Source organism: Chrysemys picta, chromosome 2 (genome assembly GCF_011386835.1).
Source record: "Chrysemys picta bellii isolate R12L10 chromosome 2, ASM1138683v2, whole genome shotgun sequence".
Taxonomy (NCBI): domain Eukaryota; kingdom Metazoa; phylum Chordata; order Testudines; family Emydidae; genus Chrysemys; species Chrysemys picta.
Window position 1 is genome coordinate 11,913,687 of NC_088792.1, and position 60,948 is coordinate 11,974,634.

Consider the following 60,948-nt stretch of genomic DNA (forward strand, 5'->3'; position numbering starts at 1 on the left):
GATGCCAGAAATGTAGTCCATCAAACTACTTTGCTGGGGTAAAGTATCAGAGGGGTAGCCGTGTTAGTCTGGATCTGTAAAAAGCAACAGAGGGTCCTGTGGCACCTTTAAGACTAACAGATGTATTGGAGCATACGCTTTCGTGGGTGAATGTCCACTTCGTCGGATGCATCTCTAGTTTTCACGTGTTGAAATGGTGGCCTCTGGACTGATTGGGTCATTTACAGCCTACCTCTCTCTTTCACTAGCTTTTCAGGGGGCTGGTCCAAAGCCTGCCAAAGCCAATAGACCTGAAGAAGAGCTCTGTGAAACTTGAAATCTAGTCTCTTTCACCAACAGAAGTTGGTTCAATAAAAGATATTTCCTCACCCAGCTTGTCTCTCTAAAGTCAATGGGAGTCTTTCCAGTCACTTCAGTGGGCTTTGGGTTGGGTCTTTCAGATGCCTGTGGCACATGTTAAAGTTAAACCAGCTTTTCTGCTGCTGCCTGTACCCATCAGGGCCATTTTATATGACTACATTTAGGGGGAGATTTGGGCACCCAACTCTCAATGGGCACAGCATACCTAATTGCTTTGTACCTCTGGAAATCTTCCCCTTCTGTTGTAGTACCTAAAGGTCTCAGCCAGGCCAGAACCGCATGGTGCTAGGCACTGTACAGTCATACAGTAACTGACAGGCCCTGCCCAAATGGTATGCAGCCTGGAAAATTCATAGATTCTAAGGCCAGAAGGGACCATTGTGATCACCGGGTCTGACCTCCTGTATAACACAGGCCTTAGGGTGTCTCCAAAACAATTCTTAAAGCAGATCTTTTAGAAAAACACCCAATCTGGATTTTAAAATTGTCAGTGATGGAGAAGCTCCATCACTGAAATTGTTCCAAGGGGTGATTACCTCGCTGTCAAACATTTATGCCTTATTTCCAGTCTGACAAAAGAAGACATAACAGGTGGATGAGACCAACAAATGGATGGAGGGAAGATAAGGACAGCATAGCAAAAATCAACAGGATGTCTTAGCACAGATTGGCTAAGAATTGGGCCCAGAGGAGCCAATCAATAACAATAAGAACAACTTGCCACCTGCTCAGCCGATACCTTGTCTTCCATATATGATCCTGTATCTGGTTAAGGAATCACTTGATTCCTCAAACTCATAGGTTGGGGTTTTAAGTCACTCACATGCATCGTCTGACTTACATTCCCTTGGATGATGAAGGAAAAGAAATGTCTCACAGAAGTAACATTTTTTTTCCTGGGCATTATTGCATTACATCTTACAAGTATCACATCTTTTCATCGTCCTCTTTTTCCCATGAATACATTGTGACGTTGTGCAGTCTATATGGTTTTATAAAAATATAAGTGAATGTAATGTAACTGGGATATGCTTCATGCAAAAGGTCTCTTGTAAGGTATCATTACAAAGCTCATAATCTACTGAGTGTGATCATCCTATTTGTAGAAATGTACCACTTTTGTATCTAAAACTAGAAATATAAAACATAACTCTGAGGGCCTATTGTAATTATGTAAAGTGTGGGCCATTAAGGATGGTTTGGAATCTTGATGACTCCCATTGTCTGCAGATGGCTGTATTTACCTGTGAGTCTTCCTGTATATGTGTGTGCTGGCAAGTGAGTAGTTAAGTCTTGCAGTGACATGTGATCATGTCACCTGAACTGGAATCCATCTTTTACCTGGTGCTTTTCCAGTGAGGGGGGTGGAAACCCAGAGGGACAAAGGGTTCCCGCCTTATGCAAAAGATATATAAAGGGGTGGAAGAGAACAAGAGTGGAGAGGAGCCATCATGAAGAATTCCCTAGCTATCACCTGAGCTGCAACAAGAGCTGTACCAGGGGAAAGAATTGTGCCCAGGCCTGGAAGGTGTCCAGTCTGAGAAAAACTTACTGAAGTATCTCTGAGGGTGAGATTATCTGTATTCAGTTTGATTAGACATAGATTTGTGCATTTTATTTTATTTTTCTTGGTGACTTACTTTGTTCTGTCTGTTACTACTTGGAACCACTTAAATCCTACTGTCTGTATTTAATAAAATCACTTTTTATTTAGTAATTTACTCAGAGTATGTATTAATACCTGAGGGAGCAAACAACTGTGCATCTCTCTCTATCAGTGTTATAGAGGGCGAACAATTTCTGGGTTTGCCCTGCATAAGCTTTATGCAGGGTAAAACGGATTTATCTGGGTTTAGACCCCATTGGGAGTTGGGCATCTGAGTGCTAAAGACAAGCACACTACTGTGAGCTGTTTTCAGGTAAACCTGCAGGTAGGATCAGAGGCTAAAATAGAGAAAGAACAAGTTAAAATGTACTTAGACAAGTTAGATATCTTCAAATCACCAGGGCCTGATGAAATGCATCCTAGAATACTCAAGGAGCTGACTGAGGAGATATCTGAGCCATTAGCGATTATCTTTGAAAAGTCATGGAAGACAGGAGACATTCCAGAAGACTGGAAAAGGGCAAATCTAGTGCCCATCTATAAAAAGGGAAATAAGGACAACCCGGGGAATTACAGACCAGTCAGCTTAACTTCTGTACCAGGAAAGATAATGGAGCAAATAATTAAGCAATCAATTTGCAAACACCTAGAAGATAATAACGTGATAAGTAACAGTCAGCATGGATTTGTCAAGAATAAATCCTGTCAAACCAACCTGATAGTTTTCTTTCACAGGGTAGCAAGCCTTGTGGATGGAGGGAAGCAGTAGATGTGGTATATCTTGACTTTAGTAAAGCTTTTAATACTGTCTCACATGACCTCCTCATAAACAAACTAGGGAAATGCAACCAGCTGGAGTTACTATAAGGTGGGTACATAACTGGTTGAAATACCATTCCCAGACAGTAGTTATCAATGGTTCACAGTCATGCTGGAAGCAGGACCAGCTCTAACTTTTTTGCTGCTCCAGGCAAAAAAAAAAGAGCGCCGCCCTGTCGTAACACCCACCCCCCCCCGAGCGCCGTGCCGCCAAACCCCCGCCTGCCCCCCCCGAGCGCTGCGCCGCCCAAACCCCCACCCCACCCCCGAGCGCCGCACCAGCCCGCCCAAACCCTGAGCACCAGGCCGGGACACCCAAACCGCCGCCCCCCCCCCCCGAGCGCCAGGCCGCACTGCGCCGAGCTGCCCAAACCCCCCCGAGTGCCAGGCCTCGCTGGGCAGCCCAAATCCTGAGTGCTGGGCTGCGCCGGGCCGCCCAAACTCTGCCCCCCCCCCGCGAGCGCCGGGCCACGCTAGGCCGCCCAAACCCCGAGCGTGGCCTGCACCAGGCCGCCCAAATCCCAAGCGCCGGGCCGCGCCGGGCCGCCCAAACCCCCGCCCCCCCCCCCCCCGAGCACCGGGCCTCGCCAGGCCGCCCAAACCCCGAGTGCTGCACCATGCCAGCCCCTCCCTAGTGCCGCGCCACTGAAACAAAAACAAACAAAAAACCTCGAGCGCCGCCCTACCGAACCAAAAAAACAAAAAACCCCGAGCGCCGCCCGCCACCCCAAGATTGGCCGCCCCTTCCAAGGTGCCGCCCCAAGCACGTGCTTGTTCAGCTGATGCCTGGATTCGGCCCTGGCTGGAAGGGCATATTGAGTGGGGTCCTGCAGGGATCAGTTCTGGGTCCGGTTCTGTTCAATGCCTTCATCAATGATTTAGATAATGGCATAGACAGTACACTTATAAAGTTTGCGGATGATACCAAGCTGGGAGGGGTTGTAAGTGCTTTGGAGGATAGGATTATAATTCAAAATGGTCTGGACAAACTGGAGAAATGGTCTGAAGTAAATAAGATGAAATTCAATAAGGACAAATGAAAAGTACTCCACTTAGGAACAACCAGTTGCACACATACAAAATGGGAAATGACTGCCTAGGAAGAAGTACTGCAGAAAGAGATCTGGGGGTCATAGTGGACCACAAGCTAAATGTGAGTAAACAGTGTAATACTGTTGCAAAAAAGCAAACCTCATTCTGGGATGTATTAGCAGTTGCAAGCAAGACACAAGAAGTAATTCTTCCACTCTACTCTGCGTTGATTAGGCCTCAACTGGAGTATTGTGTCCAGTTCAGGCACCACTTTCAGGAAAGATGTAGACAAATTGGAGAAAGTCCAGAGAAGAGCAACAAAAGTGATTAAAGGTCTAGAATACATGACCTATGAGGGAAGATTGAAAAAAAATGGGTTTATTTAGTCTGGAAAAGAGAAGACTGAGGGGGACATGATAACAGTTTTCAAGTACATAAAAGGTTGTTACAAGGAGGAGGGAGAAAAACTGTTCTTCTTAAGCTGTGAGGATAGGACAAGAAGCAATGGGCTTAAATTGCAGCCAGGAGGTTTAGGTTGGACATCCTGACTGTCAGGGTGGTTAAGCACTGGAATAAACTGCCTAGGGAGGTTGTGGAATCTCCATCATTGGAGATTTTTAAGAGGAAATTAGACAAACACCTGTCAGGGATGGTCTAGACAATACTTAGTCCTGCCATGAGTGCAGGGGACTGGACTAGATGACTTCTCGAGGTCCCTTCCAGTCCTATGATTCTATGAATTCTTGGTGCTATTTATTCCATTCATTTCCTTTTATCTTCCACCACACTCAAGGATACAAGTACTAAGAGGGAAGGATAAAGTGTTACAGACCTCACAGGGATATGTGTGTTTCCAAGAGAGACTTAAAGGGGCATAGGATGGAGGGATGGCAGACCAATGTACAAGCTGGTTCCAGGCACAAAGAGCTGTGAGGAAGAAGGCCTGGAGATGAGTAGAAGAAGGAGAAGATTAGGGGTTTATTAGCTTAAAGATGGGGGTACTGGAAGGGACCAAGAGAGGTGAAGCAGGAGGGGGTACATTGGGCAGGATTCTGAAGGTGATACAGAAGGTGAAGGGATCTGAGTAGGAGCTGGACCTGTTCAGAGCAGCTGGCAAGACAGATGAGCTTTTCAGCTATATTCTGGATGGATTGAAGGGGGAAATGTTGGGTTGCCCTGCCTCTGGTGCCAATTTATCTCTAACCTGCTTGCCTAGGTGTCTGTGATAACATCTGCTAGTACCATGCTTGCCACATCTTTATCCATGGGACACCACCAACCTTTTTGTTTGTTTGGGGCTATAGTTCTCCCAGCACAAAAAGAAACAGAACAAAAAAAAAAATTACTGTTAGGAGGAAGAGAATAGCAAAGCACCAGATGAACAGGAGAGAACCTGACCCAAAGCCTTCAAGACTGTGGTTTGCTTAGGAGACTAAGGGAGTTAGGCAGCCACATACCTTCTTGAATTACAATGAGAGCTGAGCAACTACCTCTCTTAGGCTTCCTTGAAACTCCCAGACTGACCCCATCAAACTGCCTCTCCCTGACATGCTAAGCATCGATCGTAGGCAGCGTTTGCAAACACAAGTGCAGTGACATCTGCATGAAGGAACCCACTTCCAATAGGAAACCCCCAGTCTTAAGCAGCCCATTTATAGCTTTCCCAACAATCACATTCAACCTTTTGTTGAAGACACAGCTCTGCGAGGCATTTGTAGCTGGCTCCATGGGTAACTGCTTATGACTAGTGTCATTATTTTCCCAATATTTTTTTTTAATTATCTTTGGACTGAAGAGGTTACAGTCAATGATTTCCTTAAACAGAAGCATATGCGTACACACACACACACACACACACACACACACACACACACACACACACACACACACACACACACTTCATCTTCCTCTACCTTTAATAACCAAGTGAAAGCACATTTTATTGTGAAGCATATCATGCAAGGCAAAAATATCCGTAAGTGGGTGAATTAAGCCTCTGATTTGTTTAAAGCTATAAATGAACTCATATTAATAGTAACCTCCGAAAAAAGATTTCGAACATCATTCAATGCGTTATTTACTTCGCTCAAATGGGAGGTATTGCTGCATATGCGTAAGGATGCAAATGTTAACATAATGCATTAAGCCTACTTGAAAGAGAGTTTCTGAGGCATGGGTGGTCAGGGGTCTGTTCCGTGTTCCACAGCAGTGGGTGATTTGGTATCTAGTTAGCAGCGTTGTGCTTTCTGAGCACTGCCTGGCATTGGGCGGAAGGCACCGTGTCCCAGAAGAGGCACAGTACCTCCAGGAGTGCCCCTCCACATAGAGCACTGAAACTACAACCTCTGCTGATGCCGCTGCCTCACGTGTTGTCCTTTGCCTTTACAAGGAGGCGGTGTCATCCACACCCACCGAAAGGGACAGTCCTTGCCGTGAGCGATGTGCACAGAAGAGTTGCTCGTTCTGAACGCTGTACTCTGAACGGGGGTGAAAGTAACATAAAAGACTTACCGGTACGGGGCCTCGGGTGGAAGGGGTGAGGCCTTGGGCGGAAGGGGCGGGGTTGGAGGGTCAGCCTCCCCCAGCCAGCCCTTCCACGCTGCCCGCCCCGCCCCACCCAGGGCTCCGGCGGCAATTTAAAGGGCCCTGGGTTCTGGCCGCTGCCGTGGTAGCGGGAGCCCTGGCCCTTTTAAATTGCCAGGCCCCCAGGGCAGCTGCCCCTTTTGCCTCCCCCCATTGGTGGCAACATAGTTTTGCTCTCTCCCTCCGCCCCGTCACCCTTGTGCAAAAGAGTAGCATAAGGTCTGTCCATTGTTTAGATCCTCCTTACACCCTATTTTGAAGACTTAACCAGGACTTAAGCGGGGCATAAGCCTCAGGCTGGCACTCACTACAGGAGTAAATGTCACTCTTAGGGCTAGATTTCAGTTGGTTCAAATCAGTGTCGCTCCATTGACTTCTCAAAGCCAATTTTGATTGACACACAATTAGAGGAAAACACCAGGCTGGCTGAATAATATGATGCATGGAAAAAAATATTTCTGAGCACAGGAACAGTTGGCTGCCAGCTCTCTGGAGGCTATTATTAGGTATTGAAGATTGTACCAAGAGTCACTGGAAAAAAAGCAACTTCCCTCCGATTTGTAGGAAGGGTGAAAAGGATGCAGAAGAAATATAAGGGCTCGTCGGCAGCTGAGAAAAATGAGACAGACTGAGAAGATTAGAGCCTTTTGTTTTAGAAAGGGGTCAGAAAAGAGGGGCTGTGGCAAGATCTAAGGAATTTTTTTCCAAAGCTTCTAAGGGTATTTTCACATTCACTTACAGCGGTGTATTGACTCCCTACAGTGCCCGGCCCCCTAACGTGGGTATAAATATTAGTATAAACAGCGAGGGGCTGCTTAGGTGAGTAGAGTAAAGACACCCCAGAACCTTAGGGTCTATATACACTATACCCTACATGGCTCTCTACACGCCCAAGCATGGCCTCCCCATCTACACTGCTAAAAATAGCAGTGTAGTGTCCCGTTGCCCCTTGCTGCTGGATTCGGAACTTTTCCCCACTGCAGGGAGCTGCTGGAGCCTTTCCCCACTGCTTCCCCCTTGCCAGAGCCTTTCACTGCAGCCTGTAGCTACCTGTACCCTATGCGCCACCAGTGTAGACAAGGCCTTTGTGTCTTAGGCATCTAACTCCCAGTTTTAAAAGTGACTTGGGCACTTAGCAGCCTACATCTCACTGATAATATGTCTTGGGCTTCTAAAGGCCAGATATTCAAAAGTATTTAGGTGCTTAAAAATACTGCTTGATGTCTCATGGGATAAGCAGGTTAGGTGCACACCTTTGATTTCAATGGGAGTTAGCTGCATCTTTAGGCATCTAAATGCCACTGGAAATCTGGCCCTAAGTCACTTTTGAAAATGGGACTTAGGCTTCTAAATGACTTAGGGTCTGTCTACGCTGCAATCATCAGGTGTGACTGCAGCCCGTGTGGACATACCAAGCTAGCTTTAATGTAGCTAGCTCAGCTAACAATAGCAGTGAAGGCACAGCAGCAAAGGGGCTGTATCAAGAACATTAACCCACACAGGGATTGCACAAAGGTGCTGCTGTAACACACTCTGGAGGGGATGGGTCTTTGTCCTCCCACATAAGAGGTTAATGAGCCTACCAGAGTTAGCAGCTATGGGACTTAAAAGAATGGGCCACTCATTCATGGGCTAATACTAACTCTATAAGCCCCAGGATTCAAACCCCACTGTTGGCCCAAGTGAGTTTGGTTATATTTATTCTTTGTAATACTGTAGTGCTTAGGAGCCCTTATCATGAACTAGGGTAACCAGACAGCAAGTGTGAAAAATCGGGATGGGGGTGGGGGGGTAATAGGAGCCTATATAAGAAAAAGTCCCAAAAATCGGGACTGTCCCTATAAAATCGGGACATCTGGTCACCCTATTATGAACCAAGACCTCATTGTGCTAGGCGCTGTACACACGCAGGACAAAAGGACAGTTCCCACCCCAAAGAACTTCCAAACAAAGTATAAGACAGACAACAGACAGATGGCGGAACACAAGGAAACAATGAAGCAATACTGGGCATCATGATTGATGGTGATCACAACATACCAGCAGCCTAGCCATTGGTACGGTGGCACACAATGGAACTGGTCTTCATCTAAACTCCTGTGAGATTGGTGCTGAAGGTGAGTTTGGAGACAGGCCAGGGAAGGGGTTCTGGAGCACTGTCTGTGGATTCAGTGGCCCCACTACACTGGAGGGAAGGGGCTGCGGATGCTACTCCAGCTCATAAAATAGCATAACAACCACAAGGAGATACTTGTCCAGAAGTCCCCTGTGCTGTCATTGTGGGGGTGGGAATTCCACTTCCCTACATTGAGCCCAAATATGCAGGTGGAGTCAATTTCCCACAGACAGACTAAGAAGTGCATCACATAGCTGCCGTGGTTGCAGGGCTAGCTGCACCTCGGTCCCCTTTCAGGTCTCTCTGAATGCAACCCCTCAAGCCTCGTGCCTTTACTTTTCTGGGGACGGAAATCACGATCCTTCCACTTTTAGACCAGACTCTGGGCTGCAGTACCCCGTGCATCCACCATGCTCACCCAGCAAGTCCAACTGGGTTCAGCACCTGCGGTTCTTCCCTTCAAGAGGCTGTGACTAGTGATATATACCGAGACCCACAATGGAGATTGAACATAGGATCCGTTGTGCCAGCATATCCTTCAGAAAGTTGCTCCGTCGTGTCGTTATTGACCGAAATCTGCAGATGGAAACTAAGACCCTGGTCTACAATGTAGGGGTCATCCCCACTCTTCTTTATGGTTGCGAGACATGAGTGACATAACAAAGCCATCTTAAGCATCTGGAGTGGTACCACCAGCGCTGCCTTAAGAAGATTCTCCGTATCAGATGGGAAGATCATCGCACCAATGGCAGCATTCTCTCTGCAACTAACATCACCAGTGTTGAGGCAAAGATTATGAAACATCAACTTCGCTGGGCTATCCATTGCATGAGGGTGGCTAGTACTTGTCTTCCGAAGCAAGTCCTCTTTTCTCAACTTAGTCATGATAAGAGGACCCATGGGGGACAGAGGAAATTCTACAAGGACACTCTGAAAGTATATCTTAAGAAGGGAGGCATTGACCCCATGAATTGGGAAGAGAGGGCTGGCCACACTCTGCAATGGCGTCACATCATACACCCAAGCCTCTCCCCGTTTTGAAGAGAATCGCCTTGCTCAAGAGGCTGAGAAACGGCAAAGGAGAAAGGAAAGGATACAGCGTCCCGGCCAGCAGTTGTGCTCTCTCCAAGCAATTGTCTATCACATATGCACAAAAACCTGTAAAGCACGAACTGGCCTCCTCGGCCATCTTAAGCCTCATCAATGTCTTTTCCCCCAGCAGACATCATCCTTATATTGAGGGGTAGCCGCTGCTGCCACCGACAATACAGAGCCACCTTACAGCCTCCAAGTGTTTGCTGAGGGGAGGGCTTAGCTGAAACCCTTCTTTGCCCTTCCAGCTTTTTCCTTCCAGCCCCTAGTAAACTAACCCACCACATATGTAGAGGAAACATAGATGTATAGACGCATAGACTTTAAGGCCAGAAGGGACCATCATGGTCATCTAGTGTGACCTACTGCACCTGGCAGGTCTCAGAACCTCACCCACCCACTCCTGTAATTGACCCAGAACCTCTGGCTGAGTTACCGACGTCCCCAAATCTTGATTTAAAGACTTCAAGTGCAGTGGGGGCAAAAAACCTAACTGGCTTCAAGACTGAGCTTGATAAGCTAATGGAGGGGGTGGTGTGATGAGACTGCCTACAATGGCATGTAGCCGAGCTGCGACTGCTAGCAGCAAATATCTTCAATGGCTGGTGATGGGACACTAGGTGAGGCGGCTCTAAGGCTAGGTCTACACTACCCGCCTGAATCGGCGGGTAGAAATCGATCTCTCGGGGATCGAATGATCGCGTCTCGTCGGGACGCGACAATCGATCCCCGAATCGACGCTCTTACTCCACCAGCGGAGATGGGAGTAAGCGCCATCGACGGGAAGCCGCAGAGGTCGATTTTGCCGCCATCCTCACAGCGGGATAAGTCGGCTCCGATAGGTCGAATTCAGCTACGCTATTCGCATAGCTGAATTTGCGTATCTTAAATCGACCCCCCCCCCGTAGTGAAGATCTGCCCTCAGTTACTACAATGAATTCTTCCCCAGGTGTCTGGCTGGTGGGACCTGCCCACATGGTCTAACTGACCATCCCAGTAACCAGGACAACACCTAGCATTCATAAATTATCACAGAGCAGCTCCACTTCCATTGCAACACAGCAAAGCTCATTGAATAGATTATCCTCGCCCGGCTCTGAGTGTTCCTCTTTCTGTGCAGAATTCCATAACTACTTTGAACAAATCTACAGCAGCCTGTTTCTCCAGCTGTCTTCACTTCTTCCTTCCTCCCCTCCCCAGCCCAATGGGAGCACCAACAGATGTAGAGTTTAAATTCTTTTTATACACCCTTCATTGACTTATTTTTAAAATACCATGAAACAGTCTCTTTAATTATAGCTGCACTATGTTGGTCGGTAAATTTCACATTCTGTCTAAGCATCGCATTAGGCGCACCCAGTAATTGCAGCCTTTCTTCCATCCTTTCAGGTTTTTTTAATTTCAAACCCATCAAAACACTGGTTAGCAAAGTCACTTGTATTCAACTGATTCACCTTCATGGATTCGTTAGCTTCTAGGGCGCATTGCAGCACCGTTATGGAGTGTCACGCTCCTCCTTTTGAAGCTCTGTAAATGCGCTTGAAGGGAAACAGTTACACTGCTGAGGATTTTTGTTATGGAAAAGTCAAATTAAAATAGAATGAGTTCCAGATAATTCCAAAGAAAGCAGGTCGGCTCTTATTAACATTCAGGGGAGCTGTGTAAATGTCAAGACATTTTAATTAAATCAGCACTGATACACTCAGAACTTCTGGGATATGTGTTAGCAACAGTCCCAAGACATCGGCATTGACTGAGATTCACACATTCAGAGAGGTCACTTACTTGCATTAATAAGACATTTCTACCCACTTCTATGTAAGCTTGCAGGGGGGTGGGAGGACTATCAAGCCATAAGAAAATTGAGTCAGTCCTTATCTCAGATGTGTTATTCTGTAATTGCTGCAGAAGGGATTGCTTAGTGACAGTCCGTATCAAAGGCAGAACTATGTATTTTTGACAAGCGCCAGCACAATCACTAAGGGCAAGTATTACATTATTAACCCTACACTTAGTTCCCCACCTTTGTTGATGGGTGTATTTTGGGCACCTAGAGAAAAATAGAAAGGACTGGAAACAGGATCAAAGGTCCCATGGAGGAAGGCAGATAGTATGGTTATAGTACTGGACCAGGACTCAAGAGGTCTGCCACAGCCTTCCTGTGGGACCTTAGGCAGGTTGTTTAGTCTGTTGTGTCTCACTTCCCCCTCTGTACAATGGGGATAATGACATTCTGATACTTGTTGTCTATTTTTCCCATTTAGACTGTAAGCTCTTTGGGGCAGGGACTGTCTCCGTCTGATTATAGAGCACCTAGTGCAATGCCCAGATTCACAGGGATGTTGACGCAAAGCAGCCATACGGCTGGCTTATGCTGCTATTCATGTTTCTTTCTGTGCACCACTTCACAACTCTTCTGATTAACCAAGGCCTCAGGAGGAAGTAACTCTCACTCACCCCAGTTTTACAGGTACGATAATAGAGAGTTTGCATGAAGTCACTTCAGGTAGAGCTGGGGATAGACCCCAGTTTTCTAACAGAACAGACCTGAGTCTCAGCCATTTTGCTATGCTACCTTTCAGGAAGGATGTGCAAAGTTATGTATTTGTGTAACCCACACTAAAATAGTGTGGCTCTCTGTCATTTTTTATGGGCTAGACCATAGGGGGAGGTTTACTAAGGGTCCGACAATAGCTCTCTACTAACAGAGCTCAAAGGGAAGCAGGTTGTGGGTTTACACCCAGAAGTCACAGCCTCTGTTCTGCAGATGACCAAAACAAAGGTGGTATTACACTTGGCTATATTTTATCTATAATTACTAATGCACATTCTGCTCTGCTCCCACAGCCAGGAAGAGAAATCAGGAATCCTGATGTCATCCAAGATGAAACTCCCCATGGGAACTGTTAAAGATGACATGCAGTAACTACTCCCAGAGAGTCATTAAGGGTATCCTCTAGTCCTTTCTGAGCTTCTTTTCCATTGCAAAGGCGCTGCACAAAAAGAGGATAGTCCCACAGGTCATGTAGTGGGCTTAGATGAGGTGTTTTCAGCTAGAATGTTTTTCCCAGGTGGAACAAGACCTGTGGGTTAAGCAATCAGTTTGGGGGTGAGTCTAATGTGAGATGGTGGAGAAAGACAGAGGCAAGAGAGTTGCACCTGGGAAAAGGGCGGTGGTCATAGAATCGTAGAAGATTAGGGTTGGAAGAGCCCTCCTGAGGTCACCTAGTCCAGACCCCTGCTCAAAGCAGGACCAACACCAACTAAATCATCCCAGCCAGGGCTTTGTCAAGCCGGGCCTTACAAACCTCTAAGGATGGAGATTCTACCACCTCCCTAGGTAACCCATTCCAGTGCTTCACCACCCTCCTAGTGAAATAGTGTTTCCTAATATCCAACCTAGACCTCCCCCACTGCAACTTGAGATCATGGCTTCTTGTTCTGTCATCTGCCACCACTGAGAACAGCCGAGCTCCATCCTCTTTGGAACCCCCCTTCAGGTAGTTGAAGGTGACTTAGTGGGGCTTTCTACAAGAGGGAAGGAATTACCTGGGTGCTGTTTGTTACCAGCTCTGTGCCAGGAAGAAGGACTTGTGTACATTTTATAACTAAACAAATCACACAGTCCCTGACTTTGCCACACCCATTTTCTCTCCAAATGAAAAAGGCCCGCAAAATCTGGTAATGTTTGGCAGAAGGGCAATAATGTATACGTGGCAAAAGTTAGCATCACTTTGGACTGAACTGAAGACCCTGGAATAATTGGAGCTATTGGAGAGAATTTCTGTTGCAAAACACTGTATTCAGAAGAGAATTTGGATGGGATGTTAATATTAGCTTTGTTGCATTTTAGTGTTTATTTTTGATTAATGGGCTGATTAATGGGTGGGACACTTTACTGTAGCTTGTGTTTTGAGGCCGGGAGTAGTGTGCGGGAGACTATGCCTCTGTGCGTGTAGAAGGTGGAAGATCCTGCTTGTGCAGACTCCAAAAGGATCTGATGTTGATCTGCTACACGTATCTTTCCATTAAGCAGCCTCTTTCTTAAAGGTGTACTATTACACTTAGGTGGAAGTTTTATGCCTTGAGGCATTGCGAATTAGCAGGAGAGCCTTCCAGGTCTAAGCCTGCCCAGCTCAAAAGGGATTAGAAATGGTTTCCATAGAGTGGATGTTTGGTGGTCCCTTCTGAGATGAGTCCAAGTTTGTTCAGTGTCCAGCACAAGTGAAACCTGATGGAAGTTGGATCCTTTAGCAAGTGCTCCAGCAGCAGGGGCCAGTGTCACCTGGCTGGCTATACATTTGTGAGAGCTGGCAGTGGAGTAATTGTCACACGCCCTGGGGGCGAGCAGGGGGAGTTCGGAAATCAGACTTAAAACCCTGGCTTGAGAACATCTCTTGCTTTTTTTGGCCGAGCTCATTATCCTTGGGGAGGGTGAGGGTCTGACTCACTCCTTTGGCTGAGTGTTGGCCAGACTGTCAGACCTCATACGCTGGTGAGCAGTAGTCACTCTGAATGGGCTGGCGGGCTGGAGGAGCTAATTGACTAATGCTGGATCCCAGGGGCTGCTCCACATACAGCCCTGCAAAACCCTGCCTGGATTCCTCCTTTCCTCTCTTTCTTCCCTTCCCCCATCTCTCCTATTCTTGCTCCTTCCTGGGATGACTCCTTGACTCAGTGCATGGAGATGGCCTGACATAAAACACACCCACTGCCTGACTCCCCTGTGCTCGCTGAGCCGAATGCAAACTCCCCTGGTTTGGAAGGGAGGAGAAGGTGCAGTTTGTGCTTCTGTTGTCAGGTAGCTTCCCCCAACACACACACACACACACACACACACACACACACACACACACACACACACACACACACACACACACACACACACACACACATTTTGGCATGGTGGGAGAGAATCTGGCCTGAAGCTCTATTACTTAATGACCTTCTGGTACATACAGCAAGGAGGCAACACCCCCCCTTCCCCTCCCCCGCAGACCCAATTTCGACAACAGAGAAGGGCAGCATTTCAGCATCAGCTTATTCACTTTGATGCTGAATCCTGCACTCGCCCATAACGGATGAGGATAAATGATTAATGACATGCAAATCGGCACTGAAGTCCATTTTATCTTAAAGGGCCCCATACAGCGTAGCAGAGCATGGCTTAGTGTGCTCATGTGCTGTGCTACACCCAGCTACAGCAATTCCACTGTAGGCTTCTGGGGTGGGGTGGGGCTGGGCAGGGGAAGCTTATGAAGGGTGAGGCTAGAGGCATCCTCAGAAGTCCTCAGAGGAGAGAAGTTTTGAGAGCTTAGGATCCTGCAGAAGGCGGAAAGAAGCATCTGGCATGTTGTGGGGAGAGGAGAATTTGGCAGCTGGGTGAGTTTCTCTGGGAGATGTTGGGGCTTAGGGAGGTATTGAGAGGGGCAGGAGGTCATAGGCCCCAGGAAAATGAATAGGATGTGAGAATTTGTGGGCTCAAGGAGATCTAAGGGATAAAGAGACTGGAGGCGTTGGACTAGGAAGGGTAGAGGAGGATGTAGAGATTCAGGGGGCTTGGGTTAAAACTGGATCTACTTGGATCCTGCCATACGTTCTACCCAAGCTCCTAAATTGTCCCATCAAAGGAGAAATTCTAGCTCCGCTTTCTGTTCCAGACACTCCAGATGCCGATGGAGCCTGGCAGAACCGTATGGGAAAAACCCAGTTCTGGCTCCTGCACCCCGCAGGGTCCTGCCAGTGTTTTGCCCCTCTCCTCCAAATCCCACCGGCTAAATAGAAAACAAGGATCACGATTCCCATTGCTCTGAGACATTCCAGGGATCAGGGCATCTTGTGACAATAGCCTCCCGGATCCCTGGATGGATCCAGCCCTGGGAGCCCTGGATGGATCCAGCCCTAATCTTCCACATTTCACTGCCTACCAGCTCAGCGACTCCAGCTGCCCCCTACAGCTCCAGACCCAGAGGCTCCCTCAGCGCCACCACAGCTGGGATCTGGCAGCTGGTTCCTGTCAGCCCCTGCAAATTTGGGCCAAAAACCCAGCCAAGAGGCCATCAGAACAGAGAGCAAGGATGGCTGTGTGAGCCCGGCTCAACACCTCTGGGGCACGGTGGGTCCGGGGCAGGTTCTTGCAGCGCTGCTGTCTTGATGTGTGTGTGTGGGGCGGGGGGGAGCTTTGTGGGGGTCAAAAGGAGCAGTTCCTTGTTTTTGACGGCCCAAGTCGGGGGCTGAGGGGGGGGGGGTCAAACCTCGGCAGGATCCAGGGGGACCCAGCGCGCCCCTTTCCCCCCAGCCTCAGGGTAAGGCGAGACTGGCGAGCGGGCGCTCTGGGGAGGCTGGGAGGATTTGGAGTGGGACTCGCCTAGGCGCAGGGAAGCTGGGGAAGGACCCTTGGGGAGGGAGCTGCAGCGCGATCCGGAGGAGGCAGGGGCGGGACTTGGGAGGTGGGGACGGGCTGAGCCCCGGCTCCGGCAGCCAGAGCGCAGAGCAAGCGCCAGCGGCTGCTGAAGATGCTAAGTTTCTCCTGGGTGCTTCTCCCGCTGGTGAGTGCCGTGAGCCGTGCGCCCTGCGCTGCGCTGCGCTGGGGAGGGAGGGACGCAGGGCTGCCGCGGGCGGGCGGCGGGGTGATCTCAGAGCCGGGGGCGCTCCCATCCGGATGGGGCACTTGTGCTCCGGTCCCCACATTTGGCTTTCTCCCACTTGAGCTCACATCTGTTCTGGATGGGGCACTTTCCCTCTTCCCTGCGCATCTGGATGTTCCACCTCGCTTGTGGGTCTGGTGGTTGTTGTACAGATATGGTGTCTATCATCCTAAGAGGGGAGGGGATGGGGGAAAAAACCCAAACCCCACCATGCTGGGAATAGGCAGAAACAGGGCTGCGGGGGGGGGGGGGGGGGAGGGGGCAAGTGGGGCAATTTGCCCCAGGCCCCACAGGGGCCCCCATGAGAATATAGTATTCTATAGTATTGCAACTTTTTTTTATGGACGGGGCCCCCGAAATTGCTTTGCCCCAGGCCCCCTGAATCCTTTGGGTGGCCCTGGGAAGAAAGGGCAGAAGAAAGGAGAGATTCATTTGTCAAATGCTAAAAAAAATGACTTTACAAGTTAGAGTTATCCAGTGCTCCACTTCCCCAGGGGGGAGGCTTTGCAGGTGATTTAGGGTTGATCAAGCCTTTGATTAGCTGTATGTTGTCCAATCAGTTTTAAAAAAATGGAAAAGTATGCAAAGCATCCACATCCCAAGTTCAAGTGGCCTGAAGGGGACCCCCCTGGGCTATAGTGATCATGAGGAAGAGAACTTTGCTGCAAAACCAGAATATAACAGAGGTGTGTGTTTCCTTAGAGAGGTGCAAATAGGGTGACCAGACAGCAAATGTGAAAAATCGGGACGGGGGTGAGGGGTAATAGGAGCCTATATAAGAAAAAACCCCAAAAACCGGGACTGTCCCTATAAAATCGGGACATCTGGTCACCCTAGGTGCAAAGCACATGCAAGTCCATAGAGCACTGATGCTGTTTTGCTGAATACCTTTAGTGATATCAAGCACCAAGTTGTGCTATACTATGTCTAAATTCACAGAGGCGTTGGCATCACTTTCTATGTGCCCACACAGTGAGCAGTAACACCTGTGTGCTGGATTAGAATCTGTGTTTATAAACTCTGTTCCCCAGCACTGGTATTAGAATTTCCTGTTTCATGTTAATCATGGCTGGGGTGAATGATTACACATCGGTGCACTGCCAGGCATTATCTTATCTTTTCAAAATATTATAACAGACGGTATCAGTCATAACATACTTGTCTCATGGGATTAGACAGGACAGAAATTCCTGCCTGACAACCTGTAGGTACTGCCTAGCCTTTGGCATCATTTTGTCACTCACACCTGCGCATCAGACGCATCTGTTAGGAGAGTCAGTGAGCTAAGGATCAGTCATTTTTTTAATGGTTGAGGAGAAACTTTGGATTCTAAATAGGAAATGTGGAAAACCCCCAAATTCACAAGGTGTTTAGAGAAAGCAAATGTTTCCTTCCTCTGCCAGAAGATCAAGTTCGAGTGGAAGAATAATTTCAACAAGGATCCTCTGAACAAATATTTGTCCAGGAGTGAAAATAAACTAGAAGCCCAATCATTCAAGATGATGAAAACTTCCTGTGTGACACTGATCACCCTCAATTCCCATCAACTTCAGTAAGAGTTGAGTAGTTGGTACTTCCCAGGAGATGCTCATCACCTTGCAAAGCCAGGCCAATAAGAGAGCTAAAACTATTCTTTATGCAATGACAATAGCACCTAGACACTCAAGTGAGATTAGGACCCCACACTGTCAAATGCATAGCAAGAGACATTGTCTGCCTTCAGGGGCAGGAGGGGAGATAGAGTTACAAAAAGGGGATTTGACTTGCACAAGGCCACAGACCAGTTGAATGCTCCATCCACAGGACTACCCATGCCTCGTTAGCCAAAAAGCCTATTTACTGAGTAAAGTGGAATGAAGGTAATTGTTGTAAACAAGGAGGGGTTGCTACTGATGTGTAAAGATGTCTTAATGAAGCATTTCATGGGAAGTTAGACACACAGCTTCTACTGACTAAGACACTCCCCGCTGCCTAACTCCCTTTATGGTCTCATCCTCCATTCCTTGTGCACCTTAAATTTCTCTCCACAGAGAACTGTGGGTATGCACTGAATACAGGATCAGGCCTTTAATGGCAATTGGTATTACCCATACTGAGAGGGGAAATTGGGCAGTGATTTCTTTTTTAAAGCATCAATGGTAATTAAATCTTTGACCTACTTTGGGATAAATTCAAGTCACTACGTTTTCATTTCTTCCTCCAGGTAATAGTTAGAAAATGTCTGTTGTATATATTTACACACAAACTACAGCAATATGTCCATATATGCATGTCTACAAGGTTTATGTGCATAGATAGCCACATATCTATGTACATATATATCTATATGTATAGATCTATGCAGTTTAGATACAGGCAGATAATTAGATATACTCTGATACAATCGACAAACATTCAAGCTTTGCTCCAACCTTTAAAAACAGTCACGAAAAGTTATTGCTTAAATGAAACCTGTAAGGCAGACAGTGAATCAGCTTGTCTTACTCCATAGGTAATCAACTTCAGAAAGAGGAAAAACACATGGAAAATGCCCCCTAGCCTGTCGTGTTCACTCAAAAAAGACTTCTGAAATAATCTAATTAACAGACTGGAGAGAATGACTGGACACATGTGCTTACATAGCAAGGATTCTGGATCAAGTCTGTGTAAGACCTAGCAAACGACAAAGAGGAATTTTGACGGTAACCCAAAGGGTAGTCAGTAAAAGGTATTTTAAAAAGAGAGGCTATGATCAAGATGCTCGCTGCCAATCAGAACCAGTAGGCAGAATGGTTTGGATAAGAGAGAACCACACTGGACCATTTTTAGACCCAAATCTTCAGGGTGGAACCCTTCTGCTGCTTTAGAAAGGTTTGGCTAACTTTCATCCTTTCTTCTTTCTAGGGCTTTGGGATGTGCTACCTTTTGTAATTTCCAAACCAAGCTGGGGAAAAGGGCAGATAGTTCAGAAAGCCAAGCGGCTGCAGGCTTGGCGATAACTCCTTATAGCAGCATTCTGGAAGAAGCGCAGACTCCTGACTCATGCAGCAAATAGCAGACTAAGTAAATACCGTCAGCATCATTTATACCTGTGTGACTCCATTTAGCCCAAACAGTCAAGTCTATGTTTGTGAGAATGTCTCGGCACCAGAGCTGGTGAAAGAGCAATATATAGACTCTTGAAACAGACCCAAAAAACAACACAGGGTCTGCGGCAGGGTAAACAAACCCCACGTGGGCTGGAAAGGGTTAATGGAAAGTGGTGAGCATAATCAGTCTTGCCTGCCACACCTCTAATGGGAGTCAGGCCTGTGAAAAGGGGGAGAGCTTGTCTCAGTCCTGGCTGGTTGGGAAGGACAGTAGATCAGCTCCTGACACTGAAGGCAGGGGGGCTGGACTCAATGATCTTTCAGGGTCCCTTCCAGTTTTATGAGATAGGTATATCTCCATATATTATTTTGGGGAGAGGGATAGCTTAGTGGTTTGAGCATTGGCCTGCTAAAGCCAGGGTTGTGAGATCAATCCTTGAGGGGCCATTTAAGGAACTGGGGTAAAAATCTATCTGGGGATTGGTCCTGCTTTGAGCAGGGGGTTGGACTAGATGACCTCCTGAGGTCCTTTCCAACCCTGATATTCTATGAGCTGCTTGTGCTTGGGGAGAGAAGCTGGCTTGATCTGAGCTGAGTAGGACTGTGGCTGGTCAGAGCTTCCTTGGAAAGAAGGCTGGGCTGAAACTAGACTCTTTGGATTTATCAGGGACCTGCTGATGGTGGTAAGACAGGCCAAGGTATGGAATGCCCCACCTGAGGAGAAGGCTGGGGTCTGAGAGCTGAGCCCAGAGGGAGTGTAGCTGCATGAAGAGCATCAGAGGGGCTGGGAACTAAGCCCAGCAGGGCCAAAGACTGGTTTGTTTTGGGACCCACTGTGCCTTTGGACTCTACTACCCTGGGGAGGGGAGGTTGAACTTTCACAAAGGCCTGGCCAGAGGGCTGACCCATAAGCCACTAAAGGGAGTCTGGAAACTCTGTTGAGAAAACTGCAGCACAGTGTCCTGCCATGAGGATATGCACAGGGTGGTGACCTGGTGACAGGGCCCAACTTTAGGCCCTATCAGGCAGACCTCTAGATGGCAGCACAGAGTCTATATGATGTTTTCATAGTGGGGACAGCATGCTAATAGATTTCAGAGTAGCAGCCGTGTTAGTCTGTATCCGCAAAAAGAACAGGAGTACTTGTGGCACCTTAGAGACTAACAAATTTATTTAAGCATAAGCTTTTGTGGGCTAAATCCCACTTCATCGGATGCTTGCAGTGGAAAATACAGTAGGAAGATCTATATATATACAGAGAACATAAACAAAGTGGGTGTTGCCATACCAACTATAATGAGTGTAATCAGTTAAGGTGAGCTATTGTCAGCAGGAGGGAAAAAAAAACGTTTGTAGTGATAATCAGGATGGCCCATTTCCAACAATTGACAAGAAGGTGTGAGTAACAGTAGGAGGAATAGTTCTACGTTGTGTAATGACCCATCCACTCCCAGTCTTTATTCAAGCCTAATTTAATGGTGTCAAGTTTGCAAATTAATTCCAATTCTGCAGTTTCTTGTGGGAGTCTGTTTTTGAATTTTTTTTGTTGGAGTATTGTGACTTTGAGGTCTGTAATCGAGTGACCAAGGAGGTTGAAGTGTTCTCCGACTGTTTTTTGAACATTATAATTCTTGACGTCTGATTTGTGTCCATTTATTCTTTTGCGTAGAGACTGTCTGGTTTGGCCAATGTACATGGCAGAGGGGCATTGCTGGCACATGATGGCATATATCACATTGGTAGATGTGCAGGTGAACGAGCCTCTGATGGTCTGGCTGATGTGATTAGGTTCTATGATGGTGTCCCCTGAATAGATATGTGGACAGAGTTGGCAACGGGCTTTGTTGTAAGGATAGGTTAGAGGTTAGACTAGATTGTCATAATGGTTCCTTCTGGCCTTACAGCCTATGAATTTATCTGATGAATCTGGCCCTTTTTTCTGCTTGTGAATAATGTCCAGGCAGACTTGGTTACAAATTTATTCAGAACACTTTGGGTTATGTTGGCAAAAGGGACTGGTGAAGTCAGCTGCCCAGTTTGAGACATTGTACAGGGGCTTGACTTTCTGAGGCTAGATCGAATGTATCCCAGCCCGGGGTTCACAGCCCTGCTTTTTTTCAAAATGTGCTAAGAATTTTTAATAGCCACATGTTGTCAGGACCGCTGTGGTATGGCTCGTCTGAAGACTGCATTTCTGGGATCATAGCAGTCCTTGGGGCATTATGTTTGGCTGGGCTGTGACGGTAGTTGTCAACTGAGTAGGTAATGCCTTCTGAAGTAGGCAGGTGTTTCTTGGCGGTCTCCCATCCAAGCACTTGTCAGACTTGGCATTGCTCAGTTGATGAGACCTGAAAGGATCCCCAACTCAAGGTGATACAGCTTGTGGTTTTACTCTTCTGATACAGACAAGCTGGCATTTCTCAAAGCAAACAAAATAGAGTATCACGTCCTTTCCTGTTTGCACAATGCTGGAGTTTTCAGCGCTCTAAGCATTTTGATGTTAAGAATATGACAGATTTACAAGGCCAGACCCTAGTTCTTGAAGATTTGAATTTAGGATTTTCTATCACACCCATCCCTATTGAAGGTAGACAGCCTTTGTTCGGTGCTGAGTTTTCTGAACGAAGATGGAAGGATGACCCAGTGGTTAGGGCAGTAACTTAAGATCCCTGAGGTCAAGTCCCTGTTTTGACACAGGATGCCTGTGTGACCCGGGCAAGTCACTTAGGGGTAGATATTCAAAAGCTCACATGATATTTAGATGCTTCACTCCCATTGGGTTTCATAAGCTAGATGCCTTTGCAAATCTGCCCCTTAGTTGCTCTGTGCCTCAGTTCCCCATCCCTAAAATAGGACACAGGGGTACTGTGAGGATAAATATGGCAAAGCTTCTAAGGCTTCAGAAACAATGATAGCAGGGGCCATGTAAGTACCTTGGATGGTTTGAGACCACTGTGAATTGAGGACATGCAGCAGCTTGCAGTCTGAAGCCCTAAATTGTTACTGTTCGTCATTTAAGATGAATAACCAAGTATTGTGTAAAGTACAAGTGAGAGACAGTCGGCAACAGCAGACAATGTTCTGGCCAGAAGGGTTTTCTGAGTGCAAAATAATTTACTTTTTTTTTTTTTTAAAGCCTGAGGAAGGCCAACCGATTTAACATCATCACAAGTTGTATTTCTAAGGAAAATTTCCCTCTCTTCTGGTATAACCGTGTTTGCTTTCAGTAAGGCTACCTGCTCAGTAGCGTACAGCTCCACCATCATTTTGTTTCTTGCTAGACCAGGCCTTAGGTAGGGCTGCTGTTGGACTTGTGGTGATTTGCAAGCTCTGACGAGTCATGATGATATTTAACATATGGGATGGTCTTTGCTAAAGGCCACTAGGCGTCTTGACAAAAACAGACATTAGTAATTTACTTCTGAACTGGTAGCTTAGAACAAACACCTTGTTAAAATTTTGAAGTTCTAATTGCTCATAATTTTAGCATGACTGATCTTGGTCAACAGTTAGACTGGAGTCTAAGAGACGCAGAAAGAATTTGGGATGGTGAAGCACAAGGTGGCATTATTCCTGGTAAGACTCCACTGAGCTATCCTAGCATGCTGCTCGGACACTGTTGTTTTGGAGACGCTTTCTTTGAAATGAAATGTACAGCTATTAAAGAATTCCTAGGATTTCTTTTGCAAGAGAAAGGATGTTAACACGAGAGCAGGCTGAATATTTTCCACTGAAACTGTTTTTCAATGGAAAATGGGGCTTCAACCCCTCTTTGTTTGTTTTATTTATTGTAAAAAGTGTCTGCTTTCCATGGAAATCTTTGGCTTTTTACTGAAAAACACAAACACCTGAAAACCAAAACGTTTTTGACTAAACTCCATCAGTCAAAAACTTTTGGCTGAAAACCAAAAATGTAAATTCGGAGATATCAAAGTACTTCGTTTTCACTTTTGCTGTCAAAACAAAATGTTTTGACGTTCCTGAATTGAAATGTTTCACTTCAGCTCCGTTTGACATTAACCCACATCCTCCTGAGAAGCTGCTGCGGCGCCTTGTGAGAATTGTCCTTCAAGAGCATCATACCTCCATTTTTCTTCTGTAGGCTGGATTTACCAGCCTAAATACATCTCCCATGATGCACTTGTGACGGTCTCCTCAGGGAGCCCAGAAACGTAAGCCACTATGTTACCTCTTAATTCTGCAACAGACAGCTGTGCTGGAACTTAAATTGTCTGATAGCTCCCTGCCGCACCAGGCTGTCTTCCTGCCAGCAAATGCCAGGAGACTCTGCCAGGCTAATCTTTGCCTTGCAGGTAACATTCAGTATTCCTTAGTTACCCAGAGGCATCTCTCAGCAGTGTCCTGTCTGTCGCACTGGCCACTCCCAGAAATTCTGAGTCCGCTGTCTCCAACGAGACAGAATGCACCCCAGTCTTTAGTTTAGCTGAGGACCCGCACGTCACTTTAATGTACAGCACCGAGGGCGGTTTATAATAGAACAAGAATCAGCTTATTACTAAGGAACAGAAACTTAAGTGATATTAAGCAGAGATGATAGAAACAGAAAATGGTTGGAAATAAAACAAACTCAAACACACTTTCTAGTGTCTGAAATTGAACAGATTATAATCTTGGTCTCAAGCAATTTCTCACCTACAGTCAGTTCTCAGCATCTTCAACCCACATGGCTGAGGGATCCACCTTTCACAGATTCCAAGAACGCTGGCCCATTTTGTCCCTTCAGTGATGGATAGCTAAGGGTTCTCTCCCCTTTTTTCCTATAGTCCAGGGGAGATATAGTCTGGCCAGGGATCCTGACCCCTAGGGGAAAATGGGACCCAAAGGACAACTCCCATGAGGTATCACAGCAGCACATGTGGACACAGTCTAATACTGAACCAGCCTTGAATCGAAATATTCTGACTCCATTTAGCAATCCAAAATATTTCAATTTGGATCAAACTGACATGAAATACTGTTTTGATGTTCTTGACAAAATCTAGTTTCCGTGCAGAAGATTTGGATTTTTTTTAGTTTTTTGATGAATATTTGAATTTGTCTGTGGAAATGTTTTGATGAAACTGAATATTTTTATATTGTTTTGTAGAATTTTTCTGCAGATAAAACCCCCATTTTCCTACCCGCTCTAGTTAACACTTGTGTACGGGACAAAGTCCTAGCAGGGACCAATGAAGACAGATGCTAGTGGCCAAGGGGCCACAACTTTTCTTAAAATAACTGAACAAGATAACCCTAAAGACGACCTGTTCTGGTAGCAGTGGAATGGGGTAAGGGAGAGGAGAAGTCTGGAACATAATCAGGTTTCCACCTTTGGTAGAGATAGCATAGTGACCGCTGCCTTAGAATACCATGCATGAATTGGATAGATTCTCAAATACAGAGCATCTTAATTCTCAGAGACCCACCTAATCCTGAGGATAGACTTGCATTATACCAGAGCTGAGACAGACCTGTGCAAGCTACTGCACTGGGGAAATCATTGAACCACTGAGTTTAGAATTCCAGCAGGTCAAGCCCTATCAGTATGATAAGGCAGGTTTATGCTGCATCTACAGGAAAGGGGATCTCTTTTGCAGGAAGTGGATCAAGTGCTAAAATGCCCAGCAAACCCACCTGATCTCAGATTAATGCTTAGAGTAGGGTGACTGGATGTCCGGATTTTATAGGGACAGTCCCGATATTTGGGGCTTTGTCTTATATAGGCACCAATTACCCCCTACCTCCTGTCCTGATTTTTTTTTTGCTTTGAGCAGGTAGTTGGACTAGATGACCTCCTGAGGTCCCTTCCAACCCTGATATTCTATGATTCTATGATTCACACTTGCTAGCTGATCACCCTAGCTCTGAGTGATAGGAATGCGGGGTGGGGGAAGGGTACTAGCAATGCAGTCATATATGACACACACAACTCCACTTACATCTAGATGGAACAATGTAATTTGGTTCCTGTAGTGTTCATGGTCTGCCCATCAGTACAGGGACTGTTTCTTTTACCTCCATGCAAGCTTAAGGTGCCATATAAACATTAAATACTAAGGACCTGATTCACTCTTATGCTGAACAGTACCATATTCTGCAACTAGTCCCATTCCCATCAGTGGGACCATTTTCAGAATTGGGTTCAACTCGGTGTAAGGGGGACAGAAGCTAGCCCTATATAATGATGACACTGGCTGCCAACTGGTTTCACTTTGTGATATGTCAGAGAGAGGAAGAACAGGAGGACTTGTGGCACCTTAGAGACTAACAAATTTATTAGAGCATAAGCTTTCGTGGACTATAGCCCACTTCTTCGGATGCATCCGAAGAAGTGGGCTATAGTCCACGAAAGCTTATGCTCTAATAAATTTGTTAGTCTCTAAGGTGCCACAAGTCCTCCTGTTCTTCTTTTTGCGGATACAGACTAACACGGCTGCTACTCTGAAACCTGTCAGAGAGAGGATTCTCTATGCAAAATAAATTGCATTGCACCAGGTTGTATGCCTATGACTTTCGAACACCCAGCGTAAAAATATCCCAACTATAAACCGTTTCCCATTATCAACAGCCAGTTACAAACACTTTAGGAGCTGAAGTAACACGTTATTTCCAGCCAAACAACTGAATGGCTGTTGGTTTTTTTTAAATGTAAATTGCAGTTGATTTTCATAGTAATCGTTTTATTACTGCATCTAAAGTTGTTTGTTGTGCCAGTGCAGTGCAACATGCAATATATTTGAAAATGTAAAAAATTAAAGAAGCATTGTGTTGAATTCTGAATAATAGCAATTCAGAAGCGTGTTCCTAATGTACAATAATGAGAGATGCTATTTTAGGAGGTGATCATGCTGATTTTAAAAACCTATATTGAAGGTTACCCATTGTCAAAGCATAATGGGTGAAAATTAACCATTGCTTATAGCGCGTCTTCATTTTCTTTTTATGTTAACTCCTTAATTCTCTTTCCATTCTCATATTAGGGCATGTGAGCCATCTCAGAGGATTTTTAAAGATGAAGTCTTGTCCTTTTCTCTAGGTGGATATTATTGTGCAGTTTTAACTGTCTATGTGGGCAGTAAAGTTTCCATTGAGGCTAAGAATAGAATCCTGATTTCCTGTTAAATTGCGTTGTTTATTGACAGCATTCCATAAGCCTATAAATCAACTTCCTGTGACAGGATTGGTATAATAAAAGACAGGACTGTACTGTACTCTCAAAGTTTTTGGGGGCTTAGGGTGGCTTTACAGTGTTCTTCAGAAATGTCTCAGTAAATCTACAATCTGTCACTTAGATTAAATCAGTATTTTCAGTGCTTCTGGGTGGGTTTTAAATAGGCCAGCTTGCAAAAAGCCAAATCGTGTTGCTTTATTCACTCATGTGCTCCCAGTGGCTTCAGCTGAATGAAACTTTTGGTGCTGTCAATACATAGCTCTCAGATACTTTGGTTCCAATATTCCTCTCACGTATACTTGTTTTACGCTATGTAACTCCACTGAGTTCCGTGGAGTTACTCCTGTTTCACACCAGTGAAAGAGCGTGGAGAATCAGGCCCTCTGTCAGTTTGGTGGAGACCATTTGAAAATCAGAATAGGATCAAATTAAATTGAGCGCACAAAGATTTTTTCCAGCACCACCATCTGTCTCCCCTTTCCTTCCTGGCCTCCTCAGGCTCTGGTGTGAATAAAGTAGCTGTAGGCAGGAAAGCTGGCCTAGTGACTAGGGTAATAGAGTGGGACTCCAAAGTTCTTGGTTCAGAGACTAGCTCTCCCACAGATTTCCTGTGTGACCTGGGGCAAATCACTTAGCCTACTTTACGCCTCAGTTCCCTCTCTGTGAAATGGGAGGAGTACCTCAGGTAGGGGGGACCACCCATCCTGAATTGGGTGGAACAGTCCCAAAATGCAATGTTCAAGTCCTGGTCCAGGACTGAATGACTCTGGGACAGCATTTGTCCCAAATTTCTTGCAGCGTGGTTCTGCGCCTGCCCGAGGCTTAGGGGCAGCACCAGTCTCTTCCCAGTAGTGGGGGTTGGGGGGCTGAGGTGGGCATTAGCCCCCCCTTCACTATGAAGCTCCACCCCCTACTCTTTCTCTCCCCCTCTCTGTGGACCTACCCCCTGGCCAGGCCGGAAGCTGCAGCTGGGAGTAGTAAGAGCTGCCCAGGGAGTCCAGGCTGCTGTGTCCCCACCCTGCCCTGGGGGGTGGGGACAGAGGCAGGGGCTTGCTCTGCCCTCTGCAGTGGGCTAGGACTCGGGGGGAGGGGAGGAAGAGGAGGAGCAGGGGACGGAGCCACAGAGGGGGACAGGGCTCCTGCAAGTGTCCTGCTTTTGCCTTTTGAAAAGGTGGTCACCCTACCCTCAAGATATTGTGAGGATAAAAACCCATAAATGATTGTGAACTGATATCACCGTAGTGAGGGCCGTCTAGATCAGGGGTAGGCAACCTGTGGCACGCGTGCCGAAGGTGGCACGCAAGCTGATTTTCAGTGGCACTCACAATGTCTGGGTCCTGGCCACCGGTCCGGGGGGCTCTGCATTTTAATTTAATTTTAAAGGAAGTTTCTTAAACATTTTAAAAACCTTATTTACTTTACATACAACAATAGTTTAGTTCTATATTACAGACTTATAGAAAGAGATCTTCTAAAAACATTAATGTATTACTGGCACGTGAAACCTTAAATTAGGGTGAATAAATGAAGACTTGGCACACCACTTCTTAAAGGTTGCCGACCCCTGGTCTAGATCGAGTCATGGCCAAGAATGCCACTTTGCTGCACTGTTCTTAACCATGATTTCACTTCTTTCAGCTTAGTAGGAGAACTTCAGTGTTGTGAGTGTATGGATACCCCTCATTTTTCCTGATGTATACATTGATACTATGTTTTTAAATATCTGGAGATTGTTCACTGCATCCCCATAAATCTGTCGCTGACTTTAGTGGGAGTGTGGTGGTTCCCAGGGGAGGCAGGGTCACACCTGTTTGTCATATTAATGTAAAATGTATATCAGATTTCAGACCATAATGAAAAACTCTTCTACTACTTTACTTCCCGCTGCCCATCTTCTGTGTAAGTAGCATCATTACCATTAATGGCCATTAATACAAACACATGCGCTCAGACCCCATGACTTCACACCATGGCTCCTCCTGGATGGAATTGCTATTGTGAATCATTTGTATTGTGCTGGCCCCAATTGGGATTGAGATCCCATTGCACTGGGCATTGCACAAACACCGAGCAGAAGGACAGTCACAGCCCCAAAGCGCTGACAGTCTAATTTCATAAGCACCAACTCCGTGGGTGCTTCGGGGCTGAAGAACCCATGGGAAAAAATAGTGGGTGCTTAGCACCCACTAGCGGACCCTGCCGATCAGCTCCCTCCCCCACCCCAGTGCCTCCTACCCGCCGCTGAACAGCTGTTTTAGGCATTGACAGACCTGAATTACATAATGCTCAATATCCTCCTTCATCTGGGGCCAACAGAAATGGTCTCTAGCAAGGTGAATAACTCAGTCAGCACCTAAGAGGCCCACATTTTCATGAACAACTGTTCAGCGGCGGGCAGGAGGCACTGGGGGGGAGGGGCAGAAACGGAGGCAGGAAGAGGCGGAGCGAGGGAAGGGTGCATTCGGGGGAGGAGGCAGAGCAGGGATGAGAAGAGGTGGGGTGGGGGTGGAGCAGAGGCAGGAAGAGGCAGGGCTTTGGGGGAAGGGGTGGAGTGGGGGCGGGACCTGGGGTTGAGCGCCCCTGGGAAATCAAAAATAATTGCATTAAGATTCTTAAGAACACCCATGCGTAGTTAGCCATGTGTCAGCAAAGGGGAGAGTTATTCACAATGCAACCTGTTAAATCGCACCCACCCTTTCTATCTATCTCTTGCCCAGGTTGCTTCTATCCACCCGGAATGCAAGATATTCCAACAGGTGGTGAAAGACCAGGCTCTATGTTTAGAAAAAAATGAAGCTACTTTACCCAACTTAAAAGGTGAGAGACATAGGCCCCATGTGGCAAAACCTGACATGAGCCGTCTTTGTTTGACTTCAACAGGGCTAGCCACATAAGCAAGGACTGCTCTCTTGAGTAAAGTTTCAGAAGGTTTGGCCTGATTTTTCTCATCACTTGTGCTCTGTAAAGAACTTGTATCTTGCAGCATCTATTATTTCTTTTTGATTGTAGTGGTGTTTGATGTTGGTAATACACTTTATCTGTGCATTGCTTACATTCATAGCCAGTATTATAACCTTAGGTGGGGCACATCCTCTGTGGGGGTAATTTGTCACATGACCATTGGCTTCAGTGGAGCTATGACAATTTATGCTAGTTGTGCTATCCTCACATCGCCCCTGTAAGTAGGCAATTACTATTATTCCCATTTTACAGAATGAAACTGAGGCACAGAAAGTCTGACTAGTCCAGGGTCTCGCAGGAAGTCTGTGCTAGAGCAGGGAAGTGAACTGAACCTGAGGTACTAACCTGAGACTTAAAAGACCTGAGTTCAGTTCCCTGCTCTGTCATGACTTCCTGTGAGACTCTGGGCTAATCATTTAGTCTTTCTGTGCCTCAGTTTCCTACCTGTAAAATGGGAATACTAGTAATTTCCTACCTTACAGATGTGATGTGAGGATAAACCCATTGGCAATTTTTCTTGTTGCCCAGTTTTGTTTTACTGACTAAAAGAGCTCCTTTTTCAAGATGATTGTACAATTTTAGGATTGCATTTGCTTGACTCTTATGTTCACTTTCTCAAGAAAAGAAAAGAAACAGATGAGATGAAAAATGTATATGTGAGAGACTGTGTCCATGACTGTAAAACAGAAATACAATGTCCCCCTAAATTTGTGGAACTGCATGGGATTTAGCACAACCATGTGTCATGCTGCCTGGAGTGGCTCATGACTGAGAGTGCCAACCTTATACTGGATTGTTAAGAAGCAGGACAGAGATCCCAAACTGGTTGTGTGTTCTATAATTAGATTTCACCAGTAGCAAGTGTGAACTCCTAAAGCACTAATACAGTCTTACCATGGAGTCACAGACAGTCCCCTTAAGCAATCCAGTCTATTTTGCCACCCAGGCAAGCTGGACTTACTGATAGATGGTTGCTATACACCAAAGATCACAACATATTCAAGTTACTCCAAGTCCCAAAGGACCAGTCACTTACCCCAGATCAATTTGTACCTTAGATCTCACACCAAAGGCAATACTTGTAGCCAATTCTCTAGTAAACTATCTAAGGATTTATTAACTAAGAAAAGAAATGAGTTACTACAATGTTAAAGCAGGCAAGCATAAATACGTAATTGTGGTACACTCTGTGGTCTTACAAGGTGACAGAGTTGCAGGAATCTGTCAGCTCCAAATGTCTTTTAGGCCAGTGTTAACCCAATTTAACCTATGCTTCAGTTTAGTAGCTCTCACAGGAGAGTCCAGACAGCAAAAGAAATAAAAAAAAATCTTGTCAGGGATTTTTCTTTCTTTCTTCCAGAATCCAAGCTGATGGGATGAGCCCTTTTGCACACAGTCTCTTCATGAGTTCAAGGGGGCAATTAACGAAGTCTTTGTATTATGATGTCCCACAATGGCCCATTTAGTTTTGATAGGCTTGCTTGTTGTGCAGGAGATGGTCCCTTCTGACTGGGTTCACAGTTTCAGAGCAAAAAATTTTTTTCAGTTACATGCAAAAACATAAATATTTCCTTATGGCAGGTGACAAGGAAAGTCTAAGTGAGATTAATGTATACAGCAATTTACAAGCATTTCATAAAGTCTGAATGCGAAAGACGTTGTTATAAGCCCAATACCCATCTTAACCAGTTACTAACACACACCTAAAGCCTTGGCAAGAGCTGGCACCTGGTCTGCCAGCATCACACCATGCCATTGTGAATCTGGGCTACGTAAGAACTGCAGCTGAGTCTTGCACTTGGTCCACTAATAAAGACACGGGCAATCTTTCGGTAAGCGATTGCAAGACTTCTGACATGCCTCATTCTGCAGACGTCTCTTTAATTTAAGACTCTTTTTCTTTCCAGGATGCCCAGGGGATTGGGATGGACTGAGTTGCTGGCCCAAAGCCACTTTTGGAGAAGTGGTAAAAGTTGCATGCCCGGGTTTCTTTGAAGAAATCACCAACATACAGGGCAAGAATGTTTTTTTTCCCCCTGTTATTAAGGTTCCTAGCCATTTAAAAATATGCATAAGGGCTAAGATACTAAAGCAATCAATATTCATGCATCAAGGCAGAGTTGGATCAAGTTCTGGGGCCCTGGGCTGGAGCAAGGGAGGGGGACCCGGAACCAGAACTGTGGCCCTGCCCCCCACTTTTGCCTGTGGCCCCACCCATGGCCCTGCCCCATTCCACCCATTCCCCTGCAGACCCTTCCCCGTTCCACCCCTTCCCCCTGCCCCCCACTCGCTCCTTTCCATGCCCCGCCCCACCCACTGTGGCACCGAGACTGGAGAAGCTCTGCTTCTGGGCTGGGGCGGGGGGAGATTTTTCTGGGGTCCCCAAATTGGCTGGGGCCCCTGGGCCCAAGCCCCATTGGCATATGCAGTAATCTGCTACTGCTATCAGGGCATTAGGTTACTGGTGTCAGGAAGAATTCTTTTTCAGGGTTACATATTCATTAGGTAAATTTTGGGGGGGGGGGTTCTCTAATGTATCCTACATGCACCAATGTCCATGACCAGATAATGGACTGGATAAACCATTGATCTCCTTCAGTACACGAATACCTTCACTTGGACAGCTATACCTTCACAATCCCTTTGCTCATTCTGATCTGGGCTGATCTCAGCCATTTGTAAAGAGATGGAGAAAATTCAGTAAAGAGTGATTTTTTGCAATCATCTTGGGAATGCACTACTACTTGCAATGGTATTGAAAGTAGTAGAAACGACATGCACAAATACAAAGGACATATTTGGCCCTTATGCACAGTAGCTTAGAAAAAAGAAAACTCTACCTAATTTGGCCCATTTTAGCAGCCCAAAATTTGGAAGACAGAAGCACTTCCCAGCATGAATATGCTGGAGATTAGAATTGCGTTTGAAAATGTTGTGTTTGTATTTGATGTGGAAAATAAAAGGCCCTGAGCACCCTTATTCAAAGGAATAGTCCATTTTAAAATAATCCCATACCCAATTATGCAGTCTGAAAGTTGATAAAGTTATCATTAAAGCTGTTGGAAACTAAGAATTTGTGTTCTATGGGAAATTCTGACCTTTCACATTTAATTTTTGTTCCAAATTTGAATAAAAAAAAGAATGATTGAAATTTCTCACAAAACTAAATTTTTTGGGAAAAAAATAGTATCGGGTCATTTGAAATGTTCCATTTTGATAAAATTGAAATGTTTCGTTTGCATTTTTACTTTTTATATTTGCTATTATCATTAATAATTTAAAATAAAAAATTCAAAATGAAAAGTCATTTTGAAACGAAAAAGTGAAATGGCCCATTCCAAGAAGATTGAAATGTTTCTTTTCGATGGTTTTTTTTTTTCCCCCTTAAAAAAAATTTCATCAAAATTGACAAATTCCTGCAGTAAGTATCCATGTGGCTGAAATGGCATTTTTCAACAGTGAAACATTCATTGAAAAAAATGTTGGCCAGCTCTAGCAGTAATCCCTCTCACCATTTAAAAGCAAAAGCCAAATGCTGTGACAATCAGCGGGGAGTATCTTGCTAAAATAGTGGCATCATTTGTATGACTGGAAGGATGGGAGCCCAAATGTCAGAGTCCAGATAACTTTGTCCATCCTACTGTAATTGAGAGGATGGATAGTTTTGCAATGGGGTCCTTGGAGCCAGGTTTCCTGGTTTGTATTCCCGATTTTGTTGTAGATCCTGGGTGACCTTGGGCAAGCTACTGATGACACCGCTAACATACTCCTCTTCAAACTGAACTACATTAAATGTGAACTAGGAACCTTTTAGTTTGTGCCCACAACATCCATATGGAGGAGTTATAGTGTAGCACTTCGGTACACCCAGTTATTCACACCCGGGGCAGTGTAGACATAGCCTTAATTTCTTCATCTATAAAATGGGGATGATAATAATACTACCCTACCTTCCTGAAGTACTGAGAGGCTTAAGTCTTTCAGACTTGGAAGTGATCAGAAATTATATGTGCTTTGGGATCCTTGGGTAAAAGATATTACAGAAATTCAAAGTATTGTTATTAATGCTATAAAGTGGGTATACAGTGTTGTTGTAGCCGTGTTGGTCCCACCTTGTGTCTCTAATCAACAGGGCCGCCCAGAAGGTGGGGCAAGTGGGGCAATTTGCCCCGGGCCCCGCAGGGGCCCCGCCAGCCCTGGCCAAGAATCCCTTTCCTGGCTAGAGGCGCCTTTTTAATTTTTACTCACCCAGCGGCGGCCTGGGTCTTCGACGGCACTTTGGCAGCGGACCCTTCAGTCGGCCTGGGTCTTTGGCGGCACTTTGGCGGCGGGCCCTTCAGTCGCTCCGGGTCTTTGGCGGCATTTCGGCGGCGGGTCCTTCAGTGCTGCCGAAGACGCGGAGCGACTGAAGGACCTGCTGCCGCAGACTCGGAGCTCCACCCGGCGAGTACAAGCGCCGCAGCGAGTGGCGCCTTTTTTTATGTCCGCTCCCCCGCTTTGCCCCAGGCCCCCTGAATCCTCTGGGCGGCCCTGCTAATCAACTGAGTAGTCATATGCCTTAAGACCCAAACTGGTTCTTAAAGGCACGATTTGGATGCATGACTTAGGTGCCTCTGTATAAACATGGAGCTCACAGTATGCAATTCCTATATAAACCTGGAAGCTGCTTTGTTCCTTTCCCGTTCATTTGAATATTTGTCTCAGCCTTTCAAAGGTAGATAGCTAAAGTAGCTTTAATTCTGTATAGCCAATCTTGCTAAAAGCAGTTGGCGCATCCAGAAGTATCGATAAGTAATAAAATAGATCCGAGGATTTGGGCACTAAGAATAAGCTGTTTCTTGTCAGTGCTAAACAACATGCGTCATTTGCTGATGTGTTTCACTGTTTCAGGCTTTCTGCAAAGAAACTGTACACAAGAGGCATATTGGTCAGAACCGTACCCACCGTACTCTATTGCCTGCGGATTTGATGAAGGTTCCAGTAAAGGCCCTGAAGATCAGGTCAGTATTGGGTTGGAGATGCACCTAGTAGGAGCAAACCCAGAACTGCCCCCATGAAAACATCCTGAGGAATGCTGAATATACATAAGCCAGATTCTCTCCTTTGCTCTGACCCTACGCCACGTAAGTGGTGCAAACGGCTGAAGATTGACTGTACTGTCCAGCTGAGACTTCCCTGGGTGCTGGGGAGGAAGCTACCACAAGGCTGGTGGAGCTGACCCCTCCACCACCCCAACCCAGCCCCAGCATAGGTGGGGGTATCAAGGAGGGGACTAGGGCTAGATGGCACTCCGGCAGTTCTCAGCTGCCATATGGCCCCTTGGCCTAAATGACATCAGGGCTGGATCTGACGCAATGCAGGGTGGAGAATCGGGGAACCAGTTATGGCCCCCTCATCCTGCACTGAATGGATCTTGGCGTAGAAGAGTCTGGCCTGCTGTGTTCTGTATCTATCTGGATGGAGAAGATAGCCTGCTGCCTAACCCTTTGCTTCCCTGGGGGGACCCTGCATACAGCAAAAGGGGAAGAGTCGTCTTCACGGTTCCTTTGAAATTAGGGTTCCAGACACTTGTGTTCAACAGCCTTCTCTGAAGGTAGAAAGGATGGTCCAGTGGTTAGGGTACGTGGCTCAAGTCATTACTCTGCCCATGTGGCTTTGAGAAAGTAACTTAGCCTCTCCGTGTCTCAGTTCCCCATCCGTAAAACAGGGACACAGCAGCACTGCCCTACCTCATGTGGTGTTCTGAGGTTAAATCCATCAAAGATTATGAGGTGCTCAGCTCCTGTGGTAATACCAGAGACGGTGTATAAAACCCACTATGGGAGAGATAGTGGGGTAGTGTTTTCTCTGTGCACTCAGAACCCGAGTACCCTTTTCACCCTCACCTGTTTGGACTCTGCTGCTTACCGTGCTTCTGTCAGCTACCCCAGAAGGGGAAAGCGCCTTTGGCCCACCCGCCTGCCCAGGGCCATCCCTAGCTATTCTGGGGCCCTACGCAGCCCCCTGCGGGGGGCAGGCCTTTGTGGGGAGGGGGCTGGCTTGAGGGACAGGGGAGAACCACCTCCCAGCACTCACCAGTGGCACAGCTGAGGCCGGGTCCCTGCACTTCCCGCCGCCAGTGAGTGCAGGCCCAGCCCTGCTGCAGTCCTCAGGGATGGGAAAAGGCAGGGCAGAGGCTGGAGCAGCACGCAGCTGCGCAGGGCACCAGGAAATTTGGTGCCCTAAGTTTCCTGGTGCCCTATGCAGCTGTGTACTTTGTGTATGGTAAGGATGGCCCTGCGGCTGCCCTACTCAGGGCCGGCGCAACCCATTAGGCGACCTAGGCGGTCGCCTAGGACACTACAATTTGGGGGGCGGCGACCGCGGCGGTATTTCGGCGGTGGGACCTTCCGCTGCCTCTGTGGAGGGCGGCATTTCAGGGTGGGACCTTCCGCCGCCTAGGGCGGCAGAAAAGCTGGCGGCGCTCCTGGCCCTACTGAACAAGCCTCCTGCTTTCCATCTTTGTGTTGCATATTACATCGAAAACGTTAGGGTGATTTCACAAAATGCCAGGATGATTCTCCGATGGGCAGGTTTACTGCCAATGTTTCTGGACCTATTTAAAATGGATAATGACTGTCTCAGCCTGGAGTTGTTGGCATCTCCTCAGCCTTTTGATAAACGAGGTTAGGGTTAGGATGAACTGGTGAACAATGTGGCACTTGCATCTGCCCTGAGGAAATTTGACTGACCAGCAGCAAACTAAGGATTTTGATTCCTTATGATTTGGAATAAGCAGGTGGCCCTGTAGTGAAACTGGAAACAATTTGCACAGGTAAAGCTTGCTGGTGCTTCCTGTTTTTTTCAAGATACATCAATACGCAACATGCCAAAATGAACGTAGTGGTGTTAAAGTGTAATATCAAAGAGGCAATAACACTTAGGGTCCTCTGCACTGCAATCAGAGGTGTGACTGCAGCACATCTAAACTAACCGGAGCTAGCATAACGATAGCCGTGAAACCACGGCAGCACGGGCTGTACAAGTCCACCTGGGACCCTGGTTATATTCTTGAGCGGCTAGTCTGTGCAGCCCCGGCTTCACTGCTATTGATATTCGAGCGTGCTGGATCAAAGCTAGCTTCGGTATGTCTATGCATGTTGCAGTCACACCTCTGATTGCAGTATAGAAATACCCTTAGTAGGCTGAGTTTGAAACTAGGAATTAAGGACTCTGCGTCAGAGCTCAGAAACGAACCCCATTAACACACCGTGTGATGTTGGGTCACTCTCAACTCCATAATGTTTCAGTTTCCTCATCTTTTCTTTTTTGCTTAGCTGTACTTACTCGCTAGAGGCTTGATCCATAGCCCATTCAAGTTCATTAGACTCCCATTAGTTCTGATGGGCCTTGCATGTGGTCCTAGGTATTGAAACAATTAGTTAGTGACAGAATTTGCAAGGTGCTGAACACTGGTGACAGGCTGAGTGACTTCACCTCCCATCAGCTTCAATGAGAGTTGTAAAAGCTCAGCACCTTGAACCATCGGACCTTCACTGAGGATTTGGGATAGGCCACAGCTAGGCGCCTTTATCCAAATACTCCCAAACATTGGTGCTTCAAATAAATGAAGTCCGGCTGCCAGACACTCCTTGTTTTGTGTCGCAAATATAAAACCCAAGCCGCAAGGTTTTGTAAAACCAAGACATATCTTAACAATACTTAGCTCTTAGAGTGAATTGAGTCTTTCTGGTAGCTTCAAGGGGCTTTGGATCAGGCCCATGTAGCACATTTATACACATCAAAGCCCTGTACACCGGGGGGAGGGGTACGTGTCACTGTTAGAAATGGTCAGAAAATAAGGGCAGTGTTCTGCAGAAAAATTTGATGTTTTGTCAAAACATTGACATTTTTCAGCCAAAATCTGAAATTTTTCTGGTATTGGTTGAAAGCTTTTTTGGGTGTGGAATGGAAAAAAACCAAAACTTTCCTGGTAAAATAGACATGTCACAAGAAAATGTGTTTAATCAAAAACCCAGTTTTCTGCTGAAAACCAGTTTCAAAGGAAAGTTTTCAATGAGCCCAAATCATTATCTGCATTTTACAGATGGGGAAACTGAGGCACGGGGAGGGCCAATGCCTTGCCTAAGGTCACCAGAAGTAGTGGTGGCTCTAGCTTTTTTGCCGCCCCAAGCATGGCAGGCAGGCTGCCTTTGGCAGCTTGCCTGCAGGAGGTCCCCGGTACTGTGGCTTTGGCATACCCGCCGCTGAATTGCCGCCAAATCCGTGGGACCGGCAGACCTCCCGCAGCCAAGCTGCTGAAGGCTGCCTGACTGCCACCCTTGCAGGGACCGGCAGGGCGCCCCCCACGGCTTGCTGCCCCAGGCACGTGCTTGAAGCGCTGGTGCCTGGAGCTGCCGCTGCCCAGAAGATCAGTTGCAGAGCCAATGTTAGAACTCAAGTCTCCCAAGTCCCAGTCTAGAGCCCCTATCCACTATAAAGCACTTTGGAGATGTAAAGTATAATTTATATTATATGGCTGAGGTGGCTGGGAAGAAAAGTGTTCTCAGCACCAAAAGAGCTTCTTTTGTAACTATTTACTGAAGTAAATTGAGCCTTAGTAAAATGGGCATGTTGGGATGAATGCTGCACATCCATCTATATTTTTCTATCTTTTCTTCTTCTCATAGAAATCATATTATTCTGCATTTTGGCATGTCTACACTGCTGGCTATGCGACATCTCTGACTTCACTCATTACAGCTCTCGTTATCTTTGCCATCTTCAGGTAAACGCTCGCAGCGGCCTTTGAGGTATTTCGAGACACTGTTCAGCTTCACCCTAATTCTCATGTCTGTGACTTGTCTCTCCAGTGGTTTTATTTTCCAGTTTTTGCATTCTATCACAGACACTATATTTCCATCCATGGTAACCTATTCTCCATCCCTTAAGGTGTGATATTTCCCAGCAGACTTTAAACAAGAAGACTTGAATATGTACCCTCTCACTATTCCTCCTGGAGTTTGTTTGTTTTTTAATGGGACTATGGTTTGTGTCAATGCTGCATAACCACCTCATGATGGCCTCACAGTTCACATAGGGTAACTACTTTCCCCATGCTTAGCAAGGACATTCTCTCCATAAACTCCCATCAGATGTGCCTGTACCATCCATTGCAGATTATAGGAGCTGTGCACAGAGATGGAGGGAAAATAAATTGCACAGTCAAAAAGAATTAAATAAATACATGGAGGATCAGTCCATCAATGGCTATTTGCCAAGATGGTTTAAGGATGCAACCCCATGCTCTGCATGTCCCTAAACCTCTGACTGCCAGATGCTAGGACTGGACAACACGGGTGGCTCACTTGATAATTGCCCAGTTCTGTTAATTCCCTCTGAAGCATCTCGCATTGGCCACTGTCGGAAGACAGGATACTGGGCTAGATGCACCATTGGTCTGACCCAGTATGGCCATTCTGATGATCTTATGTGTGCTGAGTTTGGATGATAGGGGGCAGAACCTTTTGATTTTAGGCCACTAGTACAAATCCAGCTCTGGGTGGTAATGAATGGAAATCATTACTATTTAGCATCAACACAGTGCCCTGTGCAATAAGAGACCAATCCAATATCCACTGGAGTCACAAAGGGGTGTCTCTCCCATGAACATTGAATCAAATCACAAATTGTCTCAGCCTGTTTTCCAGTGGATAGGCATAAAACCACCACACTTTCCATAATAATAGCAGTAGAGGTCCAGGAACACAGAGAATGAGCTAACCTATTGCCTTGCTTCTAGAGATGGCTTCTCTAGTTCAAGTTGCTGGGGCACGACAGGGAAAGCGTGCCCTGCTGTACTTGTTTTGACTTGCTGAGTGATGTCTGAAGACAGAATTTATTCCTGTTTGGTTTTTAGATGGGGCAGACTGAAATTTCTCTTTGAAGAGTGATTTCCCTTTTTATTTTCTCATTTCAGAAAATTCCACTGTACGCGGAATTACATCCACATGCATCTGTTTGTCTCTTTCATCCTTCGAGCCACTGCTGTTTTCATTAAAGATGCTGTTTTGTTTGCTGATGAAAATATGGACCACTGCTTAATGTCAACGGTATCCATCTTTTCTTCTCTCTCACTGTATTTGATTTTACTGGTTAATCCTTGTTACAGAGGTAACGCTGAGATTTCCTGTATTTTGGTTTTATGGGGGAAAAAATGGGTCTGAGTTCATCATACACCTCTACCCCAACATAACGTGACCCCATATAACACGAATTCGGATATAACACGGTAAAGCAGTGCTCCCGGGGGGGGGGGGGGGGGGAGAGGGGGGCTGCGCACTCCGGCGGATCAAAGCAAGTTCAATATAACACGATTTCACCTATAATGCGGCAAGATTTTTTGGCTCCCGAGGACAGCGTTATATCGGGGTACAGGTGTACTTTAGGTGTTATGTTTATGGCATACACACAGACAAATTAGAGTATTTGTTTTTATCTTTCGGGAGGATTGCAATATAGCACTACTTTATTGAATAGAATTTAAATAATTAACACACACAAAAAAACCCAAACAGAGAGACAAAACAGGATGCTCCCTAAAACAGAGAGGCACAGCTCACCCCACTTTACTTGAGGCTGTCTGTCTTCATAGATTCATAGATTCTAGGACTGGAAGGGACCTCGAGAGGTCATTGAGTCCAGTCCCCTGCCCGCATGGCAGGACCAAATACTGTCTAGTATTCAGACTCACTCTGGTAGGCCCAGATCCCATGCTTTCCTACAAGGATCCCTAGCCTGCAAGCAGGATCAGGAACCATCCCCACCCTCTTACAGTGATAGCTTGCAATTCCAATATGGCCCTCAATATACCAAAGTAGCAAATCACATCAGACACAGAAAGAAATACCAAGGGCCAAACTCAGCTCTGGTGTATGAGGGTACAACTCTGTCAACTCCAGCAGATTTGCATCCGCTTACATGAGTAAGGAGTTTGGCCCACAATGAGGCCCAAATTTTCACTTTCAAACAACTGTACACAACTCACTAGAATTGTATAATTTATGGGTGTAACCAAACCCCGTTGATGTCAATGATAAATCTACTGAGTTCAATAGGCTTTAGATCAGAACCTGTGTAAGTGCATATTTCTCTTGGTTCACATTTTTCCAGCTTTTTCCCAGGACCTTGAAGATGTCTAACTTCAGAGACTGCAGCTAATATTCTCCTTTTCCTGTGTGTCTCTAGGTTGCATGTAAGGTTGCAGTGGCATTCTTTCAGTTCAGCATTTTAGCCAACTTCTTCTGGCTCCTGGTAGAAGGGATGTACTTGCAAACACTGCTGCTGTTGACATTTGTTTCTGATAAACAGTACGTGTGGTGGTTCATTTTGATTGGCTGGGGTTAGTACACTCATGTTTTCTCCCTTTGTTTGTATATGTGCCTTCTTACGGTTATGCCTAGAGCTCTGAAAAACATTTGCCGTAAGATGCATTTTCTATGAGCATTGACAATTCATGAGGTAGCACATGTTCAATGCAACTGCAGCATTTTATTTATTTTTGTTCAAAAATTCCCAGGTGGAAATTTTGTCAATCTCTAGACACCCCATGAAGTATCTGGTGGTGTGAGTGTAATGCACTAATCAAGGGATGGGCAACCTTTGGCACACGGCCTATCAGAGAGACCCACTGACGGGCCGGGCCAGTTTGTTTACCTGCCGCGTCCGCAGATTCGGCCGATTGCAGCTCCCACTGGCCGCAGTTCGCCGTTCCAAGCCAATGGGAGCTGCTGGAAGTGGCGCGGGCCGAGGGATGTGCTGGCCGCTGCTTCCAGTAGCCCCCATTGGCCTGGAACAGCGAACCTCAGCCAGTGGGAGCCGCGATTGCCCGAACCTGCAAACGCTGCAGGTAAACAAACTGGCCCGGCCCACCGGCGGATTTCCCTGATGGGCCGCGTGCCAAAGGTTGCCAATCCCTGCACTAAGCAGTGTGGCTGTATAGGTCTGAGAAACTGAACTCATGAGTTTTAGTCTGATCTTTGCCTTAAGAATACTTTGGACTAAGATAAAACTTCACCTGAATTATTTTCATCAGGCCACACAATGCCCCCAAGAGGGAGATAAACGTAATTATTCTCACTGCACACCTGTGGCGACCGGCTCTGCGTATCAGGTTGGGTGTTCCAAAATGGAAGCACCCAAAATTAGTGGACACTTTTGAAATGTTTGCCCAAAAGTTGAAATCCAGGCCCCATTGAAATCAGTAGGAGTTTTGCCACTGACTTCACCGAAGAGAGCATTTCACATTAGGGGTCTAACACCGGGCACTCGGAGTCTAGGGCAGTGGTCACCAAGTGGTAGATCACGATTGACTGGTTGATCCTGGAGCCTCTGACAGTCGATCGCGATCTCCAACCACTAAAAGTCTGGTGGCACAGCAGGGCTAAGGCAGGCTCCCCGCCTGCCCTGGCCCCACACCACTCCAGGAAGCGGCCAGCACGTCCCTGCAGCCCTTTGAAGTGGTCAGGGCACTCCGTGTGCTGCTTCTGCCTGCAAGCACCGTCACCACAGCTCCCATCGGCTGGGAACGGGGAACTGCAGCCAATGAGAGCTACAGGGGCGGTGCCTGCAGGGAGAGGCAGTATGCAGAGCCACATTCCCCCCCCCAGGGGCCACAGGGGTAAGTGCCGCCCAGCAGGAACCCGCACCCCGCCCACACCCCAGCCCTGACACCCCTCCTGGAGCCAGCACCCTGTATCCCCTCCTGCACCCCAACTCTGCTCCAGCCCTGAGCCCCCTCCCAGAGCGAACACCCCATACCCCTCCTGCACCCCAACACTCTGCCTGAGCCTGGTGCCCCCTCCTGCACCCCTGCCCCAGGCTCAGCCTGGAGCCCCTCCCACACTCTGAACCCCTCAGCCCCAGCCCAGTGCCCACGCACCTCCTCCCCCAGCCCAACCCCCTGCCCCAGCCCGGTGAAAGTGAGTGAGGGTGGGGGAGAGCAAGCGACAGAGGGAGGGGGGATGGAGTGGGCAGAGCCTCAGGGAATGGGCGTGGCCTCGGGGAAGGGGCGGGGTAGATCCTGGGTTGCACTTAAATTCAAAAAGTGATCTTGTGCGTAAAAAAGTTGCAGACCACTGGTCTGAGGCATTTAAAATTAGAGACCACTTTTGAAAAGGTGGCCCTCAACCTCTGTGAGCTTCACTTTCCTGATCTAGGAAATGAGAGTAAATATAGTTAGCCGTCTCATAGGGATGTTGTGAGGCCCAGCTAAATAACACTTGTTAATAGTTATCTAATTGCAAACTCTGATTAAGGCCAGGAAAGAGCAGAAGTGGGAATAGATATCACAAATTTCTTGATACCCAGTTATTAGATTATTAGAAGGAAGTTAACTAGGCTGGTGTGCTGCCTCTTATGCTCTTCATGATGGAAATATACAATCTCCCATGTGTTCAAAGAGTTACACTGGAGCAGGACTAGAATCCTCTGCCCAGAGTAGTCCAGAATTGCAATAACTATAGATAAGTAAGTGATTTCTGCAACCATACAAAAGCTTAGAATTCATAGGCAGGCCTTCGTCTAGCTCTCTGCCTCAGTGGCTCACCAGCCTTTCCTAATCCCCTTTTAAAATATGTTTTTTCTCTCTTGCTTATGTCTCTTGACTTCACTGTTCTTTTATTGAACTGGTGCCTAAATGCGTTGTGTGCAAGATCACTCAGCACCGTTGTTTGGCACTTATGCTATATCCCGTCTGCAGTTTTGTAACCCTGTAAAGCATTCAGACTGGAAATAAGGTGTATAATTTTCATGGTGAGAATAATTAATCCAATTTACCAAGGGTTGTGGTGGATTCCCCATCACTGACCATTTTAAAATCAAGATGGGATGTTTTTCAAAAAGCTCTGCCCTAGGACTTATTTTGGGGAAGTTCTCTGGGTTGTGCTAGGCAAGCGGTCAGGCTAGATGGTCCCAATGGCCCTTCTGACCTTGGAATCTCTGAATTTGGGGATCAGGTTTGCATGGAACTCACTGTTGAAAATAAAGCCATGTTGTATTCTACATTGACTCTTCTAGGAACTCCCAGTGCGGTGATGTGTGCTTGGATCCTAACCCGAATCTACAGACAGAATACAGGGTGAGTCAAAATCCTAGTGCGGCTGGGCATTGCATTTGGCACAGTAAATGTGATTCATCAAGAAGGGAGAGTTAAAAAAGAACCAAAGCTTTTAAGCCTAAGAATTTGCATTTCTGATCTTTAAAATTCAGAAATAGTTCTCAAACCGATTTGCCTATCTCCTGATTTCCATCTGACTGCAACGGCAGCGTGGCCAGCTCATGATTTGATCAAAAGTCTCACAATTTTGAGTTCTTTTTCTGAAAGCCCCCGCTGCTGCAATCATGATATTGCAGGAGAACCGTGGCTTTCGTTTTAAAATATGTGTCTCGCCCTCCTGGTTGCAGGGAAAACTTGACAATGTGAAGCAAGTGCCCCCTGCAGCCAGAAGGCAAATAAAAAGAACCAAACCTTTATTATTTTTCCAGAGGTGGTGGGGGTTTTAAGACAATCAAATGACTGGGGGGGATTGGACTCTGTTTTTGAACATCTGGGATTGGCGATACTGTATGTGTGAATTCTTGCATTTGAACGATTATGCTGTGTATTGAACTGTCTTGCCTCTGGCACTCACCTCCTCTGTCTTTTCACACAATCTCACCACTCCTGGGGCACGAGTCTTATACCCTGAAGCTCCTACCATCTGGAACAGTCTTTCTCTATCTCATCAACTTTCTACCTAGTCCTTGTATCAAACAGTGCAAGCTTCCCTATAGCACCTGGCTAGTAGGCTTCAAGTCTGGTTTACTATTAGGAGTGGAAAATTACTTCCATTTTCATCTCCATTCAAAGCTTGGTTTGACCGCAAAGCCTCTCAACTTGAGGGATGGGGGAGGGCAATATATCACAGATGCTTGGTTACTAGGAGCTGAACTTTAGTTCTCCAATTCACTTCACACCGGCCACGAGATAGGAACAACTTCTACTCCCTCCCAAGCTGGGAAAGATTCAGACCAATGACCTAAAGGTTGAAAGGCTGTCTAGCCCACCGCCACTCACCTGACCCATGCAGTCCGCCTTGCTCCATTCATGTTCATGTGTGCTATCCAAATATATCAGTGGCAAAATACCTCATCATTGTAGTTTGTGTAAATGGTGGGGGGATGTCAGTCTCCACCTTCTCATGGCACATGCTCCTCTCATGTAGCCTCTAAGGTATAAGGACGAATTCAACGTCCTTCTTTTCCTGGGATCCCCTCATGTGGAAAGACTGCAAGCAAGCAGACAAATTACTATTATCCTGCAGTTATTCCATATGCAAAAATTCCTTTGATTTCAGTGTCAGAACCAAAACTGGAAAAACTGTTCTTATCACTGTTCCCTGAACCCCTTTTATCATCAAAGACAAGTACAATCAATGGCCTGGAAAAACTCCCCTCTGAAGAAAGATTGAAAAGATTGGGATTTTTTACCTCACAAAGGAGATTAATACAACTGGACATAAAGTCTATAAAATACCAACTACTCTAGAGATGGTGGATTGGGAGCTTTTCTTGTCCCTGTCTCATACGCAAGAACAAGAAGACCCTCAATGAACTTGAAAGGTAGCAAATTCAAAACCAATACAAGGAAATATTTATTGCACCCTGTGTAATTAGACTCTGGAACTCACTGCCACAGTATGTCATCGACGCCAAGAACGTAGCAGGCTTCAAAGAGGGATTGAACATTGGTGTGGATAATATGAATATCCAGATTTATGATCAGTTATATCCAGATCAGTTACTGCTGACAGAAATGCCTTGATTGGTATTAAACCTCCTGCGTCAGGGCTTAAGCCAATCTCTACCTATTAGAGATCAGGAAAGATCTAATCCGGTATGTCGACACTTACAGCGGTGTGCAGTGTACAAACGCCACACTCCAAGCCAGCAAGCGTATAAATAGCAGTGTAGATGGTGAGAGATGGCTTAGCTGAGTAGAGTAGCACAGAATGTCCTACATGTCTGAACCCCCAGGGTATAGTCCCTACGCAGGCTCTCTTCACACCCAAGCAACGCCTCTCATAGCTGCTTTCAGCAGTGTAGTGCCCTGCGGCCTCTCCACTGCCAGAGCCTTTCCCCATTGCAGCAAAAGGCCTCAGCAGCGGGGAAAGGCTCCAGCAATGGGGCCTAAAACGTTATGTGCTTGCACTCTATATGCCACCTTAAGCATAGACATAGACCAAGGGGACCGGTTATCTCAGACCTTCCTATCATTCAGTTCTTGCACCTTCCTCTGATGCAGCTATTGCTGGCCACTGCAGGAGACAGGACGCTGCAGCAGATGGACGCTGTGCCTGATTCAGTCTGTCTGTTCCTTCTTTCATTGTAGAGTGGCTAAACCAATGGAGAAAATAAAATCCAGACTGGATACATTTCCCTTCATCCCAGTGCCCGCGCTCTGCTAGCTGTTAACACCACAGCCCAGGCACCTTTTAGACGAAGGCTCCATTTGGCGGCTGCTCATCTGCCCCAGACTGTGCCAGGTTCCAGTCAAAAGCGGAAGCCTCAGGACCTCCATGCCTGGACTCTACTGAGCAGCTCCAGGGGAGGGATAGCTCAGTGGTTTGAGCATTGGCCTTGTAAACCCAGGGTTATGAGTTCAATCCTTGAGGGGGCCACTTAGGGATCCAGGGCAAAATCTGTACTTGGTCTTGCTAGTGGAGGCAGGGCACTGGACTCCATGACCTTTTGGGGTCCCTTCCAGCTCTATGAGATAGGTATATCTCCATATATTAAGCCCTGGCAAAGAAGTGAGGCGTGCTCTGGATTTACTGCAACTGAATCCAGTCTCTCTTCTTTACCCTGAAATACAGCTACACACAGCAGGGGAGAGAGAGAGTATTAATGAGCAGCCTGAAATCAGGATAATGTCCCCTTCCTTGTTCCACCTTGGCTATGTCAACATTTACAGCGGCGTGTAGTGTGCAGCCATGGCACGTCCCCCTAGCATGGATATAAATAGCGGAGTAGATGGAGAGGCACAGTTTACGTGGGTAGAGTAAAGACATGCCAGATCCTTAGGGTATGTGCCCTGCATGGCTCTCCAAAACCCCCAGCAGTGCTTCCCACATATACACTTCTATTTTTACAGTTAGTGTCCTGCTCCCAGAGCTTTTCCCCACCGTAGTGAAAGGCTCCGGGAGCAGGAAACGGTTCTGGCCAGGGCCGGCTCTAGCTTTTTTGCCGCCACAGGCCAAAAAAAAAAAAAGGCGGCTGGACTGCCAAAGCAAAAAAACAAAAAACAAACGGCAGCCGCAGGGAGCGCGTGGAGGGCGGTCAAGGCGGCTTGCAGGGGGGTGAAGGGCGGCACCCGCCCGTGGGCAGCCAGGCGCTGCAGTCCGCTTGCAGCTGGGCGAGAGGGGCTCCCCCCTCCGGCCTTGGGGTGCCTCTCCCGGCCAGGCAGGCTCTAAGGGGGCCGACACAGGCAGCACTGGCTGGGGTCTGTGACCTCCGCATGGGGCCGGCATTGCAGTGGGGCTCGGCACAGTGCAAATGGCACCAGGATCAGTGGGGCCCGCCCCTCCACTGCCTGCCGGGCCGCCGCAGAACCGTCCCTGCCTCTGCTGCCCACCGGGCCGCCGCAGAACCCTCCCTCCCTGCCTCCGCTTCCCGCCGGGCCGCCGCAGAACCCTCCCTCCCTGCCTCCGCTTCCCGCCGGGCCGCCGCAGAACCCTCCCTCCCTGCCTCCGCCAGAGTTAACGACAGCCACTTTTCTGTACCAAGACTTGAGTCATTTAATATTCAGCACAAACCAGATCAGGTAATTATTTAGTTTCCTGTTTCAGATGCTGGGATGATGATGATGAGAATACAGCAGTGTTATGGATCATCAGGGGACCCATACTGCTATCTGTATTAGTGAGTTTTGCCTTTGATCTGTTGAATCCTTTGAAGAACTGAAAGCTAAGCACATATCTCTTTTCAGTCAGACAGGGATACAGTGCCGCATACCGCATTTAATTTGTTTTGAATTTTAGGAAGCTGGAAATTGTTGCATAACACTTGCTATATTGTGAGTGGAAGAGAGACAAGCCGCAGTGAAATGCATGAAAATGACAAATGAAGGGCAGAATGTTGCCCTGGGACGTTTGTCTTGTACTCCATTTCAGCCAATGTAAGCTACATGCGTGCCACCAATATTGGCAATAGTGCAAGATCACACACAGGTGATACAAGGCTAATTACTCCGAGTTTAATGCTAGGAACATGCCTAAATAAGGACACTCCTGCATCATCTATGCATGATCATTTCACATTTGCAGGTACAGGAACATTTAGCCTTAAAGGCTCATTGTGTAGAATAATGTGTAAAATCATCTATTTTCTGTCCCTTACTCATGCATCCAAAATGTGAGGATGTACTTAGATTGTAAACTCTTTGGAGCACAGGGTGTCTTTTTGTTCTGTGTTTGTACAGCCCCTAGCACAACAGGGTTCTACCCACGACTGAGGCTCCTAGGAGCTACCACAATACCAATACATAATAATAATAAAGGGCTTGTGACATGCCTATACCTAGTCATTTCTTTCCCCTGTTTTTATTCTTCTGTTTCCTCTCCAAACCACTGAACAATATTGCCCCTCTACCCAGACTCTCATCAGTCTTTTCTCCAATTTTATGCGAGTGCATTTTGCACTTGAGCCTTTAGGATGCATGTTTAGGACAAAATTTGGCCATTGTATATGCAAGCAGGACTCGTACGGACTTCAATTGTGTTGCAAGATCTGTTTTGCGGAATGTTATAGAAATGAGCATCAGTCAAAACTTTCAAACAGGGGTGCCTAAAGATTAGCACCTACATCCATCATTAGGCATTAAAAAAAAAAAAAGACCTGATTTTCAGGCTCTGAGCAGGTAAACCTCCTATTCAAAGTCATTGTGGAAGCACATCAAAATTGAAAATCAGATTGTTTACTTAGGTGCCTAAATAAGGATTTGGGATGTCACTTTAGGCATCAAAGATAGAAAATGTTGCCGTTATTATTTATTTGATTGTGTAAAGATTGAGAACCAGATATTCAGTTGGCATAAATTGGCATAGCTGCTTTGACATGGATGGATCTACGTTGATTTGCACCCATTGAAGATCTGGCTCCGTCTCCTAGGAAGCTTAGAAACCCCTTCTTCTCTTTGCAGATTAACTTTATTATATTTGTCAATGTGATCAGAATTCTGGTGCAGAAATTACAATCTCCGGAAGTCAGCGGCAGCCAGTCTAGTCATTTTGTGTAAGTGATGGTATCTTTTTTTCTATTAACTCCTGTTGGATCTGGTTTAAGATATTGTTTCCTGGGGGTGTCCCCCCCTGTGGCCTCTTCCTCAATAGTGGGGAAGGTAACTCCCAGAACAAAAAAAACCGAAGTCAAGTTGCCGCCTTGTTTCTAAGGTATGAGCAGGTAAAATTCTGCCCTCTTTTTCTAGAGGTCCCCATATAAAGTTCTCTCCATGCTAGGCCACCAACCAGGCCCAACTGAAAGTCCTGCACCTAACAAATTGTAATCAAGTTAACATGCTCTACTTAGGTTGGCTCCATGCTTTGCCACACAATTGGCCCCTCCTCTCTCTCTCTCACCGTTCTTATTTTATGCACATCAGCTATGCCCTGTAGTTTAATGAGCTCCAGATGGATCTCGTTTCCAGATATTTAACTCCTCCCATTCTGGTTCTGTACCCCCTGGCATATCATGCCCTTCCTGAGAGACTCAGCCCTGCCAACCTCGGAAATGGTCTCTTAGAACCGCTCAGGGGACTAGTTGGCTCATGGTTTTGGTAAGGCTGGAGAATTTCAATACTAGATTGCCAGTCCAATCCAGCCCAAAAGGCATGTTTGATTATCTATGTGAAAAGAATTGGTGCATCCATTTCAAAATGGACAGATGGCCCCATCAGAAGAACCACCATCATGAGTACCACAGACTGGCATCCATGCCCGCTGACACAGGAGAGAGAAAAAAGATTGCAAAGGCATAGAGAACGAATGACCCTATCGCCATTAGACGCACATTGGCTTTGCACGTCGACGACAGACCGTGCCTGATCTGTAGATAAATGGAGGATTTAGGTCTTGTCTACATGGTGCACCCTAGGGCACTACAGCGGTGTTATTTCTAAAGCACATTAATTGGTCCGTGTGAATCCTGATGGTGCACGCTGAAAGTTCCCTCATGCACTTTAACTATTACACACCAGCAGGGTCTACACAGACCAATTAATGTGCAACAAATTAGTGCGCTTTAAAAATCCCCTCCCCCTCACAGTGTGCATTTCTACGCTGTATGCACACGCCCTCAGTCTCAGTTCTGTTAGTTTCCCACCTTCCATTAAATTCATGGAAATGTTGTCAAGTCTATCATGTTTGTGTTTTCTGTTGTATTTTTTCATTTCCCAGGAGACTAGCTAAATCCACCCTGCTCCTGATCCCACTCTTTGGAGTGCACTATATCGTGTTTGCGTTTTGCCCAGAAAGCACTGGATTGGAAGCTAGACTTTATATTGAGCTGGGCTTGGGCTCCTTTCAGGTACGATAAATAAAGATTGAATTAAGAACTGTCTTGACCTTGCCCGATCCAGGAAGGGTGACTGAGTGCCTTACCTGGTGTCTCATGAAGGCTGGGGTGTGGATTAGAATGAGCTGGCTGACGTTCCATCCAGATGAAACAGGCGATAAGAGTAGGTTAGGAGAAATAACATCAGTCTCTCTCCTTCCATTGCTAGTGCACCCACCCTTCAATTTGTAGTCTGTGGGTCCAGTTAGACCAACAACTGCCATTACGTGATGAAGTAGCAGCTGTGGCCAGGATTGCTTTCTCTATCTTCTCATGGCCAGAAGAGTATGGCTCTTCTTTTGGATGTAGACCTTGCTTCTTTCATCCATGCCTCTGTCACTTTGAGATTAGATGACTGCAATGCACACCTGATCATGCTACACTTTCAGTATATTCAGAAGCTTAATCCTAGACTGGGATACGAACTGCCCATGCAGTGAACATTATACCAGTGCTCCATGCTCTCATGGCTACCTGTTGGCTTTGAGACAGAATTTAAGTTGTTGCTTTTGACTCAGGTACATTTGAATTACCTGGGACCTGCCTATAAGAGAAACTACCTCTCTTGTGTCATTTTGCTGAGGTTGCAATGAGTCACCATGCACTAGCTGGCACTCTCTGGTTCTTGGCAGGGTTTTCTCCCTGGAATGGTCATCCGTTCTTGGTCAGAAATAGCCAGAATCTCTTAATGTTCTGGGCAAGCTGCCAGGCACTTGCGGGGCGGGGGCGGGGGCGGGGCCGGGGGAGGGGGGCAGAAGGAGATCGGGCATGAGACAGGCTCTCTGGCCTGCTCTATCATGGCTGGATTTTGTGCCATGGTTTATTGCACAGTTTTGTAGGCAAACTGAACTATTGGCAGGATACACAGGGCGATGGAGAGGCACCTCCTTGGCCTTAGAAATAGAAAGAAATACACCAGAACTGTAATTTTCAAAACTGTCTAAGTCACTTAGGAGCGCAAGTCCCATTGAAAGCCATTGCTAAGTCACTTAGGAGCTGTGGAAATGCCACCCTGAAGAAATATTTTGCCACAAACAGTGTCTATAAGGGAAATTGAAGTTTTTATAGTGTACTATTTTTCAGCCTCTTTTGAATCAAATTATAGACACCGGCTGTGCACATGTACTTACTGGTAAACTTGCAGCCCAAAGGAGAAAGCATGAGGTGGAAAAGTTGACCCCCGAGAATGTAGCTGTCCTTATCCCACGGTGTGTCTACTCCAGATGCTCTCTATGGTAGGCCCCAGGGAGGATTAGTCCAAGGGAGGAACCAGGGGTCAGGGTCTGGTCTGATTGTTGCAGAAAGGTATTTTCAGGCTTCTGGGAGAACATTTAGGGGTGTATGAGCAGAAGCAATTGTCTGTTTCCTTTTGGAAAATATCACACTCAGGTACTTAAAAAACACACTTTCATTACATAGCTGTGATTACATGACAGGCTTCTGATGATCGCACTGATGACAGTCTTTGCCTTATTTATAAAGATGCTGTCAAAACCCACTGTATAATTATAGCCTTATAATTCACGGCTACATAGTTTAAAAAAAACCTTGGCTGCCTAGGATTTCATGCTATACATGCAGGATTGCATGCCAAAACAGGGCTAGAACTCAGATCTGCCTGCTCCAAAAACCCCAGATCCCTTCTACTTGAGCTAAAGGAGAATTTTGGTTAGCTGCTAGCAGTACAGGGCCCCTCTCACACAGGGGAGCAGTTCTGATTATATCCATTAGAGGTCAATGGTGCACATATACAATATCAGGTCCATGACATTGTTTAGTCTAAATATGAAAGTCATATGAATAGCGTCACGCCACCAAAATACTGATTGGAAACATTATGTTATTGTGTGTCCTAATCAAAGTATTAATTAGGCTGACTTCACTCTACAGTTATCTGTTTCCCCAAGGCCTGTTGTGCTGAAGTTCACCTTTTTTAGAAATAACCTTTTTTTCCCCCCTTAATTCCCTAGGGCTTTGTTGTCGCCCTTCTATATTGCTTCTTAAATGGAGAGGTAAGTAGCAAGACATGCGATTGCATAAGACCTTTGAAACTCAGGGGCCTCCATTGTTTTCCTTGTGTTCCAATTTCCAGAATAGGCCATTGTGAATGACTTTGATCAGCTCCTGAAAGCATGAAATAGCCTTATCGGTCTTCCTGCCTGTGTTTCTCTACTTTGTCTAAATACATGTAATTCTGGTCTGCTACAGGAAGGCACAACATCAGCTTTGAGGTAGTGACCCCTTGACAAGGGGTCAGGGATTCCCCTGTCATGAGAGAGTCTGTTCAATTAGTGTCTCTGGATACATATCGAACCTCTGTTCGGCTTTTATTTCCTCTAGCGAGCTCTTTTCTTCTCCAGGGCAGCCTGTGTGGTTCCAGATACTCTTGTTCAACCTTATGCTTCATGTTCTTTGATTATTGTTAAGACTCTATGATGTACTTTGGAAAATGTAGCCAAAAGTGCCATCTGTTTTAAAAAGTGGTCGTTTTCTAAGGGAAGATGCGGGATTTTTTTATACTATATATGTGCTTTATGGAGCTTGCAATGTGAATGGCCAGAACTTACCCAAATTTGCCCTGTAAAAAGAGTATTAAGAAGCCAACTAAGGCATAAGCAAATATGGATGTTTCAGGTGGGATTTTTCAAAAGCACCAAAGCAACTTGAGAGCTCGGGTCCCATGGACTTCCAAAGTGATGGGTGTTCCTAAGTTACAAAAGGGGCAGATTCACAGAGGTACCCAGCACCTAGTGGTCTCCTTAGGCACCTAAGTCCAACATTTAGGCACCACTTACATTCTCAAAACCGCCACTCAGTTGCCACCCAACCCTGCAGGTGCCTTAAATTCCCATTGGTGGGTACGTGCAAAGTTGCCAAAGCCCTGATGTCACCGCACAGCTAACCCAGTCATCGGGATCAAACCTGGGACCTCTAGAGCTAAATACATGAACCTCTACTGCATGAGCTAAAAACCACATGCCTCTTAGCTAAGGCTACAGCAGAGTCATTAATCTCTAAGTGGATTTGGTGCCATTAGAGGGGACAGAACACCACACCCAGAGCACCACACCCCAGGAATTGTGGGGGTTAGACTGATATTGCCCTTTAGCTTACATAGTGGTTCACCCTCCCTGGTATTTAACCCCACTATGTATTTACAGAGACCAGCCATATCTGTCCTCAGCCTTCTTGGCACATGCCTACAGGATTGGGGCCCACACAAAATGCAGCTCCGGGAGTGGGTCTGGGTGTCCCAATAGCCGAGTGATTAGGCCACTCACAAGGGCCGTGGGAGACTTGAATCTGAGTTCTGGGACCATTGGGCTATAGCATCAATCCCCGCTCCCCTCTGGCCAACGAGTGAGCGCCCCACCCCAGAACACGCAGTACAGGCTGGTTGGGGTGTACAGCTGGGATGTAGTGATCAGCGTTCATGTCCGTGCTCCAAATCAGGCAGAGTAGGGATTTGAATTCAGGTTTCCCAGGTGAGTGCTTTAGCCATTTGGCTGCTGGTTTCATGGGATGGGGGGGCGTAGTTGCCGACTTTGTAATGTGCTGGGGGGGGTGCTCCCCCTGGCTTCGCCCCAGACCCCGCCCCCGCCTCACCCAAGACGCCACCCTACCTGCCTCTTCCCGCTCTGCTCCGCCCCCTCCCACGAGTGCTTCTCCCTTTTGCCCCCCCCCCCCGCAGCGCCTCCTGTACACCATGGAACAGCTGATTACGGCAGGCTGGAGGTGAGGGGGAGGTGCTGATGGGGGGGCTGCCAGTGGGTGCTCAGCACCCCCCATTTTTTTCCCATGGGTACTCAGCGCCTATGGATTGGGGGGGGAGGGGGGGCTTTTGTGAGAAAGGGCTGACCTGGCTTAGGCATCTAACTCCAGGGGAGCATTCACAGCTGAGAATCGCAAGCAGAGAGAGTCACTTAGAGGCTCAGATCAATGGGCGTTAAATAACGAAATAGCTAAGAGGTTCTAAACCTCATCTCTTTCCTCTGTGTTAGCTAGCTCCTGGCTAGCTTAGGCGGCTCCCTGCTCAGCGTCCTGGCTTCTGAGAATCCCTTTTGTAGGTAACTAACACTCCCCATACAATTCATGGGGAGCCTGGATACCTAATTCAGGGCTTTGTGAATTTTGGAAAATTCCATCCTGGTACACTCCAGTTCAACCACAAGTTATGGGCTTGATGCAGGAATTAGTGAGAGAGGTTCTCTGGCCTGTGCGGAGCAGCAGGTCACACTAAATAACCGTAATGGTACCTTCTGGCCTTAAAAGTTTTCTGCAGTTCATTTTAGGGGGCAGGGATAGCTCAGTGGTTTGCGCATTGGCCTGCCAAATGCAGCGTTGTGAGTTCAATCCTTGAGAGGACCACTTAGGGATCTGGGGCAAAATCAGTACTTGGTTCTGCTAGTGAAGGCTGGGGGCTGGACTCGATGACCTTTCAAGGTCCCTTCCAGTTCTAGGAAATAGGCATCTCTATTAAGTTATTTTATTATTTTAGGTTACACTTTACATGGGATCACACTAATATTGGGACTATAATTACGACTACGATTTAGTCATGGGTATTTTTAATAAGTCATGGACAGGTCACAGGCAATAAATGAAAATTCATGCCCGGTGACCTGTCCACGGCTTGTACTATAAATACCTCGACTAAATCTTCGGTGGGGAAAGCCGCTGCTCCAGGGGGGCCCTGGTGGGTGGGTCCGGGGGGAGCTTCTGCTCTGGGGCAGGGTGGGGCAGCTGCTGGGGGCCTCTGAGCAGCAGCTCATCCAGCCACCCCCTGTGTCCTGAGCGCTTTCGAAAATCAACCCACTTGTTTAGGCACCTAGATTAGGATTTAGACACCTAACATTGGGCAGGCATTTTTTTGAAAATCTTAGCCTAAATCTCTGTGAAATTGGAATAGCCACATTCGTTCTATGTCTCCCTCTCCCCCCTTGTTTCGTTCTTTTCCTTAGGTTCAGGTCGAATTAAAGAAGCGACTGCGCAAGTGGCAATACCAAGAGTACCTGAACTTCACCCGCAAACCTCGGCGCATGTCTAGAGAAAACAGCCCTGTTAACTATGTCACTCAGTTATCACTGCTTGAAAAAATCAGCCCCAAGAGGAAAACCTCCCTCTTCCGGAATGGCACATCCTCCGTGTGAGCCTCCCAGAGCAAGCTCAGCTGTTACAGTATTGTCTCCTGAAAAATGAACGGAGGGATGGCCGATATGGAGTCTCTTGACCGGGTCAAGCGAGGTCAATGGCAATCAATCAGAACTATGCAGTACGAATCTTCAAATGAACATCAACTTGACTGAGCCCCCGTTAAAAAGAAATACCGCGGAGTTGGATTCTTTTTATTTACCTTCTTATCTTTAAAGTTCTAGGGGTCACACAGGGAGGGGTGACTCACACACTCCTACCCCCCCACACACAAGGAGAGGTGACACCCATACACCTCTCTCACACAGGGTGGGTGACTGACTGACCTGACCCTCCCTGCCTGACGCGCTTCGCCTGCCATGCCTGGCTGGGCCCCTGGGACGGACCCGCCTCTTCTGGTACCTGGCGCCACATCTTCCCAAGGCACGACGTGGGGGGACACATGGGGTCACATGCCCCCCCCCCCTCAGATTTCTCCCAGGGTTCACACCAGAATGTGGCCAGCAGCAGCGTTTCGGCACCGTGTGGGAGGAAAGGGACGGGAGCTGCTTCCAGCCACAGGGCAGGAGGATTGGGGGAAGGGATGACCTGGCCCGTGTCTTTGCAGAGCTCATCTCTCCTCCCCCCTCCTTCGCTAGAAGCAGCTTGTCCCTTCCTGCCCGCACAGTGTCGAAAGGCAGCTAACAGCTCCAGGCTGCCGCTGGCTATCGACATAACCCAGCCGCCTCCTGTCCTCCCGCCTTAGGGCTGGAAAGGTTTAAGCCCTAAGGATGCATTGTGCACCAGGGCCCAGGGAACGTCACTGCAGGGCCTTCAGCAAACCCAGCCAGAGATGTGGCTCAGCAGGGGTGGGGGCCTACGAGCACCCTAGGGGATGGAGCAACCTTGCGTGCCCTGGGGGCAGGACCCAGTGTGTGGCGGGGTAGGGGATGAAGATGGTGGTAAGCCCCTGCCTGGGGAGCTGCGGTGGAGCCTACAGGTTCAGGGCATAAACAGGCTGGAAATCACTTCCCCCCAACTCCAGAGCTTAGCCGAGGGGTGGAGAGGCTTCCCCGTGCCAGCGCTGTGTGGGGCTTTGGCATGTGCAGGGCTCGGCTCCTTCTGGCCAGCGCCCTGGGCCAGAGGGTCTTGGGCTTTCCCGGGGTGCCAGCCCAGCCAGAGGCAGTGGGGGAAGGAGCGTTGGTGTTGGTGTGCTGAGCGTTCCCACCAGAGGCTGGTTCTCCGCACAGCGCTGGGAGCAGGACGCGCCCGGCTGGTAGGGATATGGAGGAGCAGCGGGGTTTTGGTGGGTGAAGAGGAAAGCAGGGAGAGGACAGCGAAAAGGGGAGCACGTAAAGAGCTGATGGGTGGGCAACAGAGGTGACACGTAACTGGCCACTGCCTGGCACCTGCCCACACTCACCAACTATCACAGCGCGCAGCCAGTGCCAGCCAGAAATAGGATAGGGAGCTGGGCCTTGCTGACCGCGAGCTAGCATGCAGCAGGGGCTATGCTGATGGATCAGCAGGGGGAGCGGCCAGACCCACATGCTGCATCTTCGCCCCGCCACCAACCTTGAAGACCCACCCCCATCATCGGCCACGGGACCCTCCCCACTCACCACTGGTGGGTGGGCGAATGGTGAGCAGGGATCCAGTCAGCAGCAGGACCCACCAGCACTAATGGGGTGAGGCAGAAAATATGGAACAATTTGCCCGTTTTTAAGAAAAAGTCAGGACACTTGCAGGAGGGCTTAAATACGGGACTGTCCCTTTAAAAACGGGACGTCTGGTCACCCTAATTCTCGGTGGATCCGCATGGTGGAACTTCTTGTCCCAAACATCTCCCACTCCTCACTTCTGGTGCAGAGAAATTAGGGACCCGATCTTTCATTCCTTGAGAATTCACTCCCTTAGGTACACTGACCCCAATCCTAAATTACTGTAACTCGACACAGTGCCATTGAGATCAATGAAACTGCACCAAATTACACCAGAAGGGGAGCTGGCCCCACCTAGCTACATGATTTTGGTTGCTCAGCTTGAGATAACTTAAAAGATGACTGCATTTCAGAAAGTACAGAGCATCCATCTTCTGAATACCAGTCCCCTTTTACATGTCTCATGATTTTGAGTAACATTTACAAATCTTGGCCCTAGACTGTTCAGGTTCATCTGTTGGGGAGATTCTGCATTAGATCGATCATTAGTTCATCTATCATGGCAATTTCTATATTCCCGGTTTTGTTGTGGTTGGCATTCTCTCAGTTTGCTAGGTTCCAGCTGAAGATTGCTCCCTGTTTCACTGTCCCCAGCAGCCCACAGTATCTGTGTTCGTGGTATGATCTAGCGGGTAGGGCAGGGAATTGGGAGCCAACACATCCTAGTTTAGCGATGGCTTCACGGGGTAACATTGGTCAATCACAACCTCTTTGCTTTAATAGTCCTCTCTGTAAACAGGAGGATGGTGCTTTGGCCAAAATTTGAAGCCCTTATTCAAGGGCTGGGTTGTCCCCTTCCATGGTGAAACTCCCAGGATTAAGCTAAGGGGAAGGACAGCTATATGAGGATTTCCCTTGGAGGGTTCCTCTCCCATGGGTCCGTTGAGGGTAGAGTTTTATTTTCAGGACCAATATGCTGCAAGGCCTGCCCCCAAACCTGGCTGCAGGAACCCATGACCACTTGGGCAGATGCCCGAAGCATCCATGGAGTGAAGAGTGGTGCAGTGTTTAGGGTTCTAGATGTAGGAAGCCTGGGTTCAAGGCCTTACTCCACCACAGCCTTGTTGGGTGAGTGGGCCTCAAGTAACTTGTCTGAGATTTTAAAAGGGGTTTAGGTGCCTAATAGGGACTTCAAAAGCACCTAAGAGGCACTTAACCCTGACTGAAACTGACGGGAGTCAGGCACCCCGGCGTTCTCGGAAATCCCACTCTATTTACATCTTTATGGACCTCAATGCCTCAGTTCCCCACCTGTAACGTGGAGCCAATAGCACTGCCCTGCCATATAGGGTGGTGGTGAGGATCAATGCATTAAAGGGTGTGAGGCTCTCAGATACCGGGATAATGCGGGGGAGGGGCTAGACATTCCTCAGATGTGGTATTGTTCCCCCAGCATCCCTCCCCTCCATTTCCTGGTAGTGCAGTTCCACTTTGGCCCCCTCTGGGAGGATCGCACCATGGTGTTGGCTCTGTGGGTAATGTCATACAGGCCCAAATAAGCTCCCCAGACTGAATGACTATGAGCAACCCCTCCCCACCCAAAGCAGGGCCTCCCATTCCCTAACCGCAGCCAGCCCTGTCCCCATCTCCTTCTCACTCCCATACAGAGCCTGACCTCTCAGAGCGTCCTCTTCCAGAGCCCAGGGAGGTGATGGTGGGGAGGGTGCTGTCTCCGATTTCCATGTAGATTGGGACTCCTTGGCTGTAGGTTCCCCTCTAAGCTTGGATCTTGTTGGCACAAGTCAACACTCAGATTTTATTCAATTAGCTTCTCATTTCAATGAGTAGGAGTTTGCCAGAGCAAAGTCCATGTCTCAGGATTTGGGCCTTTGCATTTATTCCAGTGATCTAGAACTGCAAAGCATGTATTAACTCTTGTTGGAAGGCATCATCACAATACGGCCCTGCCCCACAGCCCAGTCAGATCAAAGGGAGCAGTTCCAAAGGCTTCAAGCCCTACATCTCTAGTTCCCTCACTAAAACTAGACTGTACCTAGCTAGACTCCCAACCAAGTAATTCAGATCATCCTTTTGTTAATTACAATCTTATCTTTCAGTTCCAGCAACCCTAATGTTCTCTGTAAGGGGCCATCCCCTTATGCTATGTCTACCCTGGGCACCGCATCAGCTCTTCTTGTAAAAGAGCATCATTTTGATCCTTTGTTTAAAATCCTCATTGCTTAACGTGAGCAACTGGAAACAGATTTGTGGTTTCTTTATACTGCAGATGTAGACACATAAAATAAAAATAATAATGGCTGGTGTGGCCTAGTAATATTTAGATCTTCATGTTCAGATGGAAAATTAAATGAATAGACATATATTTTTGACTATGGATCAATTTTAAGGCAAGGAAATAAAGATTTACAGCTATGACCTCTTCACTGTAGACAAGATTGTCCTACAAAAGCCCCCTTGCAGCAGTTGAAGTCAATGCAACTGCGTGCCATCAATGGGGCACCACTCAGATGTGTGTTAGAGGACTTATTCCTTCACCCTTTCACTTCCCTGGTCCTTCTCCCATGAACAGAGAGCAACAATACCTGAAGTTCGAAGGTGCAAACAATTCAATGTTTATTGGGGTGAACTTCCAGCAAGCATGATTCCAGTTTCCTTCCTCAGGGTCCCTCTTCCCAGCTTTGACACCACACAGCCTTGCCTGTGTTCCTGTTCCCATTCCCTGTTCCCATTCCCCCCTTAGCAAAACATGATTCCAATCCCCTCCTTACTTCCTGATTCACTGCAGATTATATAGTAAAACTTGAGTTCTGCTTAGCTATACCTTAACCAATCATTTTACTGAAATTTACCTAACCAATCCTAACATATTGTAACAGAATTCTCTCACCAATTATATCCCACTACCCTAATTAACTTACACCTAGCAAAATTAATTGTACAGCAGACAGAAATAATTAGAGAACCAGCCAGATTAACAATAAAAAGTGGGGGGGTCCATAGAAATAAAACAATACAGAAATAGGGGTTTCACAACCACAACTATTGAGAAGTGATTTCTTTCCAGACAGGCTGCTGTCAAACTACGTTTTCTGTAACCATCTTTATCTGGTGGTGATGGGCACTATCAGGACAGGATCGTTTCCTAACAGCCCAATAGCACTTTATTTCATTGTGACTGGTTTGGGATGTGAGGATGTGACCGTTCGCTTCCCAGCTTACGGCTGCCTCTGCTGCTTAGCCGAAGGCCTTAGCCTAAGAACCAGGCCTCAGACTGTCCCAGTAAGAGAAGGCCCATACACAGGTGGACTGTGATTTTGATTCTTTCTTTTATACCTCTATAACTAGCTAAATGATAAACATACACCTAAATTCTTATAGTATAGGCCTTTGCAAGCAGGCTTGCATATCTATATCCTAACAGTGTGCACCCACTTGTAATCAATTGCAGGATCGGGGCCATATGGCAGACACCTAGCTGCATACATAGGACTGGAAGAGACCTCTTGGGTCAAGACCAGCCCCCTGCAAGTGCCACTGCAAGCAACACCCTCATCTAATTCCATTCATAAACTGATCAAGCTCCTTATTAAAATTAGTTCGGTTTCTTGCCCTCACTACTGCAATTGGGGGGCTGCTCCAGAACCTCGCTCTTCTGGTGGTTAGAAACCTTCAAGTTTCCAGCCTAAATTTATCGATGGCTGTTTTATCCCCATTTTTTTCTGAGAGTTGAACCCAGAGTCATGTAGACCCGAAGTGAGACAGCCCTCTACCTCAACACACGAAAGTTTACTCAAGTAAACTGTAACATTAATTTGTATACGGCTGCTCACGTGAGTCAAGTTACCCATGTGCCCAAGTGTTTGCGGGACTGGGCCCTGATGGCCACAGAAGTTGAGGGGAGCTGTTCCCCCAGTTTCATATGGACCAGTAGTGGGCTCTACAATAATAAATCGTCTGAGCTTTATGGGGTAATGTTCTCCCAAGAGCAGTTTTCCCCCTTGGTTCCTGGTCTTTCCCCTCTTCTCCCACCCATGGCCTATTATGCGGGGCTGCCAA

The 60,948-nt window shown here is 47.0% G+C and overlaps 1 protein-coding gene across 3 annotated transcripts; it reads left to right on the forward strand.

Moving 5' to 3' along the window:
• The first annotated feature begins 16,072 nt into the window (after positions 1-16,072).
• On the forward strand, positions 16,073-55,413 carry LOC101953972 (vasoactive intestinal polypeptide receptor-like). 3 transcript variants are annotated; one of them, XM_005286315.5, is made up of 13 exons: positions 16,073-16,156; positions 29,212-29,311; positions 31,363-31,470; positions 34,346-34,455; positions 38,125-38,222; positions 39,414-39,546; positions 40,682-40,835; positions 43,511-43,571; positions 47,320-47,392; positions 48,672-48,763; positions 49,924-50,053; positions 52,051-52,092; positions 55,042-55,413. In XM_005286315.5, the coding sequence occupies exons 1-13, from the start codon at positions 16,124-16,126 to the stop codon at positions 55,228-55,230; spliced, it is 1,323 nt and encodes a 440-aa protein (XP_005286372.1). In that variant the 5' UTR covers positions 16,073-16,123; the 3' UTR covers positions 55,231-55,413. The 3 variants fall into 3 exon arrangements, with proteins under 3 accessions (XP_005286372.1, XP_065438722.1, XP_065438721.1); XM_065582649.1 differs by lacking the exon at positions 16,073-16,156 and adding an exon at positions 19,867-20,006; XM_065582650.1 differs by lacking the exons at positions 16,073-16,156; positions 29,212-29,311 and adding an exon at positions 19,568-19,672.
• The last annotated feature ends 5,535 nt before the right edge of the window (positions 55,414-60,948 follow it).

Coding starts and splice junctions, on each gene's coding strand:
- LOC101953972 (XM_005286315.5), top strand. CDS start 16,124: ATGCTAAGTTTCTCCTGGGTGCTTCTCCCGCTG. Junction 38,223..39,413: donor GTTATCTTTGCCATCTTCAG/GTAAACGCTCGC, acceptor TTCTCATTTCAG/AAAATTCCACTGTACGCGGA. Junction 40,836..43,510: donor GTTCATTTTGATTGGCTGGG/GTTAGTACACTC, acceptor TGACTCTTCTAG/GAACTCCCAGTGCGGTGATG.